Source organism: Diospyros lotus, chromosome 3, assembly GCF_014633365.1.
Source record: "Diospyros lotus cultivar Yz01 chromosome 3, ASM1463336v1, whole genome shotgun sequence".
Lineage (NCBI taxonomy): Eukaryota > Viridiplantae > Streptophyta > Magnoliopsida > Ericales > Ebenaceae > Diospyros > Diospyros lotus.
In genome coordinates this window covers 6491535-6563623 of record NC_068340.1, presented here as the reverse complement: position 1 = coordinate 6563623, position 72089 = coordinate 6491535, and the positions used below count along the sequence as shown (strand labels likewise).

Here is a 72089-nt window from a genome sequence, read left to right as displayed (position 1 = left end):
AACTTACATACAGTGCTTTTGAGGTTTAGAATAATTACAAGTACCATTCTTAACGATTGAAAAAATACAAGTACCATTGAAATTTAATATTATGTTACAATTTTTTTCATATCATTAATTAATTCTAATTAAATATTAAAAAATAGCCAAAATACCCTCATACATAAAAATCGCTTTCTCTCTGCTCTCTTCTCTCTCATCTCTCTTCCCATATTGCTTTCTTGTCTCTTCTTCTCATGGATGCTCCCTTCATCTCCTCTGCCCACCACTATTTCAGTAAGTTTCTCCCAATTCTCTTTGTGATTTGGATTTCATCAAACCTAGATGATTTGGATTTGACACTATGATATAGATGAGTTTGGGTTACATATCTGGGTTTCCTAGCTCAAACCTAGATTTGTTCTAGATGAATTTAGGTTCAAACTCAAACCACCACATCAATGGTCACTAGCAGCAGACTACTAGCTATTTTTTTTTTTTCTTTTTCCAAAATTAGATGAGAGATAAGAGAGAATGAGAGGTATTAGGAGAGAGAATAAAGAGTAAAATGATTATTTAAATCTTTGTTTAATAGCAAGAGAGATCATTGTTAATTATTTTTAGAGAGCGGTGGTTTTTTACAATTAGGCCAAATGTCAAGAGTGATTATTATAATTTCTTTGTAAATATATTGGATTAATGACTGTATGCCATATATAACAATTTTTTTTTTCTTTTTTGCCAATTCTTCCCAATCAAGCCTCTCAATTAATCATTATAACTTGAGAAATAGAAAGAATTACAAATTTTCTGAACTTTGGCCTTTTGGCTCAAATACCTCCTAAACTTTAAAATTTGCCCGGTTAGTATTTGAACTTTTCAAAATTAACCACCATGCCTTCTCAACTTAAGGGCCAAAGCTTAAAGGGTATAGTGGCTAATTTAGGAGGTGCATGGCTAATTTTGAAAAGTCCATAGGCTATTTGGGTAAATTTTAAAAACTCAAGGGGTTTTCAAGCAAAATAACTAAGGTTCAAGGGGTGGTTTGAAGAAGATTGGGGATTGTTGTAATTAACCATGGAAAAGACGAAGCAAAAAAGTCTGGAGGTAGGTGTAAGAGACAAAGTTGCAATGGCAATGAAGGAGTGAGCAAAAGAGAGCTGGCGTTGGATCTCTCTCGGCTTTCCACCTAATAAGATATTTCCATTGTTGATGTGGTAAACCTCTTATATCAAGATTGCTGCAGAAAGGTAATGGCTCTACAACAACCCCTACTGAGAATAAAATTGAGAAGGGAAGACATAAATTGGGAGTTAAACTAGAGGGAGTAATGGACAAAAGAAAGAGAAACTAATGATTCAATTGTCGATAATCGTCGCTTTAAAAAAAAGGGATGTGGAAGGGTATTCGTAGAGATGAGATAGATAAAGTAGAGTTTTGGTATTTGAAAAAGTTTAACAAGAGTAAGATAATGATGGGAAAAAAAATTACAACAAAAGTCGTAATAAGGTTAAGGTAGTCATTGTATTTTTTCAAAAGCTAATTGCATTTACTCTAAACTTAAGGGGTACAAAGCACATTTGTTCCTTATTATAAAACATATATAATTAGTTGTAGTTTTTAATTTTAGAATTTAAAAAATGATAATACAATGGAACATAATATTTCATTTTTATTTTTCTAACAAGAAATAAAATCTAACACAATCCAAATGAATACCAACACCAAACCAAAAAAAAAAAAAAAATTGAAAACAAAATCAAACATAATAATCAGGTTCGCTTCTGCGGGGCTTTATATATGTGGTCACCACACATGCACTAAAATCAACAATGCCGCATGATATAGTACACAATAAGTTAACCTTTTTCATTAATATGGCAATACAAACAGATCCATATTTCTGTCTGTTTCCAGGCGTAGAGTAAACCCGACTTGTGCAAAATATTCCAGCCCAACGTGTCTTTGACACAAATTAACACAAAAACAAAAAGAAAGCATGCAGTTCTCTCTCTCTCTCTCTCTCTCTATATATATATATATATATAGATATATGTCCAAAAAGTAAAAATTAAGAAAAAGAGATTACTCTTTCCTGGATCTCAAGGTCATGCTAGTAGCTTACCTCGCATAGATCCAAAAATATGGAGGCAACCCTAAGACCAATCACTGTGCCACCTATGTTACCCAACATGGAAAAGCACATCATTTAACAATTGCTAGAAATCTGCTGTTCTAGGGTTCCGTCATTGCAGTGTATCATGTAGTCAATTGGGTTGGGGACGGGTGGCACTGTCACTGTGGAGGCTTAGAGCTTCTGTGAGTTAAGGAGATCTGACAAATAGCATGAAGTAGGGAACAAGACCCTTTACAAAAGCTAGCTGTATAATATATACTTTAATATGTATGGAAAGATTTTAAAATATGTCTCCTCCACTTGGATGTACTGTTTCATAAGGCACAAAGATCTTTGGATGAGACCAGTTTCATATGGTTGTCGGCCTCATCAGATCCTTCAATTTCTCGTTCAAGTTATAACCAAATCAAAAGCCATTTCTCTCTCATATATAGATCTCTCTCAGAAGAAGATGAGAAGTTTGTGAATCTGTGGCAATATGGAGAACTTCAAAAAAGGGGACTCTTACATGTTCCTATCATTCACAATCTCTTGAAACATCCTTATCTCTGAGATCCGACCTTTTCAGAAGTAAAACGCAGATGTTAGAGAGAGAGAGAGAGAGAGAGGCACGCTTGGAAAGCGAAGCTCGGATGGAACAGAGAATGCGCATGAACTGATGAGACCTAAAGGGTTTTTTGTTGTTTTTCGGTTTGCGGTGCTAAGCTGCCTCCCTAGCTAGTTAGGGTACAAAAAGCCATGTCTATATGTCCGATAGCTACGTAGAGATCTATGTTGTTTTGTGAAATTTTAATTTATGAACTTTGCTTGTGTTCTCAGATCACAAATAATCGTGCAATGGATGATCAAATGAAGACATGCATAATTAATGCTTAAGAATCAAGGATCAAGAATATATATATTTTTGTGGATATATGCATATATATATATCTATATATATTCTTGAAGGTGCAAAAGTCAAGTCTCTCATCTCTCCTCCCCTGATAATGTTGTCCCCTAAACTAGAGCATCCTCTATACTCTACACTCTATGCAATGACTAATTGCACTGAAGCCTCTACCCAAAAAGCCTGCCAGATCATGCACATATATTATGTATAGCTTCTGCTAAATCTTTTCCTTTTATTTTAATTGTTTTTTTTTTTAATTTTACCTTCGATTAAGTTGTTTTTGGTTACTGGGTTTGCACTGAAATATGCCAAAAACCCAACCCCTATTTCTTGTAGGTACTGTGCTACTGAGTCCTATCACCTCTGTAACTGCTCCGGTGTTCAATCAAAATAAAGATTCCTCCCATAACTGATGATCACCCACATGAAGGAGCATGCATGTTTCCTTTTTTCTTAAAGGCTCTTCTGTGGATCAGGATATATATACGATGTTGGGCCATCGGGGACCTGAAGAAATATATGTTTTACTTATTTATTTATTTTGCTGACTTTTTTTTTAAGATAAAAATATTTAAAAAAAACAAAACAGTCTAGCTAGCCAGTTACAGAACAAAAATTCTTATGACTGTAAGCCAAAGAATCATCAAAGAATATATATAGATAACATGGAAAATTCCAGATGCATGATAGTGGGTTGGCTTATCTGCGAGTAATCGATCCTAATTAAGTTAATTAATTAAGCTAGCTGAGAAGAAAGTCCAACAATCGAACAAATGCTTCATAGAATTAACTTTACATTAGGTAGCTAGGGTTCACCTAATGTGAGATCGAGAGTAAACATATGCTCTTTTAGGGTATAGATTAAATGGTTAGGTTATGATAAGTTGAGATTCGAACCAATAAATTATGAGTTTGATTTCTTATTCTATATAGTGGGGTAAAAATTTTCATCTATGATTTATCTCTTTTATCGAAATCGAAGGCACGAGTGAGAGGACAGAGCAAAAGTAATAATTTCAAAAGTCAACATATGCTCCATATATAGGTGTAAATTGATATGTAAGTACAAACTTTACATAAACTTTTATAAAAATTACAGCACTCGTTGATAAAATATTCAGGTGATGAGTAAATTACAAATACACAGAAGAACTCGTAGCTATAAAAAAATTCATTTGTTTATTTTCCCCCCCGTGGAGTCGTTATTTGCTGCTTATGGGATCTTCTACTTTTCAAACCTCCAAATACTTTTTGTCTTAGAGAGAGAATGGACGGTTGGATTGTCGGTAAATATCTAATGCATCAATATAAATATATATATTTTTATTGTGTAATTAAAATAAAAATTTAAGATAATCACTACAGGTAATAAAATACCTAACAATTCAATAACACCAAAAAATGTTTAACATCGTAAAACCTTTCAATGCGAAAGAAGATTCAACGGGATAAACTGATAATTCCACTATCATCAAATAATAGAACATAATATTTTTATTTTCTAAATTTTTACCCAAAATCAAGAGGTAATCCACAACACACCTTCAAGATAATAACCACAAATAAATGGAACCCACAAGAGAGAAATACTTCACCAAATAAATCAATGATAGAAAGCATAAATTTCTTCCTCAAAAACAGCTAGTAGCGGCGACCTTCTCCTCTTCAATTGATCAAGCGGCAGCCACTCCTCCAATTGAACAAGCAGTGGCGGATTCTCTTCACTAAAAGACCCTCCGTCCGTGCAAGCATCTATGTATATAATAATAATAATAATAATAATAATAATAATAATAATAATAAGCATGGGCTGGACCTACTTACTAATTTAATATTAAAATGGGCCAATGGCTTATAAGTCCAACAATTTTCCTCTCCAGCCCATGAGGGAGGAACACCAAAGACTCCAGTCACTTGGGAGTCCATCACAAAACTCAAGCTTTTGTTTAGTAACAATCTTGGTCAATATATCTGTAATATTTTTATCAGTGTGAATATTTTACTGTAACACACCTCCTTCGGGCATCCTCAACACCTAGAGAGCCCCGGGTAGGGAGTGTCACACGAGAGACTAGAAATCTAAATATTCACATCATAATGTGCATAAGAGAAACTGAAACAAATATTAGACTTTACATAACATTTATCATTACACAATCCAAAACATGTATGGAAATTTTCATCACTTTACCAATATACATTCACAAAATAATACATTTACTTCAAGAGGAAAATCCTAAGACACTAGTCTCCCAAAACACTCCCAAGACCTTTGTTGAGGGCACCCCGACACACATGGTACTACCCAAACACTTTACTTGGACCAGCACCCGCTACATCCTTGCCCTTACCTGGAATGGTGAGGAATACAAGAGTGAGCCATAAGGCTCAATAAGTAATAAGTATAAAATAATGATAAATTTGAAAACAGGACATAGGTTTCGGAATATACAATGTTGTTTTGCTATGTTTCAGAATCCAAGATATGCAAGTTTTAACTCATTTTGAAACCAAAGGGAAACCATATAATTCTTGTCCAAATGATTTTAATTTTATACCCATTCGAAGCCTATCGAATCTAGTTTACAATGTTTCAAACAGTTTATCAATCGGATATCTACATAAAAAGTTATGGCAAAAATCGTATAGGGTGCGCAGGCTGGTAAACAAACATGTTTCGAAACTTGGTAAACAAAATGTTATATTTCGAAACCTGCATGACATGTTTCGAAATATATGACCCTCTTTTAGCTATTTCGAAACATTCTACTTAGATTTTGAAATGCCAAGCCAATACACTATCACACACACACCCAATGCAAGTTATGCCATGCAACATGCACATTAAAGCAGAGATGGCAAACGGGCCGGGCCGGGCCGAGCCGTCCCGCCACCAAGTAACCCGCAGGCCAAGTGGGCCAAGGCCAAATTGGCCAGCTTAAAAACGGGCCAGCAGATTGCTGGCCCTAGCTTGGCCCTACACAGGCTCGCGGGCCAAACGGGCCAGCCCAGTCCGGCCAGATTTTTTTTTTTTTTTTTTTTCTGTTTGATACCATATTTGGCCATTTAGCCCACTTTGACTACGTGGCCCACTTCCGTTTACCTACTTCCTTCTTTAGTTGTAGGCCAATTCCCTTACACCTGCCATTCTCAAAGTTGTAATGTATTATATCAGAAGTTACAAAATAGACAAATAATTTTACAGATATTTAAAACAATTAAAATTAAATTAAATAAGAAAATGGCAGCCACCGCAACTAAAATGCTGCAAGGTTACACATTGTATCAAAGAAAGTGGTATGTGGCAGTAAACTGGTAAAGCAATCCAATCACAAAACATTCAACTATCTAACTAGAGAAGTAATTAAAATTACTACTACATGAGCATACAAATTCCAGATGAAGAAAAACAACATGCTCAAAGAGCCATTTCTGGAGGCCAAATTACAAATAAGAAGAAAAAAAAACAATTAAAAATTATGCCTCTAATCTTCATCCTCTTCATCAACAACAACATTTGAGTATTGTTTAGAAAGTCTTATATCATCAATGCTTGACTCCTCCTCCTCATCATCATCTATAATAAAAAATTACATATGTTAATTATTTATTATATAAGAGAAATGTTTAATGTTATGTTAAATCCCAGATATTAGAAAGTTTAAAAAAAATTACCTAGAAAACCATGCAACCAACTCCGTGTGCACAAGAGAGCTTGAACTGTTTCATCATGCAAACGACTTCTATACTTGTTCAAAATACGAGATCCAATGCTAAAAGCAGACTTCGATGCTACGGTTGTTATCAGAATACTCAATATATCACAAGCCATCTTTGCAATAATTTCCCCTCTATGATTAGTGCATGCAGTCCAAACATCAGAAGTCAAACAAACTCTACCAGGAATTTAGGCCAATTGTTGTTTTAACTTCTCTTTCTCTATTTCATATGTTCTCAAGACATCCGCTTTAGCAGTATTTCTACAAATGAACTTACAATGTTAATTCAGAAACTTTTGGTAATTTCTAAACCCCTTCCACTCAACCATATTAAAGGGAGCACCATGTGAAATAATCATCTGAGCAATAAGTTCACGATTTACTTTAAGGTCAAATTTTTTTCTCTTCAACTTTCCTTCATAATCAATAAGCATATCTCCCACATCATTATACTTAGAAATCATCATACATTTAGGAATATGACGACTTAAATGAGATGTTCCTGATTTAGATGGACATGAATATTCTTTACCACACCCCTTGCATTTACACCTTGGTTTGCCATCACTACCAACACCAATTTTCACAAAATGGTTCCACACATCAGAGGTTAAAGTCTTAGGCTTTTTTTATTGTGATTGTGATATGGATTCCTCATTAACATTACTAGGGATTCCTCTCGAAATTTGATCATCACCATCCATTCTAACAAAAGAATCCACAATGTAAACAATTAAAACAATTCATTTTAAATTATAATCAAATTTAAAAGAATCCACACTGCAAATAATTAACACAAAATTAACACAATTCATTTAAAAGAATCACACTTGGCAGGGGAATAAAACTTGAACTTACCTTTAGGTAGGCAACAGCAGACTGGCGGCGTAAGAGCAAGGGCAAGCAGCAGCAAGCAGTGAGCGAGAGAGGGCAAGGGGCGAGACTGAGAGCGAGGGGCGCGGGCGACAGAGGGTGAGCGAGGACGAGTGAGGGCGACTGAGGGGCGAGGGCGGCGAGACGAGGGCGAGGGCGAGGGCGAGACAGAGGGCGAGAGCGAGGGGCGCGGGCGAGGGTGAGACAGAGGGCGAGGTGAGGGCGAGACGAGGGTGAAGGCGAGGGCGAGAGGTGAGGCTGAGAGCAAGGGAGAGATAGAGGGTGAGGGCGAGGGCGAGGGCGAGACAGAAGGTGAGAGGCGAGGCTGAGAGCGAGGGGCGCAGGCTGTTTGGGGGGGAGGGTCGCCGATTAGCGGGCCGGGCCAAATCGGCCCGGCCTTAAATGGGCTAGCAAAATGATGGCCTTAGCCCGGTGCTGGGCCGGGCCCCAACGGGCCAGCCCGTCGGGCCAAGCCCATTTTGCCATCTCTACATTAAAGCTTGTAACACATACACGGCCTCCCGGCCCACATAATAATCATAATACATACCAGCCTTGTAACTAAAACCTACATCCACAGAAACTGTAATAACTCTGGGGACCATTAGTCCTTGGCTATAGCCGAATACTTATACATATATAAAACTTCGCCCATGGTTGTCACCAATGGACGCACTCCCCAGTTGTCACTGAAGGAGTGTAAACCCCAGTCCGACTAATGCCCACTGGGTTTTGGGGATATCCCAGCGGAGATTCTCCGCACTGCGCGCTATAATGCTCATGCAATGCAACAATTTTAGTGGCCACATTCAAATGCTTGTGCAATAGATAAAGTATATGCTCCATGCTCACTCATGTATGAAATGTGGTAAGCTCATACAAATCATGTCCATGATGCACAATTAGTACTCTTTCCAAATCATGTCATGCCAAAGCTTAGTATTCATAAAATTAAAGACATCTACATACCATCATCATTGCCATACTTTCTTTAAAACTTTATTAGAACTTTGGGCATTTAGAATTATAAAGATATGCACCTTAGTATTGATTCAACACATTTTTGATCATTTGTGACCAACCATGACAAGAATACACAAACACAAGGCATGGGAGAAGACCAATTTTCTACTATGCTTAATTTCAAGAACACATCATTCCTTAGGAATTGTGGGAGAATACAAACCCTACTTAAGCTCATAACAACATGCACAAAACTTAGAAGCCCTCAAATTCAAGAATTTACCCCAATATAAAACCAAAACCCTACTTCACCCAAAACTTGATTTCTCTTCCCCAAAACCATTACCAACACAAAAACACCATACTTTACAACCTTTACACACTTTCAATCTCTCACTTCAAGGCTTCAAATTAGGGAATTTAACCATAACTTAAAAACCCCCAAATCTAACCCCAAGAGAGAATTTAAATGACCATAGAGAAGATATGAGAAGAGGAACTTGCCTTTACTAGCTTCCCTAGTTGATGATTGGATGATTTGAAACCTTTGGAAGATGAGATTTGGCTTGAAAATTAAAGAGGGAATTTTGAAGATGGAGAAGGAAGAGACCCACGAGAAGGCTTCACATTTTGCTTCCCTTTTTCTCTTAAATTTTCAGATTTTCTATGCTTATATACTTCCCCCAATTTCCTTTTAATTTTCACCACACAATTTGCTCACACCTCTCTTAACCATGCATGCTTTACACCTAAACTACACTTAACTTAGCTTCTAGAAGGTCTTCTCTTCTCTTAAAATTGCTACCCAAGAATGCCTAATTTCAATCCTTCCCTTAGTTGAATTTTGACTTTTCCAAGGCCACATAGACATTTGCCTTTGACTTTTCAACATTTCATGCATTATACATTACTAATACTTCTAGATTCTTATATTTTCTCGACGTTTCTCACCTCCTATCACTTGGATAATTTACGTCAGCTACAGGATACAAGTTTAGCAAGAATTCTACATACCCGTCATGTCTGCGATCGGTTTCTGATTTTTCCCAGGTGATCGTCACCTATCTTCGACTCCTAGCAACAAATAGTTTAAACTATTTAAACCAAACAAATTCTAAAAGATCAAAATACTCGAGAATGGGGCATTACATTTACAATTGCATCAATTTCTCATCAATTGCTCTACAAATCCAGTGATATCTTACATCAATATGTTCAGTATGAGAGTAGTAGATAGATTTCTTGCTCAACTGAAGAGTACTTTGACTGTCACAATAAATGATGTACGCATTTTACTTCACATTGAGCTCCTCAAGAGACTTTTTCATCCATATCATCTCTTTCTCTGCTTTTGTAATGTACTCAGCCTCAATAGTAGATAATGCCACATATTTTTGCAATTTTGATTGCCAAGAAACAACTCTCTCTACAAAAATAAACAAATACATAAATGTAGATTTTCTATTATCAAGGTTTCACGCCATATCTGCATTTGTATACCCTGTCAAAATTGGCTGAGCTCGCTCAAAACTCAAACACAAAGTATAAGTTCATCTGAGATACCTCATGATCCATTTTACTGCTTCCCAATGATCTTTTCCTAGATTAGACAGACATCTGTTTACCACACTAACTGCATGTGCAATATTTAGAAGAGTGCATACCATAGCATACATCAAACTATCAATTACTAAAGAATAAACTACCAACTACTGAAGAACAAAGCACTACTTGAAGGACAAGACCTTTTGGTAAGTTTAAGATGACTACCAAGAGGTCTACTTGTCAAGTACCCACTCAATATATTTTTCTTGTGATAACCACAATCTCTTAGATTTTTTATCCTGAATTATCTCCATGCCCAATGTTTATTTAGCCGGTCCAAAATCTTTATATCAAATGATTTATGCAAGGCTTATTTCAAATTCTTAATCAATCTTGCATCTCGGCCAACTATGAACATATCATCAACATAAAGTAGTAAATTAATAAACATATCACCTGGAAAAGATTTGATATAAACACAAGAATTTGCAGTCGTCCATGTTGGTCGCTTAGGGTATGGCTACTCAAGAGGGAGGTGAATTGAGTGATTAAATTTTTTTACAATTTTAATAAATATTCTTGATTAATGATTTTATTTAAGAATATATATTTGATAATTATAATAAATAATGTTTAAAGTTAATAATAAATATAAGCCACAAGATATAGTAAAAATAAATAAAATGAGACACAAGACAATTTATAGTGGTTCAGTATCTTCACACACACGTAATCCAATATCCCAAGATCTAACCACCCATGGAGTTCCACTAAACCAATTTCACCAAAGTTTCCACATTAGCTCACATTGAAAACTATATACACAATTAGATTATAACGAGTTCTAAACAACTACTACACCAAGGTTTCCACCCTAGCTACCTTATCTTGAAAACTAGATTTACCTAGTTTTAACGGTTCTAGGAAATCTATACAATCCTTAATGATAATTTAAATGTTTACAAATAATTTGTCAAAACTTGGACACAAATAAACAATGAAGAACAAATTATATAAGGCAATAATAATTAGATAAATAAATAAATTGGTGAGCTCAAAGAAATTCGGAGTAGAGTTAAAAATCTTTTTCTCCTCTTGCCTTGTGGCTTTTTGGTTGATGTGCAATAATATTTCGTGAGCCTCAAATTGCTTGGATGATATCTTGAGAGCGTTTGAGAGCTTTTGAGATACTTTGGATTTGCAATGGAAGTGCTTGGATATATCAAAAATGAGTTTGAGAGTATTTATAAATATTTTGGACACTATTGCAATAGTCATATTTCTTACCGTTGGGTGAGAGTCAACTTTCCAAATGCTGAGAGTCAACTCTTGCTTGAACGAGAGTCATCTTTCGTTTCAACGAAAGTCCACTTTCACCGGTATCCGTTTGGTAGATTTTGCAACGGTCAGATTTTTGACCATTGGGTATCAAGAGTCAACTTTTCTTATTTCAAAAATCGACTTTCAGTCCTAAATTTTGTAAAGAATATTTGTAAATAATTTTTGTAATACATATATTATGAAAATATATTTTATAAATTAATCAAAAATAATTTAATACTACAATTAGTATATTTAGAAAAAACACTCGTTTTGTCAATCATCAAAACATTATAATTTGTATATTGAAAATACATTTTTTGTTAATCATCAAAATTTAATTAATATGAGTAAGTTAGATCAACAGTCATTGTGTATCCCTGACTCGTCATAAAAGCATCAAACTTTTTATACCATTGTTTCGGTGTTTGCTTGAGCCCACACAAACTTTTCTTCAATTTACATACAAGGTGTTCTTTCCCTTTTTGTTCAAAACCTTCAGGTTGCAACATATAAATCTCTCCCTCCAAGTCACCATGTAAGAAGATAGTCTTTACATCAAGTTGCTCTATCTCCAGATCTAAATTGGTTGCCAAACCCAAAATAACTTTAATGGATGTCATTTTCATAACAGGAGAGAAAATCTCATCAAAATTAACACCATGTTTTTGCCCAAAGTCTTTAAAAATCAAACGAGCCTTGTATTTTATCAATTCACCATTGTCATCCCGTTTGATTTTGTACACCCGTTTATTTCTCAATGCTTTCCTACCTTTAGGAAGACCCACCAACTCATAAGTACCACTCTTCCTCAAAGACTTCATCTCTTATGTTATTGCTTTCATCTAGTAGACTTTATCTCTATTAGTCTGTGCTTCTAGAAAATTTTTTGGATCCTCATCAGTAGTAAGCAAAATATACTTAGAAATAGCATACCTAAAAGATGGTCAGTGCTTTCTATCAAACCTTCTGACATGTCTCTTCATCTTCTTCTCTGTCTATAATTTGCTCCCCCTAATCAGTAGTCTCATCAGTTGGTATATCACCCTGAGCAATGTTATTAACAATAACATTAGTAGGGGCTAAATTTTCTTCAATAATGGATTGTGGTGTTAGAGAACTAATAGATGTGAGATTAGAAATAACTACAGTTACTCTCTTAGGTTGCTCAATTTCATTAAAATCCTCAATTGTCTACTCTTCATGAAAAACCACATCTCTACTTCTCACAATCTTCTTTTTCTCTAGATCCCAAAGTTTACCCAAACTGCTCATTAGCATAACCAAAAAATAAACAAGGAGTAGCTCTATCATCAAGCTTCGATCTCTGTTCTTTAGGCACATGCACAAAAACTTTGCACCCAAACACTTTCAAATGAGAATAGGAAATATCTTTACTGGTCCAAATTCTTTCTGGAATATCAAAAGCCAAAGGAATAAAAGGGAATATGTTGATCAAGTAGCAAGTTTTTTGAACTGCTTCATCCCAAAAGATTTTAGGTGGCTTGGTTGTCTTCAACATACATCTAACTTTGTCAAGAATGGTACGATTAACTCTTTCTGTCACATAATTATGCTAAGAAGTGCTTGTTTCTGTAAACTCATGTCAAATACTAAATTTTGAACAATATTGTCTTAACTCATGTGAAGTATATTCCCCACCATTATCAGTTTAGAGACCTTTTAAAGGCTTCCCTATTTCTCGTTCTACCATGATATGAAACTATTGAAAACTCTAAAGTACCCAATCTTTAGATTTCAGAAGATATACGACAGTTTTCTAGAAGCATCATCCATAAAGGTAACCAAAATACTTATTTCCACCCAAAGTGGCTACATCACTAGGAGAACACACATTAGAATGCACAAGTTCTAAAATATCATATTTTCTTCTAAAAGAGCCACTAAAAGAAACCCTATGCTGCTTATCATATAAACAATGATCACATCGATTTAGAGACATACCAATGGCTAGGGGAATATCTGTCTTCTTAGCTAGAACCTGCAACCCTTTTTCACTCATGTGACCGAGCCTCTTGTGCCATAAATCAGGAAAAGAGTCTTCAACTACGTTTAACTCACTTTTACAAGTTATTGCATAAGGGTAGAGTGTACATCAAGCTTTTCCTCTATCAACAATCAAAGTGCCTTTTGACAATTTCTATTTTCGATCATTGAAATTGTTATGATAACCTAGTTTGTCAAGAACCAAAATGGAAATTAGATTGAGGTGCATATCGACAATATGCCTCACACCTTTCAACAACAATGAGCAACCAAGATCTATTTGCAAATAAATGTCACAAATCCCAACAATCTTAGATTGACTCGTATTTCCCATCTTCGTGATACCAAAATCACCTGCTCTTTAATTAACAAATAAATCTATATTCAAACAAACATGAAAGGAAGCACCACTATATCAATAATCCATGTAGTATTAGAATCATCTATGTGTAGGCAATGATCTCCTACACAAGAGAGTACATCTTCATTGATAGTTACAATAGCTATAGTATTCTTATCATTCTCTTTCTTCTTATCGTTGCCTTCCTTTTGCTCTCTCAACCAAATATGACAATTTCTTTTAATATAACCCACATTTTCACAATAATAACAAATTGGCTTTTTTGTCTTTTGATTTTGATCAACCTCTTGACTTGTTCCGACCTTTGTACCCTCTATTCTTATTTCTCCCTATGTCCTCTACAACAAAAGCATGTGTATGATCTGATCCTATGCACACAGTGGAAGACTTTCTCCTTGTTTCTTCATTATGCATAATCTCCTTCATAGAATCCATTGTCAAAACACCATTCGGAATAGAGTTACTAATAGTCACAAAAAAAGGTCTCTCAACTATCTAGGAAAGAACTCAAAAGCAACAAAGCCTGCAATTCATCTTCAAGAGTCATACCCATAGTCTCCAACTGATTTATAATATTCTGGAAATTGTTTAAATGCTCTGTCATGCCATGTAGTCTCTATATTTCATATTGACCAAGTCTTTGATCAAAAAGGATTTTCTTGATGCAGTCTTCTTCTCAAACATATACTTCAATTTCAACCACAATTTTTGTGCAATTAGTCTCCTGTGCCACATGATGAAACACGTTGCTATCCATCCACTGTTTTATAGTTTCAATAGTCTTTCTATGCTGTTTATACCAATCATTTTCTGACATATCTTTTGGTTTAGCCTTATCACCCTTAATAGGATCATGCAAATCCTTAACAATAAATGATATCCATAATTCTAAGCTTCCAGGCTACCCAATTATGTTTAGTAAGTCTAATCATAACACTACCAACTAGATCCTCTATTTTAATCCACACAACTCAACTTGCACTTTGATACTCCTGTCAGGAAATCATCGATACGCCAATACAAATATATTTCTTTTTCACCGTGTAATTAAAATAAGAATTTAAGACAATTACCACAAGCAATAAAATATTGAAATAAATAAAATAGCAATGCAATAACACCAAGAATTATTTAACGTCGTAAAATCTTCTAATGCGAAGGGAAAATCGACAAGACAAACTAACAATTTCATTATTATCAAACACTACAAAAAAATTGATTTTTTACTGTGATTTTTTTGTGGCGGTTCTAAAAATCGCCGCAAAACATGATATTTTGTGACGATTTTGAAACCGCTGCAAAATATGATTTTTGCGGTGGTTTCCTTAAAATTTTGCGACGGTTTCATAAAATCGCCGCAAAATTCAATAAAACATGTTTTTTTGCGGCGGTTTTCAAAAAATCGTCGCTAAATTTAAAAAATAATTAAATAATAAAAAAATTAAATTATTTTTTGCGATTAAAAAAATAATTTAAAATTAAAATTAAATTAACATTTGTGGCGATTTTTGAAAACCGCCGCAAAATTCAAAAAAAATTAAATTTAGCGGCGATTTTTGAGAAATCGCCTCTAAATTTAAAAAAATTAAATAATTAAAAATTAAAAATAAAATAAAATAATTCATTAAAAAATTAAATTTAGCGACGATTTTTGAGAAACCGTCGCTAAATTTAAAAAAATTAAATAATTCAAAAATAAAAATAAAATAAAATAAAATAATTCATTAAAAAATTAAATTTAGCTACAATTTTCGAAAACTGCTGCTAAATTGAAAAAAAAATTAAAATTAAAATTAAATAAAAATTTGAAATATTAAAATTCATTATTTTCATTAAAAAATTAAATTTTGCTTAAGAAAATAATTAAAAATTTAATAAATAAAAATATAATAGCAAAATTCATTAAAAATATAATTTAAAAAAATAAAAATAAATTTAAAAAAATTTTAATATATAAAATTTTAATAATTTTTAAAAAATATATAAAATCTTCTTTTTTATTTTTAATAAATTAATTAATTTAATTTAACTCAATTAATTTATTTTTAATTTATTCTATTATTCTTTTAAAAATAATGAATTAATAAATATTTTTAATATATATTAAAAAATATAAAATATAATTTTAAAAATTAGTTGTTAGATTAGTATATAATATATATATATATATGTGCATATATGTTAAGGAGTTCTTCGCAGATCAGGCGGTTCGCGTGCGCGCGCGCCCGTGCGCACAAGAGGTCTTGGGTTCGAAAATTGGGGAGAGCATACTGGGATTTAATTTCCAACATCGCCACGTGGCGCGCAAGGGCAGGGCGGGCCCGCTTGTGCGGGCCTTAAACAACTTAAATTTTTTATTTTTTAACAATTTAATTTTTTTATTAATTTAAAAAAAATTTAAAAAATAATATTTTAATTTAGCGACGGTTTCAAAACCGCCGCTAAATATTATCGTCACTGTCGCTAAATTACTTATTTAGCGACGATTTTTAAAATCGCCGCAAAATTTAAAATTAGCAGCGATTATTCCAACGGTTGTTGAAAATCGTTGCTAAACGCTCCACGACGGCTGATTTAGCGGTAGTTTTCAAAACCGTAACTAAAATACTTAGCGACGATTAAAAACGGCCGCTAAATGCAAAAAAAATCGCCACTAAATATTAATTTTTTTGTAGTGAAATAATAGAGCACAATATTTTTTTTCTCTAATACCAATAATTATTTAATGTTGTAAAACCTTCCAATGCGAAGGAAAAATGGATGGGGGCAAATTGACAATTTCACTATCACCAAATAATAAAACATAATATTTTTCTTCTCTAAATTTTTGCCCAAAATCAAGAGAATCCACAACACACCTTCAAAATAAATTCTACATAACCACAAATTTCATCATTTATATAATAATTGATAGAATCCACAATAACAATAAAAAGAGAGAAATACTTGACCAAATAAATCAATGATTGGAAACATAAGTTTCTTCCTCAAAAACAGCTAGTGGCGGCGGCCTTCTCCTCTTCAATTGATCAAGCGGCAGCCACTCTCCTCCACTTGAACAAGCAGGGGCCGATTCTCTTCAATAAAAAACCCTCCGTCCGTACAAGTATCTATGTGTGTGTGTATATATATATATATAATAAGCATGGGCTGGACGTACTTATTAATTTAATATTAATATGGGCCATTGGCTTATAAGCCCAACATGAATTTGATCGACAAAAAGGAGATTTTGTTGCCAACTGATTCAAGAGAGAAAAGTGATTCACTTGAGAGATGTGCATCAGTAGTGAGTTCATAATTGATTTCTCATCAGATCATCATCATCTTCTTCCTTCCAAGCGAGTTTCATCTTCTCCGACAAGTCGCACACATCTCACACACATACACGCACAAACTCTCATCTTCCACCGGGTCTCTACAACCCCATGTTTGGGGTTGTCTTCAACCCCTTACTCTGTCTCTGTGTAATGGGGGTTGCTCTTGGCAACGCTTTTAATGGGGATGGCAGTAGCAATTGACAAATCGTCGACCTTGCGAATTAGGTCTTCATTTTTAAATATTTATATTGATATATGTGTTTGGCTTATATATATATATATTTAGTTCATATATTTGGTTTTTCAGAAAATAATATATATTTAATTCGTACATTTACATATATGTTTAGTTTACATTTATAATTCAAAATATAATATTTTAGTTTATAGTTTGTTGAAATTATATTTGATAATACTCAAAGTTTGAGTGAACTAGTGAACGCATGAAAAGAAATATAAAAATATATAGACAAAAATATAAATTTAACTAAATAAATTTCGATTAGAATATAACACATTAACATCATTAGTTAAATCGTAAAGCTCCGGTAGGGTAGCGTCACAAGAATTTTACTTGGGTTACGATTAAATTTATAAGCTAAAGTAAACTTTATATGAAACAAAGGTACTTCCGTATATTATTTAGAGGAAAGATGAGGAAGAGAGAAAGTAAAAAGAGAGATTGGGATAAAATAGTATTTTTTATATTATTTTAAAATAATTAAATAGGTATTTTTATTTTGAAAATAAAAGAATAATACATATAATTTCATTTAATTTTACGATAGCTTAAAGAAGAGTAGTATATATCGAGAATAAGTAAAGAATCAAACAACATCAGTTGGATATCTTTTGGGCTGAATGTAAGTAAGGAACTCAAGTTTAAGCGTGTTTGAGCTGAGAAAACTTAAGGATTGGTGATGCCCTGAAAAGTTCACGTAGGCCCATCAAGGTAAGTTATTCCGATCTTTCTTATCGTTTGATGTGAAATGTTATAAGTGGTATCAGATCCAACCCTTGGAGAATGCGGTCCGATGAGGGCGGGGAGTGGCGCCGAGGCACGAGGGCCTGTACAAGAATCGACTCCTGGCAAGTTTCTAGCATAGCAGCCCCCAAGGAGAACAAGATCTGAGATCAATTATAAGGTCGCATACTAGCATGTCATGTGGTCAAGATGGGAGAATGTAATATCTTGAAAGTCTAGAGAATGATAGTATATATTGAGGATAAGTAAGGAATGAAACAACATCGGTCGAATACCTTTTAGGCTGAATGTAGAAAATGAATTCTTGAGTTAAGTGTGATTGAGCTGGAGAAACTAAAAAATGGGGACTCCCTAAATAATTCGCATAACCCTCCTTGGTATCGCTCTGTAATTGCATGTGAGCATCCAATCATTAAGGTAACAGATGCTCCAAAGCATGAGGAGTAATTTTAGGATAGGGATTTAGAAATTTAGTGAATATTTAAATTTAATTAAATTATTAAAATTTGATAATCATTTTTAATAATTTTTTAAAAAATTTTGATAGTCATGTGGGTGTGGCAGTTTCCCCTGCTGTTCAAGTCGGCTACAGAGGCTATGTCCCCAAAGCTCAGAATGCCAGCACCTCCAAACAGTGCAGCTCCCAAATTTCCCAGGTGAGATCGAAGCATTTGAGCTGTGTGCAAAGTTCTGCTATGGCATCACAATCACAATCAGTGCCTACAACATTGTGTCAGCCAGATGTGCAGCTGAGTCCTTCCAGATGATTGAGGGTGTTGAGAAGGGGAACCTAATTTACAAGCTCGAAGTTTTCTTCACCTCATGCATACTCCAAGGCTGGAATGACTCAATTGTCACACCGCAAACCACCAGGTCCTTCCCATGCATCCTGGTCCGAGGAGCTTGGCATCACAAGCCGATGCATTGAAGCAATAGCTTCTAAGGTTCTGTGCAACCCCTCGAAGGTGAGCCTCTCGCGCAGCTATTCCCGAAGGGGAAGAGACGATATCTCCTCCTGTAATGGAGGAGAGAGCCATAGACATAAGCCTGTTTACAAGGGGTGGTGGGCTGAAGATATTGCAGAATTGGGCATAGACTTTACTGGACAACCATGATTGCAATTAAATCTGGTGGAAAGATTGTTGGAAAAATTAAAGAAATTGAAGGTGGAAAAATAACAAAATAATGATGATAAAAATAATTAAGCTTGAAGTGTGATGTCACAGTACTAAAAAAAAGTACATTTTGTTACATATAATAATATAATAATGATTATATCAAAAGTGATTACTCATAGGATACAACAAGTTCTTCTTGTATTAGGTAGAGAGTAATAGTAGTATAAGATAGTAGAAACAACAAAAGAAATAAACTTCAGTAGAAGTTGATACAAAAGAGTAAGCAATACTAACCACAGAGAGGAAAAAATAATGAATTGAAGATTTTCCTAAAATTGGAGAAGATACTATATTTATAGAAGAAAAGTGAGTAATTTCAACTTGCCAACTTTCACCCGAATGTTTTTTTTTAGGTAAAAGAGATATATATAGGATATATAGGTAGAAAGAAAACATCTATACATAATACAAATCAGGGCATACCCCAGTGTATAATATCACATAAGTGAAACACACACTCACGATCCACACAAAACTGAATTTAAACAACATAGTAAAAACAAAAGAGTTACATGAAATAGAATATAATAAACAACTCTAATTAAATAAAGTCATTTCTAAGGCCAAAGGCGCTTTAAACTCATATTCCAAATCAATTTATTCCAAATCAACGCAAAGACCAGGAACAAGTAGCGAACCTACAAGCAGCCATGGGACATAGCCACCAAACTGACAATGTGTACAAAGTGACAAACTAAGATCAAATGGATGAACTAGTAAGTGTCATCAAAGAGCGTTGCTGAGAAATCAACCCCAGGACACATATTAGAACAAACATTCAGAGTCACAACTATCAATGCATAGACCAACTCAAGAATTACCGTTTTACTATAGAGACAAAGAGGGGTTCTGCCTGGAACTTCAATTGTAAGTACAAAGTCTATCATTGTGGAAGGAGATGCCAAAGATAGAAGGAAATTATCCAGCAAGCAAAAGCAATTTGTCAGCCAATTGGATCATGGTACCAGTGCCGTACCTGAGTTTTTGGGACCCTGAGGCAAAATGTAAAAAATGGGCCCCCAAATATAAGCGCTGAAAGTTGAAGCAAATCTGAAAGAGTGAATCTAATTAACCAATCGGCAATCGAGAGGCAGCGAGCCACCAATGACAGCAAGCAATGGAGCAAGAGGCAGCGACTAGCGAGCCACAACCCACAAGGGCGAGCGACCGAGCAGAGCAGCGAAAGGCGTACTTGCTGGGCGAGCGACTGAGCAGCGAGCCATCGGCCACGAGGGCAAGGCGAGCCGGTGAGGACGAGCAACCCCCAACCGAGCAGCGAGATGTGAGAGAGCGAGGACGAGAGCGAGAGGGTGAGGCCCTGAGGGCGAAGGGCGACGACTCAGCAAGAGGAGAGAGAGGCAGCGAGTGACCCGCGACGGAGCAGCAGCTAGAAGCGAGAGGTGAGAGCGAGGGTGAGAGATAGGGCTAGGGCAGCGAGCGAAAGAGAGGGAGGGAGAAAATTTGCAGACAGGAAGAGAGTGGCGGCTGGGCTGGGAAATGGGCCCTTACAAATGAGAATATTTTTTATTTATGGGCCCCCAATTAGTGAAGTTTTCCTAAAATTTCCATGGGCCCTGAGGCAGCTGCCTCATGGGCCTCATGGAAGGTCCGGCCCTGCATGGTACAAGGCTCTCGAGAAAGATCTTTGACAAATTCAAAGGAATTAAAAGTTAATGGGTCAAAATTTGCAACTATATTTTATATATATATATCTTGTCAAAGTTTGCAACTATATTACTAGATAAATAATATAAATATCTTTTGAAATATTATAATTTTTATAACAATCCTCCACATATTTCAAAAGATTTATAAGAAAGAAAATTATTAAATGTTGGGTTATCTCATTTGAATGTAATGTATCATATCTAGTGATTTTTAGGTTATGAATTAGATCTAGAACTAATGAGTTATAATTTACAGGATTACGTGAAATGAAAAAATTTCTATGAACCATAATCCTTATGTAAATTATAAATCTCACCGTTCACATTACACCCCCAGAATCTTTTGTTATTCATCACGATTTTGCACTAATAGGTCATGCATGTGCTTGGTAATTCATGAGTACTCTAGAAATTTAGCCACAAATTTCATAAGAGCAACCCTACTCCACACTCATATGCGTAAATCCATCAAATGTATATTGCAATACAATACACCACCCATAAGGGATATGAAATTTATTAAGAACTTAGCTCAACCCTCGTACATTGTAATTAATCTAAACTATTTACACTATAGGATGAGACACCACAAAAATATTAGTGTTTCACCATAAGATCAGCATATGATTTGTTATTACTCATATGAACCTAATTCATGGGATTTTCAATCACATAGGTTGGGTTACCATCACTATTGATTTTTCTCAGTTGTCAATATTTCCATTCCCCTTGATGTTTCATTTATTAATTTTCTTCCCAAGGGTTTAGTCAAAGAATCGACCAAATTCACTTCTGACTTCACATAATCAATGGAAATAATTTCATCTCTAAGCATATGCTTTATCACATCATGTCTGAAACGAGTGTGTTTGTTTTCGCCATTGTAAGATTTATTCTTTGCAACAACTATGGTTGCTTCTAAATCATAATGCATAAACACAGATGTTGTTGGTTTCACACCCAACGGAATATCAACTAAGAAGTTTCTCAACCACTCACCCTCATTATTAGCTAACTTTAGAGCTACAAACTCAGATTCCATGGTGGATTTAGTTATAATAGATTGTTTGGCTGATTTCCAAGCTACTGCACCCCCACCAAGGGTGAACACATATCCACTAGTGGATTTTATTTCATTTGAATCAGAGATCCAATTAGTATCACTGTATCATTCTATTATAACGAAAAAATCACTATATAGAATACCATAATTCATGGTACCTCTCAAATATCTCATTAGTTTAACTAATACAGACTAATGATCATGATTAGGATTTTGTGTAAATCTACTCAGTCTAGACACAACATAAGCTATATCTGGTCTAGTAAAGTTCATCAAATGCATCAGACTCCAATTAATCTGAGCATATTTAGACTGAGCTACACAATCACATTTATTTTTAATTAAATCGGTATTAGCATCATAAGGAGTGTTGATCACAGGTTGGACATTAAAATGTCTAAATTTCTTTAATAGCCTCTCAACATAATGCTCTTGAGTTAATATTAGGTCACTATTACATCTTATGATTTTAACACCCAAAATTACATTAGATTTTCCCACATCTTTCATATCAAACTTAGAAACTAAAAATTGTTTGGTTTCATTTATAATTTCAATGCAAGTCTAAAAAATGAGCATATCATCAACATATAAACTAATGATCACATAATTATTATTAACACATTTTGTATATACACATTTATCTACTTCAACATAAGAAAAATCATTTGAAATTAAAACAAAATCAAAATTTTCATACCACTATTTAGAAGCTAGCTTTAAGCCATAAAAAGACTTAAACAATTTATAAACTTTATTCTCTTCACCAGGAGCAACATAGCCTTCTAACTAAAACATATAAATCTCATATTCTAAATCACCATTTAGAAAAATAGTTTAATATCTATTTGGTGAATAATAAGATTATAAACAGAAGCTAAAGCAATTTAAACATGAATAGAAGAAATTTGAGTAATTGGTGCAAAAGAATCAAAATAATTAATATTTTATTTTTGAGTAAACCCTTTTTGCAATCATTCTCGCTCTATATTTATTAATAGACCCATCAGGATTAAATTTTCTTTTAAACACCCACTTACACCCCATAGGCTTTGCCCCCAGAGGCAAATTAATCAAAATTCAAGTTTGATTTTGTAAAAAATAGACTCAATCTCACTTTGAATAAGTTAAAATCGTTGTCAACAAGATATGTATAAAAATCATTCCCAAAAGAAGACTTTTTTTTTTTGGGTATTTTACTTCTTCTTAAATCATGCTCAATATTTTCTAAATCAACCTTTTTTGATAGTGAAGTAGAAATAGTATCGATTTTCAAAGGAAAAATGTTTTAAAAAAAATTAGCATTTTTTGTTTCAACCATAATATTGTATTCAAATACATCACTTTTTAATAGTATAAATCTATATACAACACTATGATCAACATATCCAACAAACAAACAATCAGATATTTTAGAGCATTTTCCTTTTCTTAGGTTTAGGAAGCATAATCTTGGCAAAACATCCCCACACTTTAAAATATTTCAAGGTAGGAAGGTAACCCTTTCATAACTCATAGGGAGTCTTACAAACTACAAGAAAAATCGTATTTAGTGACGAAATTATTTCGTCGCTAATTAGTGATGGATAGTGACGGAATTTCAGTCGCTAATTTTTTTAATTTTTTTTATTTAGCGACAGAATTAGCGACGGAATTCGCGAAAAAAATCGGTCGCTAAATTTTAATTTTTTTATTTAAATTTGTTTTATTTTTTAGCAAATTTGAATTTTTTTTATTTAATTTTTTTTATTTTTTAGCGACGGGAGTAACCCCGTCGCTAAATTTTTATTTTTATTTTATTTTTTTAGTGACAGGGTTGACTCGTCGCTAAATTTTTATTTTTTATTTTTATTTTTTTTATTTTTTAGCGATGGGAGTAACCCCTTCGCTAAATTTTAATTTTTTATTTAATTTTTTTTATTAACCCCGTCGCTAAATTTTAAATTTTTTTATTTTTTAGCGACAAAAGTAACCCATCACTAAATTTTAATTTTTAATTTTAACTTTTTTTATTTTTTAGTGACGGAGTTGACCTCGTCACTAAATTTTAATTTTTTTTATTTTTTAGCAAATTTGATTTTTTTTTTATTTTTTAGCTACAGGGTCACTTCCATCGCTAAAAATTAAATAAAAAAAATTCAAATTTAGTGACAAGATCAACGCCGTCGCTAAAAAATAAAAATAAATAAATAAAAAATTAAAATTTAGCAATGGGGTCACTCTCGTCGCTAAAAATTAAAAAAAAAATTCAAATTTAGTGATAGGGTCAATCCCGTCACTAAAAAATAAAAAAAAATTAATAAAAAAATTAAATAAAGAATTAAAATTTAGCGACGAGTCAATCCATCACTAAAAAATAAAAAAACTTAAATAAAAAATAAAAAATTTTACATTTAAACATATCACAATAATTTTTACTAACATTAATATTAGTAAAAATTAAACTAATAATTTTTTAAATATTTTAAAATTAAAATTAAAAAAAAAACATAATTTTTCATTGCTAATGTAATAATTAATAAAGTTTTATTTAAATTAATAATGAAATATAATTAAAATTAAAATTAATATTCATTTCCCTTTACTAACATTAAATATTAAAATTAATATCATTAAATAAGTTTGAAAAATTTTGGTGTATCAATGAACAAGGAAGCTTTCAGATCAGCTGGCTCGCGTGCGAAACTTGGTCATGAGAGGTTGGGGGTTTGAATCTGGTTGAGAGCATGAGATAATTGTTGAGAGTATTATTCAGCATTGCCACGTGGCGAGTAGCGGCTAGGTGGCGCAATTTTGAAATTTGGGATTGAATTTAGCGACGGGGTTTGACCCTATCGCTAATTAGCGACGGATACAACTCCCGTCGCTGATTTCGTCACTAAAATACTCCTGTCGCTAAATTTCAACGACGCCCTTTTTAGCGACGGAAAGGTACCTGTCATTAAATCCGTTGTTAAATTTTTTAGCGATGGATTTTCATGTTTTAGCGACGGAATTTTCCGTCACTAAAACGTTGATTTTTGTAGTGACTAGTTTTCTTATAAGGCATTATATTTTCTAAATAACATGCAAATAAAATAGTTACACCCCAAAGATTATTAGGTGCATTAGAATTAATTAGCATAGCATTCATCATTTCTTTTAGTGCTTTATTTTTCTTTTTAGCTACATCATTAGATTCAAGGGAATAAGGAGAAGTAATTTCATATATAATTCCTTCCTTCTCACAAAAATCATTTATCATTATGTATTCGCCCCTCTATCTAATCTAACTCTCTTAATTTTCATTTTAATTGATTCTCTACTTCTGCCTTATAGGAAAAAGACATGGTAAAAGCCTCATATTTGTTCTAAGCAAATACACCTTAGTATATCTAGAGCAATCATCAATAAAGGTTTTGTAATACCTCTTGCCACCTCTAGTCATAGTTTGTTTCAAGTCTTCCAAGTCAATATGTATCATATTTAATAGTTTAGATTCTCTTTCTATAGAAATGTATGATTTTCTAGTTAGCTTGTCTCCAACACAAATGCCACATTTATTCATGCATGAGACACTAATTCCAAAAATTAATCCTAAAGTTTGCATTTTCTTAATATATGAACTATTAACGTGTCCTAGTCTACCGTGCCGCAAATTAATAGACTCGAGCATATAAGCAAAGGAAGAACTAGCATTATTATTCATTACTTCAAAGATATTAAGAACAAATAAACCCTTATTGCAATAGCCCTTTCCCACTAAACATTATTCTTTGTCATTATAATCTTATCAGATTCAAACAAAATTTAATTTTTTTATTATTTAATTATTTCTTAAGTTTAGCGACGATTTTTTGGAAACTGCCGCAAAAAAACATATTTTACTAAATTTTGTGGCAGTTTTATGAAATCGTCGCAAAATTTTAAAAAAATCGCTGCAAAAATCATATTTTGCGACAGTTTTAAAACCGCTGCAAAATACCATGTTTTGCGGCGATTTTTAAAACCGCTGCAAAAAAATTGCCGCAAAAAATCAATTTTTTTGTAGTGTTTAATCCTCACTTTAGAGCAAAAAAACTAGGTTTGCTCTTATGTTTAGAACATGTAGCACATCTTGTAAAGCTAGAGTTTTTCCCAAGGCAAACTTGAGAAAAACCTTGCCTTTTCCAAGAATTTGTGTGCCTAGGTACACATTTTCTTCTCCATATCTCCTACAGGTGTGTAGGAGGAAAAAGCATTAATGTTTACATAGATATGCCTGGTAGCACCACAATCTACCACCCATTCATTTCTGTTGGCCATGAGGTTTACTTGAGAAATGACCAAAACTATTATTTCATTGTCATCTACTTCAACCAAATTGGTCTTAGCAAGATTGTTATTTCTCATTTTCTTTTGGCATTGACGTGTGTGGTGACCTGGTTTCCCACAAAACAAAACATTTGCCCTTTTTTTCTCTTAAAGTTGGGGTAGTAAGTTTGGGCTTGAAATCAAACTTAGAATTTTTATTGGATTACTTGTTGTTGTTGTTGTAGTTGTTACCTTTCCCTTGCACTAGATGGGCCTTAGAAACAATCTCCTTTGCTTCAGCAACCTTTAGTTCTTTTCAATTTGTGTTTTCAATGATGATGTGGACTATGAGATCTGACAGTGACAGTTGCTTGTGCTTGAGTTGTTGCTTGTAGTCATTCCAGGACTTGGACAACTTTTCAATTAGCAACCCAACTATAAATTCTTCTAGTAAGTTGATTTTTCTAGCTTTCAGATCTTTTAATAACCGTTGGTACTCATTGATTTGGACTTTGATGTCTTTGTCGTCTATCATCTCTCATCAGTAGTATTTTCCAAATAAGAACTTCTGTTTGCTAACATCTTCAATGGTATACTTGGAGATGATGGAACTCTATATTTCCTTCGCTTCTTTATAAGTATAGTAGACATCAAACAAATCATCATATAAGGTACTAATAATGGTGTACCTACATACTTTGTTGGCATGCACCCAATTTTCCAATTGCTTGCCACCACCATCTTTGGGTTTGGATCAGGTTTACACGAAGGCAACTCCATGAACATCAAGTATTGAATTTACTCTTTTTTGTCACTGCTTGAAATTGTTGCCATCAAAGACCTCAATCTTGGATATATCAAGAAACGCATATGATAATGGTGTGGGTGGGACAAGAGATTGACCATTGATAGGATTTACCTCACCATTTGGATTGGTGGTATTGTCAATAGAATTGTTGATATCAGAAAAGGCTATCTACCTTTTAGAATGTTGGAAAAATTGAAGAAATTAAAGGTGAAAAAGTAACAAAATAATGATGATAAAAATAATTAAGCTTGAAGCATGATGTCATTGTCCTAAAAGGTAGATATTCCGCCACACATAATAATGATTATATAAAAAACGGCTACCCTAAGATACAACAAGTTCTTTTTGTACTACTAGCTATAGAATAATAGTAATACAAGGTATGTAGTAGAAACAACAAAAGGAATAAAACCCATGCAAAAGAGTACGCAATACTAAGTAATAGAGAGGAAAAAATAGTGAATTGAAGATTTTCCAAGGCCGGAGAAGATGCTGTATTTATAGAGGAAAAGTGAGCAATTTTAGCTTACCAGCTTCCAGCTGAAACTTCAACAGCAAGCACAAAGTCTATCACGTGGAAGAAGGTGCTGGAGATAGAAGGAAAATATCCAGCAAGCAAATGTAATTTGTCAGCCAATGGATCATGGTACAAGGCTCTGGAGAAAGATCTTTGACAAATTCAAAGGAATTAAAAGTTAATGGGTCAAAATTTGTAGCTATATTATATATATTTATATCTTGTCAAAGTTTGCAACTATATTACGTACATATATGTATATATAATGTACACTATAAAAAAAATAATTTTTTGTGATAATTTAAAAAATCATTGCAAAACATGATATTTTGTGATGATTTTTTTAACATTTTACGATAATTTTCAAAAAATTACAGCTAAATTAAGAAAATAATTAAATTAAATTTCAAGACGGTTTCTGAGAAACCGCTACTAAATTTAAAAATAATTAAATAATTAAAATAAAAATAATATTTGTGGCAATTTTTTAAGATTGTAGCAAAATTCATAAAAAAAATTAAATTTAGCGGCGATTTTTGAGAAATTGCCGCTAAATTTAAAAACTAATTAAATAATTAAAATTAAAATTGTTTAACATTTGCAACGGTTTTTCAAAATCGTTGCAAAATTTATTAAAAAGTTGAATTTAGGCGATTTTTGAGAAACTGCTGTTAATTTTAAAAAATAATTAAATAATTAAAATGAAATTAACATTAATGACAAATTTTCAAAATGTCACAAAATTCATTAAAAACTTAAATTTAGTGATATTTTTGAGAAACTGCCTCTCAAGATTCATTAAAAATTTGAATTTTGTTTTAGAAAATAATTAAAAATTAAATTAACAAAAAGAATTTTAAAATTTTAAAAAGAATTTTAAAATTTAATTTAAATTAATAGCAAAATTCATTAAAAAATTTAGTTTAAAAAAAGAAAATGAAATTTAGTAAAATTTTAATATATAAAATTTTAATAATTTTAAAAATATATATAAAAAATAATCAATTAATAAATATTTTTTAATTTATATTAAAAAATATAAAATATAATTGTGGTTGAATTAATATATAATTTATATATACAGATATATGACAAGTAGATTTCGCAAATCAAATGGTTTCACGCGTGCACATGTATAGGAGAGGTCACGAGTTTGAAGTTGGAGAAGAGAGAAGGTTGAAAATTTAATCTTCAGCATTGCATTGTAGTGTAGGGGCCAAACGTGCATGCGAGCCCGCACCTGAGCACGGGTCTAGGCGCTACCCGCCCATGCTTGCGTGGGGGGAGAAATTAATTTTTTTTTTATTTTTATAGTAGTTCTGAAACTGCCGTTAAAATTCAATTTTTTTTAAATTTTTGCGGCGGTTGCGAAACCGCCGCTAAATATTTTAAAAATTGCCTCTAAATCATTTATTTTGCGGCGGTTTAAAAATTGTAAAAAAATATATAATTTGCGGCAATTACTCTAATGGTCGCTGAAAATCGTCACTAAATACTTTGCGATACCTAATTTAGCGATGGTTTTCAAAACCGTCCTAAATCTCTTTGCAGCGGTTAAAACCGCCGTTAAATGCTGATTTTTTTGCAGTGATAGTAAAATAATATAAATATTTTTTAAAATATTATTATTTTCATAACAAAGACACCATCCAATCTTATTGGAGAGGCATTGTGGATTTATGCCTCTCGATGGCTACCTAATATTTCTAAAGGCACAAATGTTAACAGAGAATAAGAGTCAAATTCAAATTTTGATTGGGTTGGGGATACAAGTTCGAAATATAGGTTGCTGTTGGAATTAATTATAAGCCTGCTCCTAGCAGAGAAAGGTGTCGTTTCTTGTAGCTTCTTGCTCAAGCTCTTGAAGCCATCCAACATACTCAATGCCTCATCTTCTTCCAGGATGGAATTGGCTAGGAGAGTTGGAATCCAATTGGAGGAAGCCAAAGTTGGTGATTTGTTGATACCTTCTCTGTCACACAAGAATGACAAGAGTCTATGATGTGGGCATAGTGCTGAACATATTGGAGCAGTTTATGTTACAGGGGCAGAGTCCCCCAACTAGCCCACTAAGGGCCAAGGATGGTTTTCAGCGGCGAAGGAGATCTCACTCGACAGAGAATGTCGATGTCAAGCTTCAGAAGAGGAGGAGGTCTTCCTCAGTATCTCAAAATGCAAAACTCAAGGTGGCAAAGCTTGTGGATGGGTATTTTTAAGAGATAGCCAGAGATGCAAATTTGCCTCTGTCCAAGTTCATTCATTGTGTTAGTAGAGGATATTCTTAAGTTTGCAAAGATCAGTCATGATATACAGAGTAATTAATATCTATCTCAAGGTAAAATAACATATATTAGGAGCATGGTACTTGGATGTTAATCTTGTTGGTCCCTTGGCCACTTAAGAGGGAGTGAATTAAGTAATTAAAATTTTTATTAAATTTAATAAATATTTTTGATTAATAATTTTATTGAAGAATATATATTTGATAAATATAATAAATTATGTTTGAGATTAATCGTAAATGCACGCCAAAAGATATAGAAAAAATAAATAAAATGAGGCACAAGACAATTTATAATGGTTCAGTATCTCCACACACATCTAGTCCATGTTGAGCCAATTTTCCCCAATTAAAATTTTCAATTAAGTTTTGACAATTAACAAAAATAATATTTTATAATTGATGTTTAATTTATAGTCCATATTTTTTCAAGTAAATTATTGTATATTTTTTATAATCATAATATTCACTAAAACTATGGTTTTGATTAAAGCCAAGTCTCAAGCATTTATTATACGTATAAATCTATTTTCTGTAAATTTTGGTTTCAAAAGTCGACTCTTGTATATCTAGAGTTGACTCCCCTTAAGCTAGAGTTGACTCTTGCAAAGCGAGAGGCGACCCAATCGAGCGCAGTTTTATGCAGAATCAACCTAGCAGCATTGGTGTTTTTCCAAGAGTCGACTCTGACATTAGAGAAGTCGACTCTTATTCAACTACAGTCGACTCCCACTTAAAATGGAAGTCGACTCCTGTGTAAGGAAAGTCAACTCCTCGGGGTCCAACGGTCAATTTTTTGAACGTTGCACAGGTTCTCCAGTCTCATCTCTAAAAGCTCAAAGGCTATTTTGCTCTAGAAGTTTAGGACTTATCTGATTTCAAAGAAGCAGTACAAGCTCCCCAATCTCTCTCATCAAGTTAACCAAGCATCCAAAGGCTCTCAAGCTTCATTGCTCAATCACTCAAGAGCCACAAGGCAAAGAAATGAGAAGTCTCTTCAAGTTGTATCTGAAATTCTCCATCTTGAGGTTATTGTATCATTTTATTTATTACCTTGTATAAGTTTCTTATTGCTTAAATCTTTTGGGTCCAAGTGTGGACAAAGAATTGTATTTATCTAAACTTTGTTGCGGATTGCTTAGGTCTCCTAGAACCATTTGTAATCTAGGATTGTATTAGTTTCCAAGGTGATCTAAGGAGAAAACCTTGGTGTTTGATTTTTAGTGGAACCCCAATAGTGGTTAAACCTTGGGATAGTGGAGTAGGTGTGTGGAATACACCGAACCACTTAAAAATCGTCTTGTGCCACATATTGTGTTTCATTGATATATTTATTGTGGCAAGAAGTTCATCACTACAACCTCTCACATATATATTTATATAAATCTAATTTTGGTAAATTTGTAATAACAAGATCTTTATTAAAAAATTGATAAAATTTTAAATTACTCAATTCACCCCTCTCTTGAGTGGCCAAACTCTAAGGGACCAACAGTCTACTATCCCAAGATCTAACCATCATTGAGGATCCACTAAACCAATTTCACCATAATTTTCACACTATCTCACCTTGCATATCAAAGTTTTCACCATAACTTACCTTGAAAATTACATACACCTAAATTTTAACAGTTCTAGGAAACCTATACAATTCACAATGGTAATTTAAATGTTTACAAATAATTTGTCCACACTTGGAAATAAATAAAAAATTAAGAATGAATTATACAAGACAAATGAAATATAAATAAAGTAAATAAATTTGTAATCTCAAATGGATAAGTTCGGATTTGTCGTAGAAAACTTAAATAACTTTTCTTCTTTTACCTTGTGGCTCTTCAGTAGATGTGCAATAATACTTTGAGAATCTCGGATTGCTTGGATGTTTTGTTTGAGAGCTTTTCAAGTGCTTTGGATATGCAATGGTAGCATTTCGATGTCTTCAAAATGAGTTTGAGAGGCATTTTGGAAAACGAAAGAGAGGGATTGGGAAGGGAAAAAAGAAAGCCAGAGGGAGAGGAAAATGAAAAGTCATTGAATGTTATGATGATGATGAATGAGCTTGAGTGTTTTGACTTTTTGGTTTGTAAGTATGAAGCATTATAACTTTATAGACACCAGAGATTGCATATGTGTGCTGGTTATTGTATAATAGTCTTGATGTTTATAAACTATGAATCAATTTAAGTTGACTTAATTTGGATAGAGTATATACTCATTTGAATTTGGATTGAATTTACATGCAGACAAATGATTAGCCTATATGGGCAAACTATAACTCTATCTTTCTATCTTTCTCTCTATTTTTTTTTTTTTTTTGGTTTATAGGTTGGTCCTTCTCTTTTTCGTCTTGTGTGTGCATTTGTGATACCAGTATTGTTCAAGGGATGTATCCTGTGAGTGATATGATTTAATCACTCTCTCTAGGTGGTGGGTGGTCACCATTTTTTTAAAATTTTGAATGATTAGTACTATATGTATCCTGTGAGTGATAGGATTTAATCACTCCCTCCGGATGATAGGTGATCGCCCATTATTTTTTATTTTTAATGCTTAGTACTATATATATCTTGTGAGTGATAGAATTTAATCACTCTTTCCGGATGGTGGGTGATCACCAATTTTTTAAAAATTTTAATGCTTAATACTATATGTATCCTGTGAGTGATAAGATTTAATCTGTAATGACTCGTCTAGTGAGCCTTAAATGTTAATTATATTTTTATATAGTGTGTTGTATGTGGGCTTGTTAGATGCCAAAAGTAAGTTATGGGTGAATAAGAGGTTAAATAGCGCAAAATATTTTTACGTGGTCCAAGAGGTAAATTAATTAAAAATAACATTTTTGAAAAAATGCATGTAAGTAAATTAATAAATGTAATAAACTGTTGGGCGAGTGCTTAACTGATATGATCACAACAAGAACAACTTCTATTGTTGAATGTCTTGGAGTACTTAAGCACATAGGCAGAACATGGTATGTCATAATTCAAGACTCTAATCTAATAGTTCCGCTTGAGATTTGGTTGATCTATTAATTTCATTATCAATTACATCCAACCTTGCATGCTTATTGGTGTAAAGCTTTCAAGAGCAACAGTTTTCAAAAGAAAAATGTGCTCATGTACTCATTTTTTGACTAAAATGTTCAAAGAACTTCATTTAATATTTAAACCAATAATGCAATCCTTAATCTTTCCCTAAATTATGCTAGTACAAATATGAGATCCATGTTTTGATAAGAGACCATTCTTCTAGATAATATCTGAAGTATGATTCAAACGCTTAAAGGAAAGTAAATGAAATAGAATAAACAATAGTCTACAGTGAACTTTTGAAAATATAATACAATGGAAGTTTAGAGTAATGGTTATGTATATTGAAAGTACCCTTAAATTCTAGCTTATTAATTCTAAATCATTGTCTATTACTGTGTCAATTATAATTAAAATATCTAATATAAAATGTTCTCTTTGCAAGGGCATATCTTTTAAATTCATGGCCACTATTTATTTGTCATTATCAAGCTACGTAGTCATATGCCTAAATTATGCATCAACCATCTAGAAAATTGTTCCCTTTGATGTGATGAAAATATTAAATAAATTTTCAAATATTTAAATAATTTAATTATAAGATAAATTCTTTTTTTTATTTCTATATAAACTTTTAATATTTTTTAAGTGATGTTGCTTATTGAAAAATAAAATATTAAATCATTGCCTTTTTTGGAAAACAATGCCATGAAAATAACATGATAGTGTAATTTTCATTTGTGTTGATGCATTTTGTAGCTAATGGCGAGTAGTGCACACATTTCTCTAAGTGTTGATCAAAGTCCGTCTATATCATCAAGTTCAATTCATTCATCATTGTCTCCTTTAAACTCCTTCGCTGGAAGTGCAGGTCAAAATTAAGTTTAATCTATAATGTAATTACCTAATTTATTTTGGGCTAATTTTTTCCTAATTATGTTAATTACATTGTATTTATTCTAACATGAATAGGGTCTATCTCAAGAAAAAGAACTCGGGAGAATACCAAAAATAGGAAACTCACAAGTTTAGCACCTGGTCAAAAATTGCCATTTTAGTTTAACAATTATAGCCAAGTAATAGGGTCAAATGTAAATGTGTTTGTAAGCTACTTAGGAAAGATTGTTGCAGTGTGTGAGGATGCTCCAATAACTTGCAAACGGTGGAAAAATGTTCCTCAAGCCAACAAAGCTAAAATGTATTCATATGTATTGGTAAGGTCAATAGACAAAATTTATAATAAATATAATCATTTTTTAATTTTTTTTTAGATATATTCCTTTTTTTGATAGGAGAAATTTGAGTTTAAGGGAAACAAAAATAGGAAAAATTAGATTATAAGAAAAATGGGAAACAAGTTTGCAAACTACAAACATAGATTAAAGGTCAAATACTACGACGCGTGCACCACAGATGAAGAGAGAATTCAAGTGGGTCCAATAGACATTGAAAGAGAGCAATGGAGGGATTTTGTGCATTGGTTGAGCTCACCTGAGTTTCAAGTATACTACACTTGAAGAGTGTTTGCTTTATTATATTTGTATTTATTATTATTTACTTATAAAGCAAAGAAATTCACTAAGATTTTTTATTTGATTAATTAATTTTTTCATATTACTTGATATCAAGGCCACATGTGCTCGAAATAAGGACAATCGATCAAAGTTAAAGATAAGCAAAACTACTGGTATAAGACGTTTTGCGTACCAATAGTTTTGCTCAGGTTAGAGTTGAAGAGGTATAAATTTTTAATGTTTTAATTTCTATCATTACATTTCATTTTTTGTAGTATTTTTTTACCTATTAATTAAAAATATATTTTTTTATTGATAATTACTTAAATCCCGCCTAAAAAATTAAGACATGACCCAACAGAAGTATAAATGTTTTACTTAACATACAAAAAGAATTATGGGTCAATGGTTGATTCGACATCAGCACAAATTGTGGTAAGCATTTCAGTTACTTTTAAAGTTTATGTTGTTGTTTTGTTATTTGCGATATCATAAAAATAATTATGATCTTATTATGGATCAAAATTAAAGTTATTCCTTGCAAGCCCCAATCCAAGAAGGTAAAAATTAACTAGAAATGTTCTTATATTACATTCATCCATGAGCATTAGAGAAAAACAAAAGGAACTAGTAACTTTGTTTAGATATGAATTTTGTCTCACTCTAAGTTCTCAAATTTAATTATTTAGTTGTGGAAAATAATTATTTTCTAATATTGTTTAAGTGCAATATGTAATAATTATTTGTGCAACATTTTATTACAGAAAAATATTCAAACTATAGCAACCCAAAGAGTTGAGGAGCAGCCTTCTGAACCTGTTGATGAAAATCAGATTTTTCTTGAAGTGATAGGCAAAGAAATGTATGGTCTAGTTTGTGGATATGGTTTCAACCCCACACCTTCTTCAGTCACTGACAAGCTTCCTTCTTAATTACAAATGGCTTCAACAATTGAAACACTAAGACAAGAGAATAAAGAGTTGAAAAAAAAACTAAGCACAGTAGAGCAAACCCAAGTAGAAACTCTTACCTTGCTAAAAAGCTTTATGAAAGAGGTTAGATTAGGAAGGATTAGTAATGAATGATGATGCTCTACTGATATGACATGTTTTGGTTGATAAATAGTGTTCAACATTTCATATTTTGTTGGTTTATTGATTTTGTAAAGTGATACTTTGAATTATAGCTTTTGATTGTTGATAATGTGAGTATATATATATGTTTGCCTTTTGGGTTGTTGATGGTAGTATATATATATATATATATATTATATTGTGATAGTTTGTAACATTTTGTAAAGCAGGTGTTTGTAAAGTAAGTGTACACGGTATACGTTGTAGGTCAAATAATGTGAAATTGTAAACCACTTTTAGTGATGGCCGATATTAAACCACTTTTAGTGATGATCGACATTATCGTCACTAATGGGTTAAACCACTTTTAGTGACGACCGACATTATCGTCACTAATAGGTAAACCACTTTTAGTGACGACCGACACTATCGATCATCACTAATGGGTTAACCACTTTAGTGACGGCCGACATCGTGTCACTAACGGGTTAACTTTAGTGACGGCCAATATGTAGTGACGCCCACGTATGGTTGTCACTAATGGGTTGCCATTAGTGACGACCAGCATTATAGTCACTAATGGGTTAACTTTAGTGATGGCCAGTTTTATCGTCAATAATTACATTAGTGACGAGGGCATTAGTGTAGACTTATGACGGTCTGTTTGGCCGTCACTAATACTTTTAGTGACAGCTTTTTGGGCTTTTAGTGATGACCCTGGCCTCCACTTAAAAGCTTGTTTCTTGTAGTGCCATAAGGATATCTCGTGTTGTGTGTGTTTGTCGGGATAATCGCCTTAGTTTCAATGCTAGGGCCAGAACGTTGTCCAAGCTACTCTAGGGTGTCGGTTGATTTTTATGCCCATGTATCATATATTCATAAAAATTGTTTAAAACCTTCATTTAGAAGATTCATCTTCTAATTTGGATTTTTGTTCATGGGATATTCAATGTTCCACATAAGGTGAGTAGAAGAAAAGAAAAAAAAAGATAGTTGAAATTTGATTGTGTTGGTAGTTATGTAATAAATCCTATGCGCGTGAGCCAGTCGATTTGGAAGCCTCATTGATTATTAATGTGTATAAATTATATTTATAGTATTTTCTTCCAAACTTTACAAAATTATATTTACACTCCAAAATTTCTTAAATTTATTTAATGAATATTAATTTTAATATTAATGTTAGTACAGGGAAATTAATATTTATTAATTTTATTTCATTACTAATTCAAATAAAAGTTTATAAATTATTATATTAGTAGTCAAAAAATTTGTTTTTGTTTTAATTTTAATTTTTAATTTCATATTTTATTAATTTTGCAACTAAATTTTCGGTCACTGTTTTTGAATTTAATTGAAATTTTAATTTAATTTTTTTATTTTTTAGCGACGGATTCTTTTAGTCTCTAAATTTTGAATTCTAATTTCATTTTCTTTTTTAGCTAGGGGTATAACCCCATCGTTAAATTTTAAATTTTAATTTAATTTTTTTCTTTTTTAGTGACAAGTATATCCCCGTCACTAAAGTTTTACATTTCTAATTTAACTTTTTTAAGTTTTAGGTACGAATCAGTTCCGTCGCTAGATTTTGAATTTTAATTTATTTTTTTCTTTTTTAGCTACTTGTATAACCCCTTCACTAAAGTTTTACATTTTTAATTTTTTTTTGTTTTTTAGCAACCGGTATAACCCCTGTCGCTAAAGTTTTAAATTTCAATTTAATTTTTTTTCTTTTTAGCAACAAATTTGTTCCGTCGTTGAATTTTGAATTTTAATTTATTTTTTTCTTTTTTGAAGACAAATTTGTTCCGTCGCTAAATTTTAAATTTTAGTTTAATTTTTTTTCTTTTTTAGCTACAGGTATAACCCTCATCGCTAAAGTTTTAAATGTATTAAAATTATAAAAAAATTATTTAGTGACAGGGTTTCTGTCGCTAAATTAAAAAAATATTTAAAAATATTCGTGACAGAATATCCGTTGCTAAAAACTATTTTTCTTATAGTGTGATAGGTGGCATGTTTCAGCTATCTTATGTTAAATTTGTTTGTCGAATATTGTAATATTGTGGTTATTAAACAATTTGTATGGATTTACTTCCCTTCCAATTACAATATTCCCTTAGGGTTCAATTCTGCTTTTGCAAATGATTAGTTTTTTTATTTTTTAACTTATTATTTGGAGTGTTAAATACATATGTATGTGTTGTGGAAAATCTCTTCAAACCAGAAAAAGGTTAGTGCAATAGAACGAATCAAAATATATGTAATACCCCATGTTTAGATAAGGTTGCCACGTAATTTCAATGAGTTTAGAATACCGAAAATTGGTTTAATAGCCGTTATAAGTACCGAATCGACTGCAGGGAATGCCTCAGGGTGAAATTGTCTAAGAAAAATTATATGATCTTGACGAGCGTTTCGAGATAGAATTTATGGTATTAAAAGAAATCGAATCGGGAACGATTTTCGGTACAGCTAAAATGCAGTTGCCATTTACGCTGCAAAATTGAATCATTGTAGGAGACTCCCGAAAAAATCAATGGAACCCTAGGGGGGCTCCGATTTTTCGTAATGAATAACCCTTTAGTGGTTTCGGGATTGAACGATGATCCGGTGAGGATACTGAGGCGAAATCGTCATTATTGAATAATTTTAAAATTATTAATTTTATATTTTCGGTATTATAATACAATTTAATTTGGCGTTTGAGGATATACTTGCAATTTAAGAGTTGCATAGATGAAATAGAAGTAAAAATTGAGATTTAATGTGTAATTTTTATAATTATTTTTAATTTAAAGTGTAATATATAATTTTATATATATATTTATATATATGTACGTAGCAGGTGCTCTGCAAATCTCCATGCCTTTTTACTTTAAACTCATGCCCTGCAATTTCAATTTGCAAGTTAGGAGTCCTTCACGCAAACCCAATCCCTGCAAGTCCAAATCTTCACCCTGCAATTGTTATGGCAAATTGAGTGTCTTAGACGTAATGAGGTATGGGCAGTGAGGTGGGGGAGAAGTGGAGAGCCTATAAATAGAATGGAAATGGAAGCAGAAAGCATGGCAGTGAGCACATGAGAGCTTCGGCAAGCAAATGCGAGAGAGATTGAGAGCAGAGAGAAGGCAAAGAGAGAAATGGAGAAAGAGATGTGGTCGGCTAAGGGCTGGCCGAAGGCTGGCCGGTTGCAGCCGCAAGCTCGAGTAAAGGCTGCCATGGCGGTGCGTTGCAGCGAGCAGGGCCGCGGGCAGCAAGCACGGCGAGCGTGGAAGCGGCGGAGCTGCGACAGTGTGTGATGGCGGCCGCGTTGCAGCGTGCGGCGGTGGCTGGTGAGGCCGGTAGCGGCCGAAGAAGGCAGGAGGCGGACAGCCGCAAGGCTGGTTCGGCGCTACAGGTTGCTGGAAGAAAGAAGAAGAAGAAGAAGAAAAAAAAAAAAAAAGAATGAAGAAAAGGAAAAGAAAGAATGAAAAAGAAAGAAGGAAGGTGGGTGTTGGTGCGCAGGAGCAGCAGAGGAGTTGGAGGTTGAAGACGAAGAGAAAAAAAGAAAAGAAAAAAAGAAAAAAGAAAAGAGAAAGAATGGAAAAGAAAAGAAATGGAGAAAAATAGAAAAAAAAAGAGAAAAATGTTAGAAAAATCTTGAAAAAATAGGATTTGGATATTTACAAATATGTCAAAAATTTTGGGTGAGAAAAGAGTTTGGGCACACGTTTTAAGGATATGATACGCATACCGAGGAAGCCAGAGATACTAAGATAAGGTAAGTAAAATTTTCTAAAAAATTTTAGAAATTTAAGAATATTATTTTATAAATTTTCGTAGTGAAATATTTGAGAAAATATTTTAGAAATATTTAGTTTGGATTTATTGAGGAAAAATAGAAAGAAATAGAGAGAAAATTAAATAAAATGCTAGAAATTATGAAAAAATAGGTTTTAATGTTTATTTAAATAATTATGGTGATTAGGATGCTTTGAGGCTTAAGTTGAAGTGACTTGTCAAATTTTGAGGATGGCACGCAAATTGGGGTGATATATGAGGCAAGGCACGAATATCGAGGTAGTCCGATAAGCTTGAGAAGGTAAATGATACTTCCCAATTAAAGTTAGTTTTACGAAAAATATTTGGTTGTAAGTGATTTATGTTTAAGAAACTCGATCCTTAGGAATATTTTCATCATATTGACATGCCTAGATATGTATCCATCACGTAGACTGCATACACGACATGACTATGAAATGCATAAATACACGTTGATATCATTGATCACGCGCATTTGTGGCCATATGGAGTACGAACTGGCACTGCTGCTTTACCAAGGGTGCACCCATACACCCCGGCTTCAAAAGAAATGACTGCTAAAATGGTAGGTAGCATGAGGGGTGCAGTTGACACCTACGAGGAAAGACATTACATACACACATGACATAGCATCATATACCCTTACTTAGATGGTTCATCATCTAATCTGGGTTTTTGCCTCTGGAATATTCAAACGTTCCATGTGTAGATTGTAACAGATTCGAGGATAAATGAGACATGAAATGACATTTAGTAGGGTGCATGAAGAATGAAATGTATGTTATGGAGCCCATGTATTTAAATTCTGCTACTTTGAATTCTGAACGTTTTGAGGAATATTGAATTTATTTATGATTAATGTTAAGATATTAGGTTTCAATCTTTGCTTCCGCATTTGATGTGTATAATGATTCTCTTTTGAGATAAAATGTACGAAAATTCTGGGACTTATTTGAGGAACGATGTGGTTTAGCTTTAGTGTTTGAAAGAAAAAAAAAATTATTATCCCGGAATTATCCCAAGTTATAACGCACTCGAGAAAGCGGGGCATTACAATATAGATCAAAACAAGAACGTAAAGTACACAAATACAAACTCCCTATTTTAACCGTTCAAGGCTCAGATTTGAAAGACTAGTTACCACTCTTGGTAACACCAATGAATAGAAATCATAAGCCACAAGCGAAGCTCTCAAACCATAAGCCTAGAAAAGCCCCAACACCTCTCGGCCAAACTAGTAAAGTAAACCCTCTCTCGCTCCAACGATCACAGCCACACACACAGTAGGTAGATCGGTCACAAAGACAGCAAGATCAAGGCTCAAAGCAAGGAGAAAGACTTACCCCAAGGAAAGAACCCAGATCTCAATAAATAAGGTGCTTCCAGCGACATCAAAGGGACCACTTTCCTCACAAAAGGAAAGGCGACTGAATCCATGAAAGGAAACAGCATCCATAGAAGGCAAGAGAGCCTTCATCGCTATCGGATAATCAGGAACCGAAGCGATGAATCAATCGGCCACGAGAAGAAGGAAACACGAGAGAGAGAGAGAGAGAGAGAGAGAGAACTAGGGTTCGACTGAATAGAGGATAGGATAGAGACGCCGAAAGAAAAGCCAAAGGCTCTTTTATATAAGGGCTATAAACGTGGGCTAAGCTTGAGTAGGCTTCACCCCCCATTTGAGCAAATGGGCTGAGACCCATTTCTCCTCTAAAATGGGGAGTGGGCTTGTGGCCTGACTTCTAAAATAGGCTGCCAAAAGAGGATGGTAACGGTCTTGGGTCCTTCAATCCCGGGCCGAAAGCTATGAAAATCCACTCGAAAAAAATCATCATTGGCTTGGGTCTTATTAGGGAACAAAAAACAACAAATCTCCACCTTGTTTCCTAATAAGACTAGCAAACACAAGCAACAAAAAAAATAACATACAATAGAAAGCATAATCAGTAGGTAAAAGAGGCCCTTACCAATTCTCATGTAACTTTACCAATGCTTAAAAGTTTAGGCACCTTTTGAATTTTTCAACAGTAAGCACCTTTGTTCCCATATCAGAGGGGTTGAAATATGAATGCACTTTTTCAAGTCTAATAATATCTTGAGATATAATATCACGAATAAAATGCAATCTTACATCAATGTGTTTAGTACGTTCGTGAAAAATAGGGTTTTTACACAAGTGTATAGCTGACTGACTATCAGAAAAAACAATAACATTTTTTGTTAGAACACACAGTTTATTAAGCAAACCTTTAAGCCACAATGTTTCTTTAATTGCTTCTGTAGCAGCTATATATTCAGATTCAGTAGTGGACAAAGCAACAATGTGTTGGAGTTGAGACTTTCAACTAATACATGAATTACATAAAGTGAACACATAGGATGATGTTGATTTTCTATTGTCTCTATCACCTGCAAAAATCTGAATCTGTAAACCCCATTAAACTCGTTTTATCTGAATGATGTTTATACACTAAACCTACATTGGAAGTACCCCTCAAATACCTAAGCAACCATTTCAATGCTTCCCAATGGACAAGACCTGGGTTTGTCATAAATCTACTTAATGTGCTAACTGCATGGGCTAGGTCTGGTCTAGTACATACCATGAGGTACATAACCGATCCTATTGCATTTGAATAAGGGACTTTACTCATGTACTCCTCTTCTTCTTTGTTAGCTGGAGATTTTTCTTTTGACAGTATGAAATGGGCTCCTAAAGGTAAAGAAATTGATTTTCTTTCATGCATGTTAAATCTTTTTAGAATTTTTAACACATATGAAGTTTGATGCAAGAATAACATGGAATTTAACCTATCTCTTATAATTTCCATACCTAGGATTCTTTTAGCCATACCTAGGTCTTTCATGTCAAATTATCCACCTAAAGCAGATTTTATGTTATTGATCTTTTTAATATCAGGGCCAATAAGAAGCATGTCATCAACATAAAGTAAAGAAATACACAATTATCTTTATTTTTATGTTGAAAATATAGGCAATGATCAAAATCACTCCTTTTAAAACCAATTGATTTAACAAATGAATCAAAACGTTTATACCATTGCCTAGAAGATTGTTTTAAACCGTATGAAGATTTTTTCAAGAAACACACAAAATCTGGTTTTTTTTTATCTTCAAAACCTTTGGGTTGAAACATATAGATTTTTTCATCTAAGTCACCATGCAAAAAAGTAGTTTTAACATCAAGTTGTTCAAGTTCCCAGTCAAAATATGCAACAAAAGCAAGCATGACACGAATTGTGGTATACTTAACAACTGGTGAAAAAATCTCATTATAATCTACCCCTTCCTTTTGTGTGAAACCTTTGGCTACTAACCTAGCCTTAAATTTTATGGGGTCTTTTTCACTTGTACCTTCTTTAACCTTAAAGATCCACTTACAGCCCACAATTGACTTATCTTTTGGTCTAGGTACTAATTCCCATGTATGGTTTTTATTTAACGAACTCATCTCCTCTTCCATTGCTTCTTTCCATTTTTTAGAATACTCACTTCTAATGGCCTCTTCATATGTTTTTGGTTCTTTATCAGCTAGATCTTGATAACTAGCAAAAGCTAAATCAAAATCAGATTCTAGCCTTTGAGGAATCCTATGAGATCTCCCGTCCCTATCTCGGGCTAATTGATAGTTAGATAGCAGTGGCTGTTCTTCTACTATCTCATTTTCTTCAATCTGGTTTTGTATCTCCACCTCACTTGAGGTTGTGGGAATGTTGATGCTAATATTCCTAGACTCTTCTAGGGAATCCTCACCCTCACTGTCTTGCTGTTTGTTACTGTTTGATTGTAAACAAGGCATTTTAGATTCATTAAATGTGACATTTCTACTTACAATTATTTTTACTCCCTTTTGACTTCTATCCCAAAGCCTATAACCCTTTACTTCTTCAGGATACCCTAAGAAAACACATTTTCTTGATCTAGGTTCCAATTTGCCTTCATTATGATGAGAATAAGCAGCACAGTCGAAGGTTCTAAGGGTTGAATAATCTGCACATTTTCCATGCCATTTCTCATAAGGAGTGTCACCATTTAATGTGGCTGATGGGGTTAAGTTAACCAAGTAACAAGCAGTCATCACTGCTTCTCCCCAAAAGGATTTAGGTATATTAGAACTAATCATCATACACCTAACCTTATCTAGGAGGGTTCTATTCATTCTTTCAGCCATCTCATTTTGTTGTGGGGTGTGAGGGACAGTTCTATGCCTAGTTACACCACATTCTTTACACAAATCATCAAAATCCTTGTTGCAAAACTCTAGACCATTATCAGTCCTTAGATACTTTATTGTCTTTCCTATTTGATTTTCTATTTTAGTTTTCCATGTTTTGAAACTTTTAAAAGTTTCTGTTTTGTCTTTTAAGAGAAAGACCCACACTCTTTTAGAGAAATCATCTATAACAGACAAAAAATATCTATTCCCACCAAATGTAGGATTTGATGCTGGTCCCCATAGATCTGAATGGATATATTCTAAAACCCTTAAGGCTCTATGCACATTTGAAGAAAAGGATAATATGTGATGTTTGCCTAACACACAATGGTCACAAAAGGGGATATCGGACACACAATGCTTACCAAAGACTCCCTTATCATTTAGGAACTTAAGTCCTTTGATACTAACATGAGCTAACCTGTTGTGCCATTTTTGAGTGACATCAGAATTGATTGAATCAATGTGAGAGCCTGAGCTACTTATTATCTCAGCAGTTAAGGCATATATCCCATTTCTTCTAATTGCCTTACACACCATCATAACCCCTTTAAACATTTTAATCATTTCATTTTCTATTTTTCCTGTAAATCCATTCTTTTCTAACTCTCCTACTAAAATTAAGTTTCTAGTCATTTCAGGGATGAATCTAACATCTCTCAATTTTAAGACATATCCTGATTCTAACTTAAGAGTGATGTCTCCAATCCCTACAACCTTATAAGCTATATTACTACAAACTATGGCATGACCACCCACGGATTCGCACATGTTTTCAAACCAATGTCTTTGGGATGTGACATGGAATGATGCACCTGAGTCAAGAATCCATTCTTGCCCATGTGCCCTAAGTGTAGCATTAATTTCAGCAATGTTAGAATCTATAAGCATGTAGACTTCACTAGGGTCAAAGGAAGTTATTGCATTTGCTTCTTCTTGATCCTTTAATTTTTCTTTTTGCTTATTTTTCTCAGCATAACAGTCTTTAATATAATGTCCGATTTTCTCACAACCAAAACACTTACCCTTCCCCTTTCCTTTGGTCTTAGACTTAGACCTACTTCTACCTTTCTTTTTACCACCTCCCTCATGTCCTTTAGATTGAGACCTACATTTCATCAAGTAGACCTCTCCATGTCTTTTCTCACTTTTTAACTCCATATCTTTGCTCCTAAGGGAATCTATGACTATTTCAGGTGTCAAGGTGTCTCTAACATACTTAATGACATTTTTAACTTCCTTATATGCATCTGGAATTGCATTTAAAAGAATTATGGCTTTGTATTCTTCAGTTACCTTTTCACCACAATTAGTTATATCTTGCACCAACTTATTAAAGATATCTAGGTTGTCATCAAGATCCCTAGAGGAGTCTGTCTTAAAACTGAAGAAGCTTTCAAGCAAGAAAAGTTTGTTGGGTGTGGATTTTTTCACATAGAGTTTTTCCAATTTTTTCCATAACTCTTTTGTAGAATCAAGTTTTCCTACCTTTCTTAGAACAGAATCAGAAAGATGTAAAATGATAGAAGTATAAGTCAATTCATTAGCCTCAGTTTTTTGTTCAACAGTATATGATTCAGGGTATTTTCCATCTAAGGCTTTAGAAACTTTCTGTTGTACCAAAATTCCCCTCATTTTTTGTTGCCAAATCGAGAAATCCCCCTTCCCATTGAAAACCCCCAATTCAAAATGATGTGCAGACATGTTCACACAAAAGAATATGCTTAACACACACAAAATAATTTTAGGGTTTTAATTTCAACCTAACAGATAGGAACAACTAAGGCAGATTTCACACACAACACAATATCACTGATTTTCTAAGCAATACTTAATCGTACCAAAACAGTTTATGCTTAGCGCAAGAAAATCACAAATAACCCTAAGTATAGCAACAAGCAATGGTTACCACCACAGGATAACCTCAACCCTAATGGCCACCCCCACACGATGACCTGCTAATTGCTAGAAAGGGAATACAAAGAAGTTACCAGTACAGATCTCAAGGTTGAGATCTGTGAAAGATGCAGGCACAGATCTGGAATAGACGAGGGGCACCCTGGCCTCCACGCGTTACCTCACGCGATGCCGCCTACACGCTCACGCGTCGCTGGTCGATAGGCGAGTGAGCAGCCACGTGCTATTAGGAGAGAATCCCCACGAGTTGCTAGATCCGGATCTGGGGTCCTCGCAACCCAACTCACAACCTGCAAGGGTCAATCGAACCGAGATCAGATCTAATATGAAATGGACTTACAGTGAGACCGGATCTGAAAACGATAGGGCTTCTCAAATCTGATTCGAACAAGGCACTACCCAGGAGCCACACAAGGCTCTGATACCATTTGTTGCGGAAAATCTCTTCAAAACAGAAAAGGGTTAGTGCAATAGAACGAATCAAAATATAGATCAAAACAAGAACGTAAAGTAAACAAATACAAACTCCCTGTTTTAACCATTCAAGGCTCAAATCTGAAAGACCAATTACCACTCTTGGTAACACCAATGAATAGAAACCACAAGCCACAAGCGAAGCTCTCAAACCATAAGCCTAGAAAAGCCCCAACACCTCTCGGCCAAACCAGCAAAGTAAACCCTCTCTCGCTCCAACGATCACAACCACACACACAGTAGGTAGATCGGTCACAAGATAACAAGATCAAGGCTCAAAGCAAGGAGAAAGACTTACCCCAAGGGAAGAACCCAGATCTCAATAAATAAAGTGCTTCCAGCGACATCAAAGGGACCGCCTTCCTCACAAAAGGAAAGGCGACTAAATCCATGAAAGGAAACAGCATCCATAGAAGGCAAGAGAGCCTTCATCGCTATCGGATAATTAGGAACCGAAGCGATGAATCAATCGGCCACGAGAAGAAGGAAACACGAGAGAGAGAGAGAGAGAGAGAGAGAGAGAGAGAGAACTAGGGTTCGGCCGAATAGAGGATAGGATAGAGACGCTGAAAGAAGAGCCAAAGGCTCTTTTATATGAGGGCTATAAACGTGGGCTAAGCTTGAGTGGGCTTCACCCCCATTTGAGCAAATGGCCTGAGGCCCATTTTTCCTCTAAAATGGGGAATGGGCTTGTGGCCCAACTTTTAAAATGGGCTGCCAAAAGAGGATGGTAACGGTCTTGGGTCCTTCAATCCCGGGCCGAAGCCTATGAAGACCCACCTGAAAAAAATTGCCATTGCCTCGGGTCTTATTAGGGAACAAAAAACAACAGTATGCTGGGGATTTTTAAATACGGCACTCATGACATTAAGAGACGATATTGTGGGAAGAATGAATGATTTAAGAAAAAAAATCCCAACATAATGACACTTCTTGAGAGGGCAGGTTGTTACACCCCATGCTTTGCCACTACTTGGTCGTGCACCATTAGCAACTACTTCAAGGCCAGTTACTTGGTTCATGCACAATATCCATAAACTCAATAAAAAATTCTTTCTGACCACCAAATATCCTCTTCCACCCCCTATTGAGTCAACATGTGTTTCTGATGCAATGAAGTCTCTCCTGAATGGCATGAGGCTATGAGTAATGAACTTAATGCCCTGTTTGCATAAGGTATTTGGGATTTAGTTCTGTGAGATCATGCACAAAATGTTATTGGATACAAATGGATCTTCTGTATGAAAAGAAACCCAGATGGCTCAATTTTCAAGTATAAAGCAAGATTAGTGGCCAAAAGATCCCTTTAATGACCAGGCCTTGACTATACACAAACCTTCAGTTCGGTTATTAAACCTACCACGATTTGCTTGGTACTCTCTATTGCTATCCAACACCATTGGGTCATTAGACAATTGGATGTGAACAATGCTTGGTACTCTCTATTACTCTCTGACATGACTTGGTATACTTATATAATGACACCAGTTCTTGTGACTAATCATCCAGGAGGATCACCCCGGTCTCAACAAGAGTGAAAGAAAGCATTTGTGCAGAATATTAGAATGCAAAAAGCTATCGATGGAAGCCTGGATGCATGCATCTCAGAATGAGTTGCTCCCACTGCGAGTGGTTGTGCAAGTCCTCTTCTTCGAGCAAGCTCGAGTTGCAATGGCTGGCGGCCAGGTGATCGAGCTGCTCAGCAACATCAAGGCTCTCCTAGTGGTGCATGGTGATCCAACGAGACCAAACGCGTCATTGAGCTCCACCGTCACTGGCCAAGCAGACGACCAGTGGAGCATCTCCGGCCCGAAGTCACCTACCTCAAAACTCTCAACTCTGAAGACGAAGCTGGCTGAAGACGATGATTTGGATGAGAATTACCCGAATGGAATGCCAAAATCTGCCAAAGTGAATGTAATACCCCATATCTGTGTAAGGCCACCACGTAATTTAGATGAATCTAAAATACCGAAAAGTGGGTTTAAAAGTAAAATAAATCGCCGAATCAACTAGAGGGAGTACCCCGGGACTTAGATGTCTAAAGAAAATGGTACATCAGTAACAAGCATCCCGAGAAAAGAATTATGGCATCGAAAGAAATGAGATCGGGAATAGTTTTCGGTACAGCAAAAATACAGCTGCAGATTAGGTCGTAATACCGAATTGTTATAAACGATGTCCAAAAAGTCAATGAAGTGTGTCTAGGACTAATATTTTATGTATAGAACAACCTTTAAGTGATTTCAGGTTGAATCGAGTGGATTTAAGGTTAAAACGATCAGTCGGGCCTAAGTGCAATTTTTTGAATTTGCCAGAGGGAGGTCAAAACGGTAATTTTTTGAAAGTTTCAAGGGAGAAATGAGAAGTACCAATCTTGAGGGTTTGAGTGATGGTGCTAGAAAGATCAGGGGCTTGAGGATAAAGGCCAAAATGCAAAAGAAAGTTTCTAAAGGGCCAAACTGCAATTTTCAAAAATCTGCTCAGAAATGACAGATTTGGCGGCGAATTGGGGCCTGAAAATCTGGAGATTTGGGCAGCAAATCTCGTCAAGGCATGGCCAAGGACGGTCTAGGAGGCGTGTGGGAGGAGTTTTGGTCGAAAATTTGCCACGTGGGGGTCGGTTTTGGCCTATAAATAGTCAAGGGTTTCGGCCGAATTTGAAGTAGCAAATCGCTCAAGTTTGAGGGCGAATCAAGGGAAGCCAATAAGGGGCTTTTGATCCTCGAGGCAAGAGGAGCATTTCTGGTAAGTTTGGTGAATTTTCGAGGTGGTTTAAAGGGGTTTCGAGGGTGGCCGGAAAAGCAAGGCGGTCCGCCTACCGTCGCCTGTAACCGGCCAGTTGGTGGCTTTTCTAGTGGCCTTTCGGCCTGAAACCGATGGGGTTGGGATCGATTCTTCGTGGGCTTTCAGGGGGTATCGGTTTCGGGGGCATCAGAGCAACCGCCAGCAACTAGCTCAAGGTTGAAGACGGTGGTGCGTGAGTTGCACGCGCCAGCCTTTGCTTGCACCCACGCGCCAAGCGCGTGAAGGCGCGTGATGAGGGGCTTTTTGGTAATTCAACTTCCAGAAATTTTATTTAATTATTTTATGAATTATTATGTAAAAATATTTGAGGAAATAGTTGTGTAGATAATTATTTTGAATTATTAGTGAGAAAAAATAGGAGAAAAATGAGAAAATGTGAGAAAAATTAAGGAGAAAATTATATTTTGATGATTATTGGATGATTAGGGTACCTTGAGGTAAAGTGACTCATGCGAAGTTCGAAGAAGGCACGCAAATCGAGGCGTACCGTGCTTGTCAAAAAGAATTTGAAATTTCGTCTAAAGGTGAAATGTTTTACCCAAAAAGACTTATAGTAGCATGTGAATGGTTTACTGTGAGTGTTCATCCTCATGGTTAGGTTTATTAATGGTTTTACAAATGATTACTTACACCTGTGTTATATTTCATACGGTAAATTGCATACATTGAGATGTTGATTTTATGCATGTTATGATTTTTCGGCATTGGCATGTTGTGTTGTCCATGTGGGACGTGGGTTGTTAACCTGTGACGTAGCTCTCGAGTGTTAGCACTCAGAATGCGTGCCAAGGGTTAATGCTATGTGACCCACTTGGGACGGGGCTGAGACGGACTTCACCCTACGGTACTCAAGTGGCGGGGCTGAGAGTGGACACCACCCCAGGTTCCTCTGAGCAATAGCATTAAGGCCAAGGTGTCGTAGATTTCGGGGATAGTGCTAATGTGACACTCTTGGGGCTAGGGTTGCGTTGGGGTTTGGAATGCTTTTGAGTAGAGCATAAAGCCTAACAATGATAATGGGGTGATTCCCGGGTTCATACGTAGAGGTTGTCCCTCTTAAGCAGGATTGGTTTGCCAATGGGTCGGTGTGGTCGTGTCGCCTTTAGAGAGATTATATTTTCCCCGGTTAGGGCTAAGTGCTATGTGGGATTCTCTTAGATTGGGGCATGTTGGGATTTATCGATTTTATGTATGGTTTTGCATATCTGCATGAAAATATTTTTGAACTCTCACTTAGATGATTCAGCATCTAATTTGGACTATATCCCTGGAATATTCAAACGTTCTAGGTGAATGCAGTGGCGCCAATGGAAAGAATGTCATCGAGATGTAGTTGCTATGTTTAGTTTTCGTAGGTTTTTGTCTATGATTACGATGTTCAGAGATTATGTAATATTTTGATATTTCCATGTGAAACATCGATTTGGTTATTGTAAAAGGAATTATCGGTTATATATATATCATTAATGTTTTGATCTTGCTTCTGTTGATATGATTGATAATACCTGTCTTAGTCTATTAATTATTAAATTTTGATATGCTAAGAAGGTACGATCGGGATTGTCGGGAAATGATTATGATGAAGGTATGTGTATCGAGAGACTTATGTTGTGTGTTTGATGTTAAAAAAATATATATATATTCCCTAAATCTCGAGTTAACGCACGTTTGAAAAAAATGGGGCATTACAGTGAATAAGACTGTTGTTTCCTCTCATCCAACTCGGCCAAAAGAGGGTGCTCAAAAAGTTGTGGTCCATCAATAGAAGTGCTGCAAGTGAAAAGAACTGATAAAAGAGTTTTTGTTTGTTTTCTGGTTGGGATGGTAAAATATGGAAGGGTAATTACACTCTTTACCTTTTGTTCTTTATTTCTTTCTGGCAAAATACGTTGTAATTTCTAGGGAAACAATCACTGTGCATTGTTGGTGTAGTATTATGCTAATGAGTAACAAGTTTTCCAGAGAAAGTTGAGAGGAAAATCTCTCAAAGAAAGCTTCACTTTGTGGAAACTGAGTCATGATATTTGCTCTATCACATTGTTTAGATGATCTTAATTGTTGAAATTATGGTTTGAAGAGAAACAAAGATCAGATGAATTGATAGAGCTCAGGATGAAAGCAGCAGCCTGCAGCTTACTTTCCACAAAATTATACGAACAAATTTGAGCTGTGGGTTTCCCAAATCACAATGATAACCTACGAACCCTGGCAATCATCAGATCCAAAATAAAAGCTTTCAGTGTTTGGGTTTGACCGGTTTACATGGTGTTTGGTGTCGGATCATTTTTTATCTGACTTTTATAAAAACTATTCAAGTTTACTTCATTCATATGCTATGCTGTTCGGGTTTGGCATGAAGTTATAGATAGATTTTTTTTATAAGTAAGAATTTTATAAAAAAAAAAAAAAATTAATGCCGAAGCCATTACAAACGAACACCGAAGCATACCCCAGACCTCCAAAAACTAGGGGGAAAACACCAGCAATCACCCTTAGGACCAAAAAAAATTAAACAGAAACATATGCAAAGGCCAACAAGTAATCACTAAAGGCATCCAAGAAAGACAAGACTAATCTCTTAGGATGATCACCAGGCAAGACTGAATTGAACACGAGCCCAAAATAATAGAGCAAAAGAAAACACATGAGGCAGTGGCACCAAACTTGAAATTATAAGATTGCATCGACCATCCTCTAGAAGTTAGGAAACAACTACTCAACAATGAATAAAAATTTGGTCCATTGAGAGCCAACGGACATGATGAAGGGCGTGACTTTACAAAGATGATTTGAAAAGAATAGTTGCTAGACAAGTCCAAACAACACACTGGATCTAATGCGTCAACTGAAAAACAGATCTCTCTTGATCTTAAAAGCATGTGTTCTTGTGCTCACTTCAGGTGAAATATACCAAGAGGTTTAGAAATAAATAAATTCATTTTTGATCTCTCCTGATCTTAAAAACATGTGTTTTTGCGCTCACTTCAAGTGAAATTTACCAAAGCATTTAACAATACATGAATTCATTTGTGAGAAGAAAAAGACAATAATGAATAATAAAAAGAGTTTATTCCTAGGTACATAATTAAAAATAAACAAATATAATACAAAGTTGGAATCTTTGTGGAGAGGAGGAAAGATGAAATTGTAAATATATATATATATATATATTCCTTTTAAATAATAATAAAAAGGTCTTACCTAAATTATAAACTAATTAATTGGCATATGCAATGCAAGCTACTCCAACTTGTTCGTAACCCATGTTAAGAATGCTATGTGCAGATTCCAAGCCCAAGCCAAACTAGGTTAACTAAGCTTAATGTTGCAAGTTCTTCGGTTTATTAATTGATGTAAAATAATAATAATTAAGAATAATAGTAATAATAATAATAGTGAAAGAGCATCAACTAGAACCAGAAAAAAAAAAAATTAAGAACAGGTTGAAGAAATAGATCAGTCAGAGATGTGGAATTTAGGACCATGCAGTTACAAATATGTGTATATATATGAAGGATTGTAGGCAATATCCAACAAACGCTCGCTTCCATGATCATCAGAATCCTTGAGCATCGTGTACGCCATTACTAGTTCCAGCAGAACTTGTACAACCAGGCTTATTGGAGTACTGTAAGTCCCCGTAGGAGGAAGGCTCCGTGCTCTTGCTCCGCCGTACGTAGCGTGGGTGTCCGGTGAAACCTGCACGGGAAAGAACCAGCATGGGTCGTCGGGGAGCAGAGGCAGCTGCTAATTCCATTGTTCTTTGCAATGCTTCCCTGTCTGGCCGGCGACGGCGAGCTCATAATCTTACTTTCCAATGGACGTACGGGACGGGACGGGACGCCCACTATCTGTAATGTCTCTCTTGTTACCTCTGGAAGGATGAGGAATGGCAATAGTACATACATTCATTCAATAATACTCCCTTAGATCCTGATGGAATTCTTTTTTTTTTTTTAATTTAGAACCAAAGATTTGTTGATTGGGTGGGTTTAGTTTCATCCAAATAAAAAAACTAATAAGAAAATATTACTTGTACAGATAATTGAGTTACCAAAAAAATTATTAAAGGCCTCAAATAACAAAAATGTCCACACCCAATTTGTAGATTCACCACCCCTGCTTGTTGCCCAGTAAATCTTGAGCGAGTTGTCGAGCTTCATTCGAACCCGATCGAGTTTCATGAAAGTTGGACTTCTCCTATTCGTGACGCCTTGATGATTAATGATGAAATTCAATTCGATCATTAAACTTGCCATCTTGTTGATACATATGGCAATGGTCGAACTAATATAACTTTTTATTTTTGTATTTAACTAGTGAAAATCGTGTTATTCTAGTAATTCTATTTTTTAAATGAAAATTTTATCTTATGAGATTAGTTCACTAAAGTTGATGAAACATAAATGTGTGTTAGTTAAGATATAATTAAGTTGAAAAATAATAATAATTTGATCTAATAAAGTGGGGAAAAAAGATGTTATTTGAGGGTCACTCTATTGTGGGATCCCAAGACATGATTAATTGACTAAACCAAATAGTGTTTTAAATGCTAAAAGAATAAGGAAATGGTCCATATAGTTAGCTCAATTGAGCCCCAACCCCACCATATCGATTTCAGAATCTTATATATCATAATTATTGACATTGACATCAACTCCAATCATGTGACCCTTATAAAGATTTTTATTTTATGATAACGAAAAATTACAAGCAATAAATGTATAAGAATTTTAGGGTTTTGTTGGGCTTGCGAGGTTTGGTGACTTGAGAGGTACCTATAAACGTAGAGCCCAAACCTAAAAGTTTATGGGCCTATTTGTCCCAAGATATAGCAAGAACACTAATGGGCCTATGTAACTCAACTTGGCCTCTCGCCTCAGTGCAGGACCGTCTTGAAATTAAAATTCAAATGTGGCCACATGAAATGCAGTTTCACTATTGCAATCTATAGCATAGAGGCATAGAAAACTGGTGTTACTAAAAAAAATTACGTCAACACATAATACCACTTCCTTTCAAAGGTTTCATTTTTTTTTTTTTTGGCTGGGGTCAAAGTAAATGGGATGGATATTCATGGTTAAAATTAAAAACCTATCAACTTGTTCTTCCATTAATTACTTGAAATAATAATGCCAAAATTTTTGAATGCTCTCGTTGTCGGAGCGGTGGTGTTGATGTTAATCTGTGCGTGTGAAATTAGCTTGAGAGCAGTAGCCAGCATTATGATCAGAAGATCAGTACAAGCCATACGCATAATGGTACTTTAATTTTGACCGCGGCAGCCCGTGCGACGCAGTTCATTGTTGCAACCATGTCTCGTCTTAGCAGCACCATTAACATTGAAGATTAATATTAATTGCATGTTTGGACCCAAGTTCTGAGCAAGCAGCTTGCTGAAAGAATTTGAAATGGCTGAATCTAGTTGCTGATATCAAGAACACAGAAGAAGACAAAGAACATAGAAGAATAGAGAAAGCGAAAGAGTTGAGATCCTTCATTGAGAATTTAGAACTGTAAAAATTGATGTAAAGGAAAGAATCCAACTCTGTATTTATACCACCTCTTTTGAGAACTAAGTTCCTATTACAACTTCTACAACAACTTAACTGAAACTGTAAAGCCAAACTAACTACCACAAGTTCTTTGCAACTGATTTAGTTTTGCAGCGACAGTAGTCTTCACACTTTCGTTAGCAAAATTAATGTCATTCTGATATGCTTACATACGGATTACTAGTGGTTGAAACTCATCAAATATACGTACCAGTACGTGTTATAGTTCATCACCAGCAAGATTATTATTGTTATCTCTGTGTGGCTTAAAGTGATGAGTAGTGAAATATCTATGATGAGTGATGATCAATTAATTATCTCAAGACCCATCGATCGCCAACAAACCAGGGTGTTGAACTTAGAGCCTCCCCATTGAATGATCACGTTACTCGCGTACTTGTGGTTATGATATTGCTCCCTCTCTATTATCAACCATATAGCATTATTGGTCTCTTCCCTATTTCTATATTCTAATATTAATTAATTAACTAGCTAGCTAGGGTTTTTAAATGCTAGCTGTAGTTAATACTCTCAGATCATGCAATGTAGATACATGTATGGGCTCAACATAAATTCTTTTCCTCTCTATACACAAGAAATACATACATACATACATACATATTTTGTAAATATATAAACCAATTATATACCTTGATTAGTTCTCCTTTATCGATAGGAAGTCATATATATATATATATATAGTTTGTGATATGGGGGTCATTTCAGAATCCTGGCTTGGGACTAGGGAATCTAGAAGGAGCCTAAAAGAATAATATGAAGCCCACATCAAGCAGCAATACACGATAGGATGGCCATAACCACACAAACTCGCCCTTTCCATAACAGGTACGATCGAGTACATGAAAATCCCAAAAACGACTACATAAAATACTAGCATGCAAAAAAACCAGCTTTTTTTTATGCTCCAAAGGTCAGCTCAGAAAGCCAACTACCATACAAAATCTCAGAGCATGCCCCATATCATTGAAACTAAACAACAGTTCCATTGTCAACGAAGAGAGAGAGAGAGAGTGCTGCAACTAATTTTCAGCCTCCCATATGTAACTTGCAACAGAGAAGCGTGTTCAGGAATTTTGAAGCTTGGCTGCGTAGATTCCCAGAAGATCTGGGTACTGAACAAAATCGCCGAACATGGGATCAATGTTGACCTGAATGCTCGACGGAAACTCGTTGTAGATTGCCGTTGCCGGCGAGTGAAAACCGCCGTTACCGTTTTTGCTGTCAATGTAGAGGCCGAAATGGTCGTCCAGAATTACCTTCTTAATCTCAGGACGATCAAAAGAAGAAGCATCGGACGTATGAGCCGCGGAAGATGATGATCCAGTCGTGGAATTGTGGGTTTTAGTTGACGACGCAGATTTTGTCGAGGGTTTCGGGAAAAACCCATGTAAGGCTTCTTCCAACAACCCTGAATTCTCATAAGGAAAGAAATCCATGCCAGTATCAGGTTCATCCGTTTTCAAAGCTGGATTTCCTGCAAGAATCTGTTGATCTTCTATATTGGGCATAGTCAAGGACGATCCTCCAAAGGTTGCACATGCATTAGAACAAGAGGTGTTGAACTGGTTCGCCATAGTAGAGCCAGAAAGATAGGGACTTTGTTCGAATGAAAGAATGGATTGGGGCAAGGAAGGCGACGAATTGGAAAAAGAGCTTAGACAATCGCGGAAGAGAAGCATGTTCAGAGAAGAGTTCCTCTCTACGGAATTAGACCCCGAGAAGTGATGATCGCCGCCGACATGAGGGTTTGAAAAGGATGACATGCTGGGGGATTGAACAGACCCTCGGGAAGTGTAATCACTAAAAGCCGAAAATTTTGACGCTTTCTTGTAGTTGAACGGAGGGATATTGAATGAACCGTGGCCAGAAGCGTGAGGCGGCTGCGAAGTAGGGTAGACGAAGTTGGTTCGGGCCCTGACGCCTCGCATGGACCGGGCGGCGCAGTCGTAGGCCCAAGCCGCCTCCTCCGGCGTGTCGAAGGTGCCGAGCCACTTCCTCTGCTTGGACAGAGGGTCTCTGATCTCGGCGGCGTAACGGCCCCACGGACGCCGCCGGACGCCTCGATACCTCATCGGATTACCTGAGGCGCTAGCATCTTTGAGGGACGTCTTGTTGGCGGCGGTGCACGGCTTCTTTGGGGGGAGTTGGAGAGTGCGGGTTTCCGGTGTTTGGGTCAGCCGCCCTTTTAGCCTCCTCATGGCTTCTTCCATTTCGGTAAGAGCTTATGACTTAGAAGAAGAAGAAGAAGAAATCACAACCTAATCACGAAAAACAATATGGGGGAGATGAGGAATGTGGTGGGTTTATTCACTGAAGGCTCAGCTTCTGCACAGGATATGCACCTGAGCTTGGGGGGGTGAGCCTATATTTATAGTCGGAATTTGAGAGACATAGGCTGTTGTGGCCTCGTAATACTTTTTTTCTTAGCTTAGACAGGACGATCGATGGGATTTGATAGACAAAAAGGAGATCTTGTTGTCAACTGATTCAAGAGAGAACCACTTGACAGCTGTGCATCAGTAGTAATGAGTTCACAATTGATTTCTCAATTAGATCATCATCTTCTTCTTCTTCCTCCTTCCAAGCGAGTTTTTTCATCTTCTCCTATAAGTCGCAGACCTCTCACACACAAACTAACACATTAGCATTATTAGTCAAATCATGAAGATCAGGTAGGATCATAGCTTCACAACAATTTGACGTTATATGAACAAAAGTACTTCCGTATATTATTCAGAGAAAATATAAAGACGAGATAAAGTAAAAAAAAAAAAGAGATTGGGGGCAAAATAATCCTTTTCATATTATTTTAAAATCATTAAATATATATTTTAATTTTTAAAATAGAAGAATAATAATATGTATAATTTCATTTAATTTTTAAAATAAAGAGATTAATGTAATTATTCCCTTATTCTTAATTGCATGCGAGCATCCAATCATAAAAAGGTGACAGATGCTCCAATGCATGGGGAGTAATTTTGGGATAGGGATTTAGAAATTTAGTGAATTTTTAAATTTAATCATTATTTTTTACTCGATGGAGCCCACTCTTCCTTTCAATTTGTCCACGCGGGAGAAATTTATTTGCCCACAAGGGAAAGTTTTCTGTTTGCCGCGTCGTCGAACAGAAACTTTCCCATTAAGGGGTGTATGATTGAGCCTAGAAATTAGAGGAGCATTCGTAGCCATCTTTTTTATCCAATCTATACATACAGCGCCAGTCGTTACATACAGCCAATGGCGGCTGCCTGCTGCAATGACTGACTTTCTTCACACTAATCTCCCAGTAGAGCAGGTCCCCATGATATCAAGATGAGATACTTGTTTTGTTTTGGGTATCTTTGCTAGGGCATCACCATCTTCTTCCAGTCCTAGGCATAATATATATGATTATATCGATGCCGCCCAACTAATTAGATAAGAGACAAGATTATGAATTGAATTAATATAGTACACCAATGACCACCCCAAGCGTATGTAGTCTCGATGGAGGACGCGTCTGGTTTCATGGTCTCTGTTAGTAATTAAGAAGGATGCTCGGATAGCATGAATTCATAAAAATCTCCTTGCATGGGTCCTCTCTCTCTCTCTCTCTCTCTCTCTCTCTCTCTATATATATATATTAAGCAGTCTCGTCCTAGACTATATGTAATGTTCTTGACACGCTCGTAGGTGTTGACAATTGTTTTAGTTTGGTGGGAATTTTAAGATAATTTAGCTAAAGGGATGCTTATTTTAATGTTAAATGTCTTATTTACTTAGATTTTTCTTTGATATGTGCCCTCTATCCAATGAATTAATATATATTTAACTTAGAGAAGAATATCTTATATTTACTCTAAAAATAAAGATAATAGACGTATTATATATATGGGGGCGGTAGATGTGATTGATTTATCTATTCTATTAACTAAACGAACCATTCATTTGGTGTTATTTTTCATTGAAGGCCTATTAATTAAATATATATATTATTTGAACATGCACTGGTTACCCTCTTTTATTAATGCCAAATTATAGTCATTACAGTATGATGGCTTGGATAACACAGAGATTTGTTTTAACTGAGTAAGAATAACATCAACAAAACTGCAGATTCCTTAATTATAGTTGTTGGAAATTTTGGTATATTTGGTATATTCATATATCCAAATTAATAAATAGATAAATAAAAAAATAAATAAAAAAATTATTTTTCGATATGAGTAATATAATATATAATTTATAAATAAAATGAGAAAAAATATATTATGCACTATGAGCACACTATAGGAGATAGCTGATTGATTAGTATATACGAAATACACTGTTCACAAATTAAAAACGTGAGAATTAATAATACAAGATATTACTTTAATACTATAATATATATTATTTATAAGAAGATTCTACATTGTGAAGATGTTATATATATAATTGAGGGTGGAGCTCAAGCCTCCACGTCTTCTTCCTCTTTCTCTCTTCTTTCTTACGTTTCTCTTTCTTTCTCTTTTGAAAAATGAAAGAATATAGAACAAAATATTCTTATATTTTTTTACTTTTTGTAGTGTTCAATCAGTGTTTTAGATTTTAAAGTTTGTGTTAATTTCTCAGTTTGTTAATCGTTGTATTTTGAAAAATAAACGTCAATTAATCTCTAACACTTTTGATAAGACAACAAATCTGTTTTTAAAGAAATTATATATTACACAACTCTCAATTTTACCTTCCCTTTATATATTGTTATATTTTTATTTTTCTTTGTGTAATATTATATTATTTCAATATTTCTGTATTATTAATTTAAGTACAGTATTATAATTATATCAATAATATTATAGTATTATAAATATAATTATTGTTTGACTAATAATATAATTATTTTATTGTGGTTGAAACAATAACATAAAATGAATGGCAAAGAGTACGAGCACTTTAAAGAAAATTTTTATTATATTTTTGTAACAATAGTTAGAGAAAATATTATTTTTTTTCCTTACAATATGATTATTTGAATAAGAATTTTTCAAATTGGTTATGTTAATCTACAAATTTGTCAGTTATTAAATACATTTATTTGCGTGGGGGATGTCACCAAACTCTAAAAATTCTGTGAGAAAAAAATGATTAGAGAATATAAAGTGATCTCCTATGAGTACTCAAATACTTAAATTAAAATTGCAAAAGAAAGTGAAAAGATAAAAATAATGTATCTCAAGAAGTGGGCGGTTAGCTTTTTATAAATAAGTGGAAAAGTCAATTATGAAAACTTTTGCATTTTATAAGATTAACATTAATATTTTTCTTTTTAATTTCACACCATCACGAGCGCTCTAGATACCCCACTTTGAGGGAGAGAGATAAATTAGGAACCCAACGATTAGATTCGATCCCAAACATACCTACAAATGTGAGGACGAAATACCCATCACTAAATCATCCCTGATCGATGAACTATGCCCCAAAATAGATTGACATTAATCTTTAGTTAAATGGTCATAGGAGAAAGTCAGGAATATTCGTTTACATGTTTCCATGGAAGATGTCATACGTGAGAGTTCGCCGGGTCTCTCCGAGACTCGAATCTTCCCCCTTAGAAATGTATTACTTCCCTTGCTGAATGAATCCTTGCACGAGTCTTTTGGAGCTCATTGTGTGGGGCCTGCTTTTCTTTTGGGTTTCATATTCTCTTATTGATGGGCTTCCCTTTTGGGCTTTGTTACTAATGGGCCTAAGTACATCACATTTTCATTAAATTTACCTTCAGTCTTTTTATTTTATTTGTGATAATAATAAATTTGTTTTAAAATGATTTATATTTTGATATTATTTATAATACAAATACTCGAAAGGAAATCCCACAATGAAATAGAATATGGACACCGTATGGGTGTAATATTGTATTTGTTCACTAAAATGCTCCGGCTAGGTGATTTCAGTTCGGGCCACACAAGAACTAAGCCCAAACCCTCAGTAGCCCAAAGGCCTAGAGAGCATATGGGCCTGATTGCTTTCCAGTCCAGATGACGTTGGAGGCTTTCAGTTTCATTGTTTCGGCATTCTTTCTAGTACTTGTGTACCAAAATGCCCACGCAGTTCACGACTTTTCATTAACCTTTCTGGTTTGGTTTATTTAAATTTCATTTCGCACATTAAAAGTAGTAGTAACGCATTATTGAACAAAAATTAAAATTTTAAACCAAATTAACAATTTTTTATTAATTTAATTCGATTCAATTCAATTTTTAAGATAACATAATTTTTAATTGTATTTATTGAAATACCCGAAATTTAAGTTTACTTTATGATATTGTTATTAAAATAAATATAATTTGATGTCTGTCACAATAATTTTACTTACTAAATTACCATAAATTCCTACTAATTTTTCTTGATATTTGCTCGTTTAGAACTAAGTTTAAATATTTTAATTTATCTTGCTCAGTTTGATTATTTCAATTAATTTTGATTAAATTAATTTTTAAAATTTTGGTTCAATAGATTTTGATATATATAAATTGAATTATAGTTCAAGTTGGTTACTAAATTATTTTAGGGTAAATTTAAAATACACTCTTTAAATTTTGATTATTTAACTTCAACAATCTCTAATTTTAAAATTAACCATCGTTCCTTCTCTCTTATTAATGACAGTAAATTGACAGTATATCCTTAATATTTGAATCTTTGACCTAAATACTCTCCCAAACTTTTATTTTTTTACCAAATTCGTCCCTAAATTTTTTTAAAAAGACCAAGATTGATTTAGTAAAAACTAAGGTTGTGTTCTCTTAACTGTTTTCAAGTCATTTTTGATTTTCAGTTTTCTAAAATAACGAAAACGCGTTCTCTTTGCTGTTTTTAAAAATGTATTTTTGAAAACAAAAAAAAATTGTAAAGAAAACTCAAAATAACAAAAAGTTGTTTTGAGTGTTTTCATTCAAAACAAACTCTAAGTTCAAAATATATTTATTTATTTATTTATTCATATTTTATTATTATAATAGAAAAAAATATTACAAAATTTATTAATTTTAAAATGTATATATTTTTTTAATAATATATTAACATTAAATATTTATAATTTACTTAATAGTCAAATTTATTGAATAAAATATCATTAAAAAAATATTTTCAAAATTTCAAAGAGAACTTGTTTTCTAATTTTGTGTTTTGAAAAATAATTTTTCAAAATGACAAAGACAATGCGTTTTCAATTTTCTAAAAACAAATTATTAAAACAGAAAATTGGAAATGAATTCAAAACTTAAAATTAAAAATTAAAAAATAAAGAGAACGCAGACTAAAAGTTTAAGGAGAGTTTGATCTAAAAATCTAAAGTTTAAGAAGTATACGATCAATTTATATATTTAATGTCATTAGTAACAAATCGGGATATTATGGCTAATTTTAAAATTATTAAAGACTAATTAAACTAATTTTAAAATTTATAAATTTTACTTGATATATAGTGAATTTACTTGTTATTTTATAACTGATCAAATTAATCAAATGGGCTGCCCTAATTAAAAATATCTTTTAGAAAAAGACTAAAAAAACCCTCACTAAACTCATAGATCCAAATTGAAAGATACTACACTCACAAATAAGTTTGACAAACAACCATCATAAACTGTAATTACACACATAAGAATTTATAATAATTTTATTAAATTCATAATATTTTATTTAAAATGAATAATAGTTTATATTAAATAGTATATTTATTATTAATTTTATGAAAAATTATTATAATTTTGGATAAAAGTATTATAAATTTATGCATGCTATTTGTAGGAATAGCATTTTATATCCAAATTTACTTATCTATTTTCCTTTTTTTAATTTTAATATTGTCCAAATGTGAGAAACTTATTTCGAACAGATCGCGTGACCATCCTTTTCGTTTACGTGGGCCTATGGTTCGTTGGTCGTTCTCATTTAAATAAAATATCATTGGTTAGTTTGACCAACATAGTTTTATTTTTATACTTTTAGTTAAAAATTAAATGAAGATTAAATTTAATTTAGCCATAGAATTAAATGTATTATTACTTAAATGTTACGAATTCAAATTTTATTACTAAATTTTATATTTTGTTAACATAATTTCATCTTTTTTCTGATTTATTTTAAAGGGATCATAAGAATAATATGATTCATCTTTATGTATTAGATAAATAATTAAAAAATACAAAAATAGAAAGGAAGGAGGATATGTTCTATCCTATCCTAGTTGAACAGTGAAAAGTGTCAAATCATGCATTGCAATGTGGGGGGGGTAGATTCAAGATTGTTTGTTTTTAGCCTTCATGGGTCCCAATCCCATTTCTCAAACCGATGTAGATAAGCCCGACGCGTGCTTATCCTTTGCTTCCTGGACGAATCGGGAAAGAAGGAAACGGAAAACATCGTCACTCGCACTCGAAGCCAAAGGTGGTGGTGGTGGTGGTGGTGGTGGTGGAGTAAGAAGAATGATTTTTGTACATAAAGAGTAATGATATTTAATTTGAAATTAATATTCTTAAATGATAAAATATCATTATCCTTGCACATACAATACAATACAATACAACTCAACTCCTTTTTAATCTCCAAAACCATTGAATTAAATGTTGCCCCTCCTTTGTTTATACATTGGTCTATCTTGTACAATAATGAACGGAATATGTTACGTTATGGCCTCCATCATTTTACAGCTACTTGACTGCTTAGCTAGTTACATTGGACCCAGCCTTCTTTACATTACGTGTCATGCACAACTTCGATGGCCACTTATTCAACCGTTTGGACCTTAGCCTTTTTGATCCGCCGTCTTTCTAATTTATATTCTAGGACCACCAGAGAAGAGGCGCACTCTAGACACTCTCTCTCTCTCTCTCTCTCTCTCTAGTCTTTAATTTATTTATTCAATTCTTTTTGCAAATATTTATTCTTCTTTCAGGGTCAATAAATTCTTGTTCCGAAAGTAACCCCCCGGATTTGATGGGGGAAAGAAAACTGGGAATCGAAGTTGCTGAGTTCTGGTCAGGAACCCAGCGGCGGTCAGGTCAGGATGGAGGTGTCTTCCAATGAGTCCAATTCTAGCGTTCCTTCTGGATGGGGGTGTCTTTCAATCAGTCCAATTACGAATCTCATCTCATCACCTCCGCCGAAGGGTACATGAGTGGAGAGCCTTCCCCTGCGCCCAAATTATGGCTCTCGTCCGCCCAAACAACCCACTAGTCTCTTTCTTTCTCCACTACTCCTCTACTAAATTAAAAATCATTCTTGTTTCTTTATGCACTCCCAGTCATTGCACCTATATTTTAAAAAAATTTTATGGGTTTAATTAATTCATTAATTAATTGGTCCACTTTCATGGACAGCTGTGATGGCCCAGGGGAGGGGGTCACCGTCCTCTCCCCTGTACAACAAGCTCCTTCCAGTTCCATCTCCCCCGCATATACCTCCAATCTCATTGCTTTCGTCTTTGTTTTGGTCCCTTTCTCCGCGGGAAAGGACCATCACTGCTGCGCTGGTTGAGCCTCTTTCAGCTGTTAACTCAATCTGGTCAAAACAAAAATGTCCAGTCAGTTCCGCCATTTCCACCAAACCACCAAAATATCGTAATAATTCTCGCTGCAATTGATTACTGCAAGACAAAGTCAAGAACTAATAATATCATGATCTTTCCTCCCTGCCTGTTTTGCATCGAACATTCATAAGCCAAAACTACACCAACTTTTAAGTCATCAGTTATTCGTAAAACATCAGACAACGATATCCCCTGCGTAAATGCTATGTAAAAGGTGCCGTGACACTTTCATCAAGTAATTAAAACAATCCCTGCAAAAAATACTTTATTTTTTTCTACAATAATACTCGATCAGTTGTGATAATTACTAAATTAATATAATAAAAATCTAAATAAGAAGACAAACTAATTAGGGGATTTAACAGCAATTAAATGGTAAACCCTCCAATGATTTTATTTTTCTCCACAGTTTATACTTACAGAGTGCTACTGCTCATCCTCCTATTTGGAGCAATTCTGATTGAGGTATGGTGTCCTCCTCTACCTGCACAAGGGAAAAAGAAACAAACAGAATCAGTGAATATATTAATCAAATAACATAGGCAAACAGAAGCTTATATCAAAATAGACGTAGACCATTACGAAAGGGGAAAAATTGAATAAAAGCCAAATAATAAACGTGGTAGATACGAAAATGGACGATGCACGTAAGTGCCAGGCACGAGCATCAAAGGGTGCAGAGAAGCGAGAGGCAATGGGTATATCTACCAGATAACGGCGGTTAATGGACGTTGCACGCAGTGCACACAATCCGGCGGAAAATAGGGATACATGATTCACGAAAACGGGGATTTTAACCAGTAACGACGATAAACGGAACCCTAACGGGGATTTTGGAAATGAGAAAGGGAGATATAAATTACTTGGGCAACAATGGCGTCCAAATGGGGACGAAAAGTACTCACCATCACATCAGGACGATCCAAATCCAAAAATGGACTGATAAATTCCATTCATTCCAAGCCAAGGATTAAAAAAAAAAGCTCAATCCTTCTTAGCGAAATTTACAGTTACATCATATAAAACTTACTCTCTTTTTCGATTTCAATTTTTTGTTGCTTCAATATATTTGCTAATTTTAGTATTGGATCTTATCGATGTCGTCCTGATCATTTTAGTCCGATGTTTCCAAATTCAACATGGCAAGCTATTGCCAATAATTAGCATGGTGGATGAGGTAGATATGGCTAGGGTTGCCAGAATAAGGATAGATAGGAACTTTGCCAGCACCAGATTTCGGATACACTACCGGCTTAGCAATCGGATGGAAGCATCGATCTGGCAACCTGGAAGACGAGCCAACGGAGTAAACCGACCTCGGCGACGCGGCAGCGGACGGCGGAGGAGAGACTCTTTTGGCGGACTTAGGCGGCGAGAGAAAGGCTCTGATCTTCGGCGACGCAGCCCGATCGTATTCCTCGATCAGATTCACCAGATCTTCATCGGACGTGATGGAAACGAGAGCGTCGAGATCTTCGGTTGGCAGCTGACACCTCAGGCTCACCGAGGTACCACACAATTCCCCCATCTTCACAAGTAACTCTGTAAATCAGGCACGCAAAAACAGTAGTGTCACTCCGAAACGTCGATGCGACATGCACAAATGAGATAGAAAATGAGAAAACGAACGGGACTGACCGGCGAAGGAGATGGAACGGTCAACGGCGAGGATGCGAGTGTGGCCGCCCTGGTAGCGGAGCTTGCCGTCGGGGTAGCGGGGGAGGATCTTGCCGCCGTAGCTGCAGAGGAACTTGATGGTGGTGGGGGCGGCGTTGGGCTTGAGGGTGAGGTTGTGAGTGACCATTCTGTTAAAAAGTTACGAGGATATAGGAAAGATAGAGACGCCGGGCAAAAGATGAGAGAGAGCGGAAGATGCTTTGGGGTGGCGTCTTCAAGCCAAAGCAAGGTACCCTTGGAAGCTTATTTATAGGCAAGGGAGAAGGTGAGAAAGGCTAAAGGAGCTGAAGGCCTTGCTGGGAGTGGGGAGGGCGGTGAAGGCTTTTTGCTTGTGTTTGGGACCGCTGTGGCTACGTCAGTTGTGAAGATTCCCATACCCCATCTGGTCCCAGTGGTTAGAATTTCAAGATTTCCAATCTTTTCCCAAAATCCGAAAAAACACATTCAATTAATTTGGCCTCAACATAGTTATTCTTTTTCTATTAGGTAAGGTTGGTTATCAAAAATATTTTACATAAAAATTTTTTTTATTTTATTTATTAAATTTATCTCAAAATAAATTACCTAAATTTTTATTTGTCAAAAATTATATAAGAAAATCTTTCATCTCTCTAAATAAATTTATCAAAAATTTTACAAATAATATAAAAAAGACTCATATCTCCATTATCGCATAAAATTTTCACTTTTTTGATAAAGAAAGGGATATTTTAATAAAAAAAAAATGAATCTCGATACTTATTATATGTATTTTAACAAAATATATATAAAAAAAAAAGTGCAATTCTCAATGCATTTAAAAAAATATAACAAACAATCTAATAAAATTTTTATCGTGATATTATTTTATTTTAGTCATTTTAACAAATGCTATTTTAATAAATAGCGTAAGTCGGCTACATAAACCTTAATAATACTTAATAACTCTATTATTGATCTAAATCCTAATTTAAAGAATTGAAAGAGTGATTTGAACTTATGACCCTAAAAAGAAAATAACAGTATTACCATGAGTCTCTCACTTTGACAAACTACTAATTTGCGGGTTCTCAACATAATTATATATATAAAAATAATTGAGTTACTTTTAACCATTGCAAAGCAAAAATTCATATAGAGCCATTGAAGATGTGCATTAGTATTATTCTGTCATGCATCATGGTCGACCATGAACTCCTTCCTGTACGACTGGGAAATTGGAGGTCCAAACTAATAAGAAAGGCATGGGAAAATATCGATCCCTTGAACTAGCTAGAGAGTTCATCCTATGTATGTATGATATCTTGGTGTCCAGCCGTACGTGTTAGCATCTCATTCTTCAGAATTATATAAGAAGCAGCAGAAAATAAGAGAAACCACGTTTTTCCTGGTTTGAATTCATTAGGAGTTTGATATTTATACGACCCCTTCCTTCACTGTCTAAGATGGACACGGCATGTATATAGACTAAATACACGTTAAGTCATCGTCAGAATGAACATATATTCCACATATATATATATATATATAAACGGGTACGTGTATGATTTGAGGGTCGCCACGTGGGATCCCTTGGGTTAAAACCTAGGTCCTCCAAGCATCACAAAGAGTGTACAAGGTGCAGAGAACGCCCTGGCGGTGCTGGAGCCATGTTCATGCATTACGAATATACACAGGGAATCATTATCATTATGTGGCATGGGGCCCCATGTCTCTGTTGGTTTCCTTTTTTACAGGGACTGAGATGCCTGGGCCCTGCTGCTTCGACTGCTACTTGTCTTAATATGAATGGATAAAAATGTAGCAATACGTAATGTGTGCGTGTGTGTGTGTACGATTGGATAACTATATAGCCAGGTAGCAGAGAGAGAGAGAGAGAGAGAGAGAGAGAGAGAGAGTTCCTCCTGGTCTTAATTAGTATAATTAATTAATATGGGAGAGTGTTCATTGTTCTTAAATGGATGGTCAAGTTTTGATCCAATGGAGCTGTCACCACCTTAAGATGAAAGAGATTAAGCCCAGCTATACATAATGAGTTTTAAGGATGACATTAATGGTGGATGGCATTGACACGAAGAGACGTGAACTGAAAGAGAGAGGTTTTATGTGAAAGATTGTCTATTCATTTGGATTCGTGGCCTAGTAGTAATTGATGCCCATGCATGACAGAGTGAACTCTGGTAATTAACAAAATGGAGTCTTATGAACTAATTAATTGTCTTCTTTGAATAACCCTCTTAAATAACCCTCTTGCGACCCCCAACGCCCAATTTCTTGATTTCATTAGAAGAGTTAAATTAAAAAATGTGTTTTGAGAATGTCAGATTTTGAACTTATAACTCACCCAAATAACACCGACATATAATAATTCGTCTTTTTACACTCGAACTATGTTCCAAAGGACAATTAATTATCTTCTTTGCTTTGACAAACAGTGTCTCCGAAGAGCAGCCAAAAGGATATGTTTGTTTAATTAAATATAAATATCACGAGTAGTTTCGACGCAATTCATCATTTATCATGCTTTAATCTTGTGTATGAAATATAATATTTAATTAGTCATATCCAAATATATATATATAGTAAGCGTCGTTATCTTTTATGCTTTGTTACTGGAGAGGCAGATTAATTAATTTGTCATTATTATTAAACCCTAGCCACCCACATGATTTGACCATATATAGTCTCTTAAAATAATGAATTGCAAGAGGGGCATCTACGAAGTTCATTTAGCCAGCTTTGTTGATAAAGCATATCTCCATGTTGGGATTATCCTCATCATCTGAAACTTTGTATTTCTTATACCGGTAAGCTACCTTGGAAAATATATAAATTGCAAGGTTGTCATTTCATTTGCCTATATGCTTATTATGGCATGCAAGCATCCAAAACAACACTCCCATCTGCCATTGCAATGTGGCTCCCACTTGGAACATGGATGTGTCCCAGTGTGGATCCCACCCTGACCAAATTAATGTGAATTTAGGGGCATATCCAAATCTTACTTTTGCTGATCTATTCTCTTCCCCCTTTTTTTTTCCCCCTCAATTTAGTCTGGGTATTATTCCAAAAGGGACTTGGCATATTCCCGTTTCTTCTATATATATCCCTTATCGTTTTGACGGGGGAACCATGCACTTTGATGACATCCCAAAGATAAAAAGCAGAGAGGGAACCTACCATCAACTTCGCTTTCCAAAGTAAGTCCCATGACTAACTTTTTCTAAATAAGAATGATATAAGTCCCATGACTAACTATTCCTTAACCTATACTTGGATTTCAGATGGTTCCCCAACACAAAGGTAACATTATTGTGTAGAGTGAGGAATCAAGCAAAATTTAGTGGACATAGCAAAATAGCAAACTTGTCACATGGCATGGGATATGGCATCGTCTCTTTTTCCTAACTGGGAGAAGCAAACCCGGAATTGCTTCGAGTAGATTTGTAAATAGGAGATATGTGTACGGGGCCGGGTTGGCCGGTTGTAGCAGTGGGGCAGGTGTGGGTGGGCCGACCCGTTTTAACACGCGACCATACAAGCAGGGGCGTTGGGGTTTCGTGGTGGGATGCCGTTTTTGTGTAATTTCGGAAAGCGTGTGAAACCACAGGTGTCGCAGCCAAGGCCAAGTTATGTATAATGACTAGTTATCTGGAGGGTGAATTTGTGGTGATGGTGACCGTGCCGACGCCGGGCAGATCATACGCCCGCGGTGGAAATCTTATCCTGCGTTTCATTTGTACCTAACTTGGGTACACTATAGGGTCCCAAGTACATCGATGAAAGCGACTAGAAGAGCTAGAAATTTACGTATGAGTGACAAACTTTTTCCAAAGCAAAAGGGTAAAAGTAAGCACGGTGTGAAAGGATATTTGACCTTCTTGGGCACGGCGGCAGCTTGTTACATTATATGGCAGTGTTATATGAATGTTGTAGCTGTTAAATAGTTGTATTTATATAGCGATAGTATGTATTTAAAGTGAGAATGATTGTAGAACGTCAGGGATATGATGCATATAATGTAAATAGATGTGATAGATTGGACTTCTCAGATTTATCAATTAGAGAGAAGTTATTCATTTATTCAGTTTTCTTCTTCTCTGTTGATCTGATTTTTGGTTTCTTAGCTTCTTTAAATCTTGATTTTGCACATGGTATCATAACAAAGATCCGTAAAATTTATCTGACCTGAAGATTGATTTTTCATCAATATTGTCGGACTAATCACCAGAGCGATCCTAAGTTCTTGATTCCAATTCTCTTCATTGAATTAGATTCTTATAACTTCGGTCGAAAACAACATAGCAGCAGAAGATCTGCTGCAACTGCATCATTTGAATCATCCAAATATGATCATAGTTTATGCTCCGTTAATTGGACTCAATTAGAGATATTGGAGTAGGGGATTCAAATTGCCCTAAGAGCTAAGAATAAACTAGGCTTTTATATATGGTAAAATTTTAGTTCCGAATGAGAACAACGAGGAGTTTCATATCTGGAAAAGATATGACTACATGGTCACTTCTTGGTTGTTAAATTTCATTTCTAAGGAATTCGTAGATGCTTTTATATACACTATGAATTCTAGACAACTCCGACATGAATTAAAGGAGAGATTTGGGGAGAGTAATGGAGCTCTTGTATACCAGCTCTGTAACGCACCATTCTTCCAAAGCATGCGTTAAATCGGGATATCGAGGTCATATTTTTCTTTTCAACATACACTCAACATAAATTGAACCCCTACAATCTCGATCTACCTTCTTAGCATATCAACTTAAAGGAATAAGTTAAGATAATATCATCACATCAGTGGAAGCAAGATCGAAACCTCGATAATACATAATCGTAATTCCTTTATTCATAATATAGAAATTGTATCATTGATGTTCAATATGACATCATCAAAATAATACACCTACAATTGAATATATTGTACATAATAAAAGATCTACAAAAGATCTAATATGTAACTATCAACTACATCTCGATAACCTCATTTCCTTTCGTGCTGCTGCTTTCACCTAAAACGTTTGAATATTCTAGAGACAAAATCCAAATTAGATGATGAATCATCTAAACGAAAGTTCAAAAATATTTTCATGAATATATGTAAGACTATGAAACAAACCAACATATCCCAACATGTCCCAGCCCAAAAGAATCTCACACTGTACTTAGCCCTAACCAGGAAAAATGCAATCTCTCTAAAAGCAACACAACCACGTCGACACATTGGCATAATACAATCATTCTTAAGAGGGACAACCTCAACATATGAACTCGGGTATCACCCCTATATCATGTCAGGCATTACGCTCTAACTCAAAAGCATTCTGAATCTCAACACAACCCTGGCCACAAGAGGATCAACACTATCCCCGCAATCAACGTCCACCTAAGCAATAATGTTTTTTCTCAAAGAAATTTGGCATAGTGTCCACTTTCAGCCTTGCCACTTGAGTACCATAGGATGAAGTTCGTCTCAACCCTATCCCAAATGGGTCACATAGCATTAATCCTTGGCACGTATCCTGAGTGCTATCACTCAAGTGTCACAACACAGGTTGATAACCCACATCCCATATGGACAACACATAATATGTATCATATAAAATCAACATTTCAATGCATGAATTTATAACTCACGAAATTCAATGTATGAGTATAAAACAATTTGAGACGAACCTCTCACATGAAAACAACCTATCGTAGGTCAAACCGTTTGTATAAAACAAATCATGTATAGGGTCGAACCACCCAAAATAAACAAAGTTTTTAAGTAAGAATACTTACAATAAACCAAGTTTTCGCTAGAACTACTCACCTCAAAAGTAACTTAGAATGCCTCGAATAACGTGTCTGACCTCGATTTTCGTGCCAATACTCAAGTAATCATACTAATGCTCAACCTCGAGCCACAATGATCCCTATACATCATATTCATCTAAAAGAATATCAATATCTATTTTTTCCATAATTTTCTCATAATTTCTCCTTATTTTTTCTCAAAAAATTCTAAAATAACTATCTCCTCAAAGTTTTTCCCAAATTTTTCTCCACCATAATTCTTAAAATATTTTTCTCAAAATAATTTAAAAAAATCAAAAATTACCCGAACTTCACGTGTTGGTGTGTGGGCTGAGCGTGGGTTTTGCATGTGTGATACACGAGGCGATCGTCTTCTTCTTTTCTTCGATCACCAGCGACTACACCGATCATCAAATTTTTGCACCACCTTGTAGCCCACCTCAAGTCGATCACTTAGGTACCCTTGGGTGCCCGAAATAGTCACAAGAAAGCCTCCAAATCGAGCAAGATCATTCCAATTCTGGCCACTGTATCATTTTTTCGACCACCTTTGAAAACCCTCCTCAAACCATCACGAAAACACACCAAATTCTCTAAATAATGCCCAATACCCCTAGAGAAAAAGCTGTAACGACCTGTTAAAGGGTCTAGGCATTTTCAGATATTTTATTATGAGCTCAAAATTTTTGCTTTAATTAATTGAGGATTGAAAATATTTTTTTTTTTTGAATAAAATATAAG

At 34.6% G+C, this 72089-nt stretch overlaps 2 protein-coding genes and 1 pseudogene across 3 annotated transcripts; 1 reads left to right on the top strand and 2 right to left on the bottom strand.

Annotated features, from left to right (window-relative positions):
• The first annotated feature begins 16998 nt into the window (after positions 1-16998).
• On the top strand, positions 16999-52094 carry LOC127796804 (BTB/POZ domain-containing protein At1g67900-like; annotated as a pseudogene).
• Positions 52095-55386: 3292 nt separating this feature from the next.
• LOC127796803 (ethylene-responsive transcription factor ESR2-like) lies at positions 55387-56532 on the bottom strand. Its single transcript, XM_052329204.1, has one exon. It carries the CDS (start codon positions 56530-56532, stop codon positions 55387-55389), a length of 1146 nt encoding a protein of 381 aa, XP_052185164.1.
• Positions 56533-62825: 6293 nt separating this feature from the next.
• LOC127798369 (uncharacterized) lies at positions 62826-65789 on the bottom strand. 2 transcript variants are annotated; one of them, XM_052331895.1, is made up of 4 exons: positions 65520-65789; positions 65131-65423; positions 64302-64365; positions 62826-63853 (listed from the first exon to the last, which is right to left on the bottom strand). In XM_052331895.1, the coding sequence occupies exons 1-3, from the start codon at positions 65683-65685 to the stop codon at positions 64315-64317; spliced, it is 510 nt and encodes a 169-aa protein (XP_052187855.1). In that variant the 5' UTR covers positions 65686-65789; the 3' UTR covers positions 62826-63853; positions 64302-64314. The 2 variants fall into 2 exon arrangements, with proteins under 2 accessions (XP_052187855.1, XP_052187854.1); XM_052331894.1 differs by lacking the exons at positions 62826-63853; positions 64302-64365 and having other exon boundaries at positions 64809-65423.
• Between the last annotated feature and the right edge of the window lie 6300 nt (positions 65790-72089).

What these genes read in the sequence shown, in the direction of transcription:
- LOC127796803 (XM_052329204.1), bottom strand. Translation starts at nt 56,532, where the DNA reads ATGGAAGAAGCCATGAGGAGGCTAAAAGGGCGGCTGACCCAAACACCG.
- LOC127798369 (XM_052331894.1), bottom strand. Translation starts at nt 65,685, where the DNA reads ATGGTCACTCACAACCTCACCCTCAAGCCCAACGCCGCCCCCACCACC. An exon ending in CCGTTCCATCTCCTTCGCCG is followed by an intron (nt 65,424 to 65,519) that starts GTCAGTCCCGTT and finishes CCTGATTTACAG; the next exon opens with AGTTACTTGTGAAGATGGGG.